The sequence below is a fragment of the Arachis ipaensis genome, chromosome B2, assembly GCF_059453495.1.
Source record: "Arachis ipaensis isolate K30076 ecotype BB chromosome B2, ASM5945349v1, whole genome shotgun sequence".
Lineage (NCBI taxonomy): Eukaryota > Viridiplantae > Streptophyta > Magnoliopsida > Fabales > Fabaceae > Arachis > Arachis ipaensis.
This window is the reverse complement of record NC_142437.1, coordinates 59,551,250-59,623,338: the sequence shown is the minus strand read 5'-3', so window position 1 is coordinate 59,623,338 and position 72,089 is coordinate 59,551,250. Positions and strand designations below refer to the sequence as shown.

General features: G+C 38.0%; 1 non-coding gene across 1 annotated transcript; it reads right to left on the bottom strand.

Moving 5' to 3' along the window:
- Positions 1–36,992: 36,992 nt before the first annotated feature.
- LOC148574045 (small nucleolar RNA R71) lies at positions 36,993–37,100 on the bottom strand. Its single transcript, XR_015906570.1, has one exon. It is a non-coding gene; the product is annotated as a small nucleolar RNA R71 (small nucleolar RNA).
- Between the last annotated feature and the right edge of the window lie 34,989 nt (positions 37,101–72,089).

Below are 72,089 nucleotides of genomic sequence, written 5' to 3'. Positions count from 1 at the left end.
AAGCATTATCAACCTCCCTGATGAAGGAGAAACATCAAGCTAGTGATGCTAAAGAAGCGCTTCATGGGAGGCAACCCATGTTTTATTAGCTTTTACTAGTGAATAAATCAATATTCATGAATTCCAACCCAAACTTTGTGAAGTCCTTATATTGCAGTATATAGTGAAGAACAAGTTTGGTGTTCAAAGCGTGCCAAGAAAGCATGAATGTAACTGAGAGCATGCTAGTCTTGGAGCTTTGAACAGAACTTTTCATCACAGTGCTCCAAACTAAGTTTGGTGTCACCCCATGGTGCCACCAATGTGCATATAAGGATACACAGTTAGTTGGTTAGTTGGAGTTCATGAATAAACAAAATATTTTCTTCTCTTCATTATTCTAGCCGAAAAGTTTAAAAACTTTTTATGATATTGATTTTTCTTATTTTATTTTTATAGGGAAAGGGAAAGGAGCATTGAAGGGGATAGATTGGACAATTAAAGGAAGAAGGTTCGGACACCATAAAAGAAAGGACTATACATTTGTTCTAAAAAGGGAAGTCATTGGAAAATGTTGCCATGCAACATTAAAAAAAATAGGACCCTTGGAGATCGAGCAATCTCCATCATAAAGTGATGATCCTTGTCCTTTCTACATGCACAACCCCAACCGTCCATCAAACAACCACTCCATCAATCCACACCCTCCATTTACTCACAACCTCTCTATATAAGTGATCCTTGTTCCGTACCCACTCTTCACACCTCTCCATTTCGGGTTCCCCTTCACTCCCTTCATTGCACTCAACCCTAAACAACCAAAAGTCTCCACACCCTTGCTAACTTCACGCATTAACCTTCATTCATGGCATCTTCGAGCTCTAAAAGAAGGAAAGGAAAAGAACCTATGGAGCAACACCCGTATGATGAAAAGAGATTTAGAAGCTTGCACCATGCATTGCAATACGGATGGATGGTGGATAAGGAGATCATTTATGAGCTGGGATTTCAAGTTAGGAAAAATGAGTGTCATGAAATCACAAAGAAGGTAGAAAAGAGAAGATGGGAGCTCCTTACTGATCCGGTCATTAGGGTGAATGCAAATCTTATAAGAGAGTTTTATGCAAATGCGGTCCGATATGATAAGGCAGATGAGTCATATACAAGCTTTGTGAGAGGAAAGATTGTGGATTTTGGTCCCATGAGTGTCATACGGGCATTAAAGCTGCGGTCTATACTGTTTGAAGAAGAGAGTCATGAGTCAGTGAGGAAGGCACTTGAGGATTGGAAGCAAGCAAGATTGGCACGGATGCGAGGGAATGCAAGAGGACACAGAGAGGACAAGCAAGGAGGAAAGCATGGGCATCCACAAGAGTAAAAGGTGGTGGAGTTCCTTCTTTGGTCCATTTTTTCTCTATGTTTTAAATAAGGAAGATCTTGTATGAAATAGAACTTGCTTCCATGTTAGTTTAAATTCTGTCTTTTAAAGTTTTTGTGTTGAAGAGGTTTAGGATTGCTAGTCCTTATGTCACTGCATCATTACTTTGCTTACTTGTATGCTTGTTCCTTTAAATCAAATGAAAAAGAGAATGAGTGTTTTTAAAGACCAGAGATGAGTTCATACTATGGAATAAGTTCATGAGTTTATGGTATAGTCATAAGTTAGCTAAGTTGGTTCAACCATAAGGTGGGAGGACAACTATCTGTCATGAATACTATGCTTGTGACACACCCTATGAGACTAGCTAAATAAGAAGATCCTAATAAAAAAAAGGGAAAGAATAATCAAAGTTGAGGAATAAAAGAAAAAGAGTAAGCAATAAGGCTAGGCACCAATGGTTTAATCTTGAGACATGTGTCTGTGGTGCTCCTGTGTGAGGGATCTACTTGGATGAATAATCTCTTAGGGGTGCCTTATCACTTGGTAACTTGGGTTAACTAACTCGGGATTATCAGCTGAAAGTCCACTATCAAGAGTAACCCTCACTACAGAGCATTTAGTAACCCAAAGAGGTGCTGGACACCAAAGTCTCAAGAAAAGAAAATAAATAAACTATATGCCTGTGGTGTGTATGTATGGGGGAGAGACTTGAGCAAGTAAGTCCTTAGGGGTGCTTCAACACCTAGCACTTTGAACCAACTGGTTCGGGAGTGTTGGCTGAAAGCTTATTTTAAAGAGTTGCCCCCTTACAGAACACTTAGTCTAAGAACACAAATAAGCCCTGAAATAACAACAAAAGGATAAATAAATAGAAGTTTCATGGGATGCAATCACAGTGAGTATTCTAGGACATGATAAAGGTCTGAAAGCCAGGAATGAACCTAAGTTGCTATGCATGAATCCACCATAAAACCAGGGACATGACTTCCACAAGAATGACTCATTTCTCTTGGAATTCCATTCATCATTCTCTTGTTCCAGTACTTGCTTAGGGACAAGCAAGCTTTAAGTTTGGTGTTGTGATGCCAGGGCATTTTGGCCAGTTTCACTGACCTTTTCTTTACTGTTTTTGGAGTAGTTTCATGCATTTCCTTAGAAAATAAGCTAGTTTTGGGAAGCTATTCACTTACATCTTGATTCAAGCATACATTGTGCACTTTACATGATTTCATGAGGATTTTGCATTAATTTAAGGACAAATTGGATGTTGCATTTCCCATGACTTGGACTAGAACTTTTGATGCACTTTATTGCTTGATTTCAGGACAAAGGAAGCAAAGAAGAACCACATTAGTGGCTACATTAGTTACACTAACGTTAACACTAACGTGGAATGGGAGTAACTTGCAAAGTTAATGAGAAAAGTGATTGGCAATAACGCTCTCGAAGCCATCATTTCCCACGTTAAGAGTCACGTTAACTAAGTTAACGTGAACTCTAACGTGGAAGAAAGGAAATGGAGCCAACGTTAGTGACACTTAACATTATCACTAACGTTGGACCAAGCTCATAAGTGGCCACGTTAGTCACCACGTTAACTTAGTTAACGTGGCCTCTAACGTTAAGAAGAAAGGGGGAAAGCCAACGTTAGTGACATTCAACATTATCACTAACGTTGGCCAAGTCACACTAGGCCACGTTAACTCCCACGTTATCCTAGTTAACGTGGAAGTTAACGTGAAGAAGGGAGGTGACGCCAACGTTAGTGACACCCAACATTGTCACTAACGTTGGAAGGAGCCCACACATGCCACCATGAGCCACGTTAACTCCCACGTTAACTTAGTTAACATGGAAGCTAACGTGGATAAGGGAATGTTGAGCCAACGTTAGTGACACTCAACTTTGTCACTAACGTTGGAGATGGCTAGCATGGCCACGTTAGAAGCCACATTAACCTAGTTAACATGGACTCTAACGTGGGAGCTAAGGGGCACATTGGAACGTTAGTGACAATGTTAAGTGTCACTAACGTTCTCGAAGGATGGCAAGCTTACGTTAAAAGAGCCACGTTAACTAAGTTAACGTGGACTCTAACGTAGGGAAGGGGGAGGCTTCTCAACGTTATTGGGAAAGTTGAGTCCCAATAACGTGTGCGAAGGACAAAGAGGCAACGTTAGTGGCAACGTTTGTGCCACTAACGTTGAGGTTAACGTGGCTCTTACATGGGTAAGGAACATTAGTAAAAAAGTTGAATGTCACTAACGTTCTCGAACCCATATTTTCACTGAACGTTAACACCACTAACGTCCTGAGCTAAAGTCTTGCCCACTTCACACTTTCTCTCTGCAAGTAAAGCCAAGCCCGATGAAGAAGATAACTGCTTCAAACTCAAGATCCAAAGGCCCAGACCCAAGACTTGAAGAACCAACTAGAAGAGTAGAAGAGTAGTATATATAGGAGTAGCTTTGAATTAAATAGGGAGTTAGAAAATATAGGGAGCCTCTGGGCATAGAATTACTCTCTGTATTTACTTTCTCTGCACTTCTAGTTTCATCATGTATTCTCCATCTTTGTTTTTATTTTCCAGAGCTATGAACAACTAAACCCCTTTCATTGGGTTAGGGAGCTCTGTTGTAATTTGATGGATCAATACTAGTTTTCATTGTTCTTCTTCTATCTTTTCTCTTGATTTTACTTGAAAGCTTTTGATCTTCATCCAATTGGATAGTTATCTTGGAAAAGAAGCTATTCATACTTGGATCTCTTCTGAACTTTGAAAGAGGAATGAAGAGATCAAGCTAGAAATACTTTCTCATGCTGGACTAAATTGGATTTGGATGGATATGTGACTATAATCCTCTCAACACTTGATTTGGGAAATGCATGTGGTATAATCAGTGACCATACTACATCTCTTCTCATGAGCAATTGACCAAGGAATTGGCTATTGATCAAGATTTGAGAGATTGAATTACAAGAAATTGTAATTCAATCACTTAAGATTGCCAAGGAGATCAATGAGTGCATTGATTGAGGAAGAGATGAAAACGAAATTGATCCGGAAAAAGCAACATCTCCTAAGCCCAATGAACTCCCCATTTCTGATCTTACCCATTCTCTTTATTTTCTGCCATTTACATTTATGAGCAATACCCCATTCCCATTTACAATTCTGCAATTTACTTTAGTAATTTACTTTTAGTTCTTTAATTCTAGCATTTACTTTTTCTGTCATTTACCTTCCCGCCATTTTATTTTCTGCAATTCTAAAATCAAATCCTGGATTCGCTCAACTAGAACATTCCTCTAATTAAAGTTGCTTGATCAATCAATCCTTGTGGGATTCGACCTCACTCTACTGTGAGTTTTTACTTGACGACAAATTCGGTACACTTGCCGAAGGAAATTTGTTAAGAGACAAGTTTTCCGTGCATCAATGCTAGCATAGTAAATAACATGTACTAGCTTGTCTTTCCTCTGTCCTAGAACAGCACCAACAGCAAAATCAGATGCATCGCACATTAGTTCAAAGGGAAGATCTCAGCTTGGTTGTGCTATAATAGGTGCAGAGGGGAGTTTCTTCTTAAGTTCATCAAAGGCTACCATGCACTCTCTATCAAAAACAAAGGGAGCATTTGAGACAAGTAGGTTGCTAAGGGGTTTTGCAATCTTAGAAAAGTCTTTGATAAACCTCCTATAGAACCCAGCGTGTCCCAAAAAGCTTCTGATTGCTTTGACATTGCATGGTGGAGGTAATTTTTCAATTACTTCCACTTTTGCCTTGTCCACTTCTATGCCATCTTTTGAAATCTTGTGACCAAGAACCACCCCTTCAGTTACCATAAAATGGCACTTCTCCCAGTTTAAAACCAGGTTGGTTTCTTGACACCTTTTTAGCACAAGAGCAAGATGGTATAGGCAATCAGAATATGAGTTCCCAAATACAGAGAAGTCATCCATGAATACTTCTATGAACTTCTCAACCATGTCTGAAAAAATGGAGAGCATGCACCTTTGGAATGTTGCAGGTGCATTGCACAATCCAAAGGGCATTCTCCTATAAGCAAAGACACCATATGGACAAGTAAATGAAAGTTTTTCCTGATCCTTAGCAATAATACTCATGTCCTGCCAATCTTTTAAGCATCTGGTCCATGAAAGGTAGGGGAAAGTGATCCTTCTGGGTGGCTTCGTTAAGTTTTCGGTAGTCAATGCACATACGCCATCCGGTCACTGTCCATGTGGGTATTAATTCATTCTTCTCATTTGCCACAACAATGATCCCTCCCTTCTTAGGGACTACTTGCACCGGGCTTACCCAAGGGCTGTCTGAGATAGGGTAGATCACCCCTGCTTGCCACAATTTTAACACTTCTTTCTGAACCACTTTATTCATACTTGGGTTCAGCCTCCTTTGTTGTTGCCTTGATGGTTTGACATCTTCTTCAAGCAGGATCTTATGCATACACATTGAAGGACTGATCCCTTTTAAATCTGCAAGTGTCCAGCCTATGGCATTCTTGTGTTGTCTCAACACTTGGATAAGCTCCTTTTCTTGTTCCTTACTCAGACTTGAATTTATGATTACTGGGTGAGTGTTGTTGGCACCCAAATATGCATATTTCAAACTGGGTGGTAAGGTTTTCAGCCCTAGTTTTGGTGACTCTGCATCTTTGTTGTCTGTAGTGGTTGGCATGATTGAGTTTCTCATGGTTGCTTGTGGTGGTTCTCCATCTGGTGCTTGTTCCAGCTCGACGGTTCCTCGACATTGTTCTTCTTCCAAGACTTCTTGAACTATCTATTCCATGGTGTCTACCAGCATGCATTCTCCTATGGATTCTTTGGGGTAACTCATTGCTTTAAAGACGTTGAAGACCATTTTCTCTTCATGCAACTTCAGGACTAGTTCCCCTTTTTGCACATCAATAATGGCTCCAGCAGTAGCTAGGAATGGTCTTCCTAGGATAATTGACGTGTTGGCCTCTTCTTCCATGTCTAGCACAACGAAATCAGCAGGAAAAATGAATTCCCCCACTTTCACTAGCAAGTCTTCCACCACACCATGTGGAAATTTAAATGTTCTGTTAGCCAATTGGAGTGCCATTCTTGTTGGCTTGGCTTCCTCAATCTTCATCCTTTTCATCGGAAAGTCTAAACCTTGTCTGTGGTATTCCGAGTAGGATTCAATGATTGAATGACTGTGACGAGCTTCAAACTCGCGATTGCTGGGCGTTAGTGACAGACGCAAAAGGAGGGTGAATCCTATTCCAGCATGATCGAGAACCAACAGATGATTAGCCGTGCTGTGACAGAGCATGTGAGCATATTTTTCACTGAGAGGAGGGGATGTAGCCACTGACAACGGTGATGCCCTTGCATACAGCCAGCCATGGAAAGGAGTGAGACAGATTGGATGAAGATAGCAGGAAAGCAGAGGTTCAGAGGAACGGAAGCATCTCCATTCGCTTATCTGAAATTCCCACCAATGATTTACATAAGTACCTCTATCCCTATTTTATTATATAATATTCGAAAACACCATTATCACTTTATATCTGCCTGACTGAGATTTACAAGGTGACCATAGCTTGCTTCATACCAACAATCTCCGTGGGATTCAACCCTTACTCACGTAAGGTATTACTTGGACGATCCAGTGCACTTGCTGGTTAGTTGTATCGAAGTTGTGAACCATGGTATTGGCACCATGTTCTTGGCGCCATTGCCAAGGAAAGAAAGAGCCATGAATTTTACATAATCAAAGTGTAATCACGATTGCGCGTACCAAGTTGCTCACGTTGCCAGGGATTGTTTGAGCCTGGACATCACAATTTCGTGCACCAAGTTTTTGGCGCCGTTGCCGGGGATTGTTCGAGTTTGGACAACTGACGGTTCATCTTGTTGCTCAGATTAGGTAATTTTCTTTTCGTTTTGTTTTCAAAAATCTTTCAAAAATATTTTCAAAAATCTCTCATCTGTTTTCGAAAAAAATAAAAATGTTTTCAAAAATTTTATTCAAGATTTTTAAGAATGAATTCTAGTGTTTCATGAAGCATGTGAAGCCTGGCTGGCTGTAAAGCCATGTCTAAATTCTTTTGGACTGAGGCTTCCAAACCATCAGAGGTAAGTTACATACTTGATAAATGATGAGCAGCAATTTGTTATCAAGAGCAATATACTCTGGTGTTACATGCTAAAGCTTGGCTGGCCATTGGCCATGTCTAGTGTTTTGGACTGGAGCTTTCATTGAAAGCTTGGCTGGCTAGTGAGCCATGTCTAATTCCTGGACTGAAGCTTTAGACTAAGAATGCAAGATTCCTGGAATTCATATTAAAAATCTTTGGAATCCTTATTTTCCTTTTTCATATAATTTTCGAAAAAAATGACAAAAAAAAATTAGAAAATCATAAAAATCAAAAAAATATTTTTTTGTTTCTTGTTTGAGTCTTGAGTCATATTATAAGTTTGGTGTCAATTGCATGTGCATCTTGTATTTTTCGAAAATATCATGCATTCATAGTGTTCTTCATGATCTTCAAGTTGTTCTTGGTAAGTCTTCTTGTTTGATCTTGATGATTTTTTGTTTTGTGTCTTTTCATGTTTATCATATGCATTCTTGAATTCTTAGTGTCTAAGCATTAAAGAATTCTAAGTTTGGTGTCTTGCATGTTTTCTTTGCATTAAAAATTTTTCAAAATTGTGTCTATGATGTTCATCTTGACATTCATAGTGTTCTTGGTGTTCACCTTGACATTCATATCATTCTTGCATGCATTCATTGGTTTGATCTAAAAATTTCATGCATTGCATCTTTTTAGTGTTTTTCTCTTGCATCATAAAAATTCAAAAAAATCAAAAAAATATCTTTCCCTTTTTCTCTCATCAAATTCGAAAATTGGGATTGACTTTTTCAAAAATTTTTAAAATCAAGTTGTTTCTTATAAGTCAAATCAAATTTTCAATTTGAAAATCTTATCTTTTTTCAAAATCTTTTTCAAAAATCAAATCTTTTTCAAAATTCTTGGTTATTTTCGAAAATTCCAAAAATAATTTTCAAAAATCTTTTTCTTATCTTATATCATAATTTTCGAAAATAACATAATCAATTAATGCTTTGATTCAAAAATTTGAAGTTTTTTTACTTACTTGTTAAGAAAGATTCAAACTTTAAGTTCTAGAATCATATCTTGTGATTTCTTATGAATCAAGTCATTAATTGAGATTTTAAAAATCAAATCTTTTTCAAAACTAATTCCTATCATATCTTTTCAAAAATATCTTCTTATCTTATCTTTTTCAAAAATTTAATTTCAAAATATCTTCTCTAACTTCCTAACTTCCTATCTTTTCAAAATTTGTTTCAACTAACTAACTAACTTTTTGTTTGTTTCTTATCTTTTTCAAAATCACCTAACTAACTCTCTCTCTCTCTCATTTTTCGAAAATATCTTCCCTCTTTTTCAAAAATTTCTTTTTTTTATTAACTAATTAATTTTTTTTTTTTTTTATTTTAAAATTTTTTCGAAAAAAATACTAACCTTTTTCAAAAACTATTTTCAAAAATCACTAACTCTTTTTCAAAAATTATTTTCGAAAATTATCCCTCCCCCATCTTATTCTATTTATTCATTCATATCCTAACATCTCATCTCACATCTCTGCCACCCTCACAGTTGTGTTTCTTCCATTATATTACATTCTTTGTCTCCCCCTCTTCTTCTACTCACACAGGGATCCCTATACTGTGGTATAAAGGATCTCTATTATTATTATTATTTTTCTGTGCCCTCTTCTTTATCATATGAGCAGGAGCAAGGATAAGAACATTCTTGTGGAAGCAGATCCAGAACCTGAAAGGACTCTGAAGAGAAAATTAAGAGAAGCTAAATTACAACAATCTAGAAATAACCTTTCAGAAATTTTCGAAAAAGAAAAGGAGATGGCAGCTGAAAATAATAATAATGCAAGGAGAATGCTTGGTGACTTCACTGCACCAAATTCCAATTTACATGGAAGAAGCATCTCCATTCCTGCCATTGGAGCAAACAACTTTGAGTTGAAACCTCAATTAGTTTCTCTGATGCAACAGAACTGCAAGTTTCATGGACTTCCATCTGAAGATCCTTTTCAGTTCTTAACTGAATTCTTGCAGATTTGTGATACTGTTAAGACTAATGGAGTAGATCCTGAAGTCTACAGGCTCATGCTTTTCCCTTTTGCTGTAAGAGACAGAGCTAGATTATGGTTGGATTCTCAACCCAAGGACAGCCTGAACTCTTGGGATAAGTTGGTCACGGCTTTCTTAGCCAAGTACTTTCCTCCTCAAAAGCTGAGCAAGCTTAGAGCTGATGTTCAAAACCTTCAGACAGAAAGAAGGTGAATCCCTCTATGAAGCTTGGGAAAGATACAAACAGTTGACCAAAAAGTGTCCTTCTGACATGCTTTCAGAATGGACCATCCTGGATATATTCTATGATGGTTTATCTGAGCTATCAAAGATGTCACTGGACACTTCTGCAGGTGGATCCATTCACCTAAAGAAAACACCTGCAGAAGCTCAAGAACTCATTGACATGGTTGCTAATAACCAGTTCATGTACACTTCTGAAAGGAATCCTGTGAATAATGGGACGCCTATGAAGAAGGGAGTTCTTGAAGTTGATACTCTGAATGCCATATTGGCTCAGAATAAAATATTGACTCAGCAAGTCAATATGATCTCTCAGAGTCTGCATGGAATGCAAGCTGCATCCAACAGTACTCAAGAGGCTTCTTATGAAGAAGAAGCTTATGATCCTGAGAACCTTGCAATAGCAGAGGTGAATTACTTAGGTGAACCTTATGGAAACACCTATAACTCATCATGGAGAAATCATCCAAATTTCTCATGGAAGGATCAAAAGCCTCAACAAGGCTTTAATAATGGTGGAAGAAACAGGTTTAGCAATAGCAAGCCTTTTCCATCATCAACTCAGCAACAGACAGAGAACTCTGAACAAAATGCTTCTAATTTAGCAAACTTAGTCTCTGATCTATCCAAGGCCACTATAAGTTTCATGAATGAAACAAGGTCTTCCATTAGAAATTTGGAAGCACAAGTAGGCCAGCTGAGTAAGAGGATCACTGAAATCCCTCCTAGTACTCTCCCAAGCAATACAGAAGAGAATCCAAAAGGAGAGTGCAAGACCATTGACATAAGCAAAATGGCCGAACCCAATGAGGGAGTGGAGGACGTGAATCCCAGTGAGGAAGACCTCCTGGGACGTCCAGTGATCAATAAGGAGCTTCCCTCTGAGGAACCAAGGGACTCTGAGGCTCATCTAGAGACCATAGAGATTCCATTGAACCTCCTTATGCCCTTCATGAGCTATGATGAGTATTCCTCTTCTGAAGAGAATGAGGATGTTACTGAAGAGCAAACTGCCAAGTTTCTTGGTGCAATCATGAAGCTAAATGCCAAATTATTTGGCATTGATACTTGGGAAGTTGAACCTCCCTTGTTCATCAATGAACTAAGTGATCTGGATCAACTGACATTGCCTCAGAAGAGACAGGATCCTGGGAAGTTCATAATACCTTGTACCATAGGCACCATGATCTTTAAGGCTCTGTGTGACCTTGGTTCAGGAATAAACCTCATGCCCCTCTCTGTAATAGAGAAACTGGGAATCTATGGGGTGCAAGCTGCTAAAATCTCACTAGAGATGGCAGACAATTCGAGAAAACAGGCATATGGACAAGTAGAGGACGTATTAGTAAAGGTTGAAGGCCTTTACATCCCTGCTGATTTCATAGTCCTGGATACTGGAAAGGAAAAGGATGAATCCATCATCCTAGGAAGACCTTTCCTGGCCACAGCAAGAGCTATGATTGATGTTGACAGAGGTGAACTAGTCCTTCAATGGAATGAGGACTCCCTTGTGTTTAAAACTCAAGGATCTCCCTCTACAACCATGGAGAGGAAGCATGAAAAGCTTCTCTCAAAGCAGAGTCAACCCAAGCCCCCACAGTCAAACTCTAAGTTTGGTGTTGGGAGGCCACAACCAAACTCTAAGTTTGGTGTTGAACTCCCATATCCAAACTCTAAGTTTGGTGTTGGAGAGTCTCAACAATGCTCTGAACATCTGTGAGGCACCATGAGAGCCCACTGTCAAGCTATTGACATTAAAAAAGCACTTGTTAGGAGGCAACCCAATGTTTATTTATCTAACTCTATTATTCTTGTTTTTCATGTTTTCTTAGGATCATGATCATATGGAGTCACAAAATAAATATAAAAAATTGAAAACGGAATCAAAAACAGCAGAAGAAAAATCACACCCTGGAGGAGCATCTGTCTGGCGTTCAGCGCCAGAACAGAGCATGGTTCTGGCGCTGAACGCCCAAAATGGGCAGCTTCTGGGCGCTGAACGCCAGAACAGGCATGGTTCTGGCGTTCAACGCCAGAAATGGCACACAAATGGGCATTGAACATCCAAAATGGCCACCAACCTGGCGCTGAACGCCCAGAGTTGTGTGCAAGGGCATTTTACATGCCTAAATTGGTGCAGGGATGTAAATGCCTTGACACCTCAGGATCTGTGGACCCCACAGGATCATCTCAGGATCTGTGGACCCCATAGGATCCCCACCTACCTCATCATCTCTCTTCCCATTCATGATCATCCCTTCTGTTTTCTATTGACCACTCACATCCATACACCCACTACCTTCAAAATTCAACATCTCTCTCCCACCCAATCCCACCCATATGGCCGAATACACACTCCCATCCATCTCCTCCATATCTTCTTCTTATTCTTCTATTCTTTCTTCTTTTGCTCGAGGGCGAGCAACATTCTAAGTTTGGTGTGGTAAAAGCATAGCTTTTTTGCTTTTTCCATAACCATTGATGGCACCTAAGGCCAGAGAAACCTCTAGAAAGAGGAAAGGGAAGACAAAAGCTTCCATCAAGGGTCTATAGCTCAGTGGTAGAACATTTGACTGCAAATCAAGAGATCCCTGAGATACCTCAGGGGATACATTTTCTTCCACACAATTATTGGAAGCAACTAAGGGTGGAACATCAAGAGCACTCCATCATCCTTCATGAAATCAGAGAAGATCTAAAAGCAATGAAGGAGGAGCAACAAAGACAAGGAAGAGACATAGAAGAGCTCAAGGACATCATTGGTTCCTCAAGAAGGAAACGCCACCATCACTAAGGTGGATTCATTCCTTGTTCTTACTTCTTATGTTTTTCGTTTTCTATGTTATGTACTTATCTGTGTTTGTGTCTTCATTACATGATCATTAGTAGTAGTAACTATGTCTTAAAGTTATGAATGTCCTATGAATCCATCACCTCTCTTAAATGAAAAATGTTTTAATTCAAAAGAACAAGAAGTACATGAGTTTCGAATTTATCCTTGAACTTAGCTTAATTATATTGATGTGGTGACAATGCTTCTTGTTTTCTGAATGTATGCTTGAACAGTGCATATGTCTTTTGAAGTTGTTGTTTAAGAATGTTAAATATGTTGGCTCTTGAAAGAATGATGACTAGGAGACATGTTATTTGATAATCTGAAAAATAATAAAAATGATTCTTGAAGCAAGAAAAAGCAGCAAAGAACAAAGCTTGCAGAAAAAAAAATAGGCGAAAAAAAAAATAGAAAGAAAAAGAAAAAGCAAGCAGAAAAAGCCAATAACCCTTAAAACCAAAAGGCAAGGGAAAAAAAAAAGATCCCAAGGCTTTGAGCATCAGTGGATAGGAGGGCCTAAAGGAATAAAATCCTGGTCTAAGCGGCTAAACCAAGCTGTCCCTAACCATGTGCTTGTGGCGTGTAGGTGTCAAGTGAAAACTTGAGACTGAGCGGTTAAAGTCAAGGTCCAAAGCAAAAGAAGAGTGTGCTTAAGAACCCTGGACACCTCTAATTGGGGACTCTAGCAAAGCTGAGTCACAATCTGAAAAGGTTCACCCAATTATGTGTCTGTGGCATTTATGTATCCAGTGGTAATACTGGAAAACAAAGTGCTTAGGGCCACGGCCAAGACTCATAAAGAAGCTGTGTTCAAGAATCATCATACTGAACTAGGAGAGTCAATAACACTATCTGAACTCTGAGTTCCTATAGATGCCAATCATTCTGAACCTCAATGGATAAAGTGAGATGCCAAAACTATTCAAGAGGCAAAAAGCTATAAGTCCCGCTCATATGATTGAAGCTCTGTTTCATTGATAGTTTGGAATTTATAGTATATTCTCTTCCTTTTATCCTATTTGATTTTCAGTTGCTTGGGGACAAGCAACAATTTAAGTTTGGTGTTGTGATGAGCGGATAATTTATACGCTTTTTGACATCGTTTTTAGTATGTTTTTAGTAGGATCTAGTTACTTTTAGGGATGTTTTCATTAGTTTTTATGTTAAATTCACATTTCTGGACTTTACTATGAGTTTTTGTGTTTTTCTGTGATTTCAGGTATTTTCTGGCTGAAATTGAGGGACTTGAGCAAAAATTAGATTCAGAAGTTGAAGAAGGACTGCTGATGCTGTTGGATTCTGACCTTCCTACACTCAAAGTGGATTTTTTGGAGCTACAGAACTCGAGATGGCGCGCTTCCAATTGCGTTGGAAAGTAGACATCCAGGGCTTTCCAGCAATATATAATAGTCCATACTTTGGCCAAGAATAGATGACGTAAACTGGTGTTCAACGCCAGCTTTCTACCCAAACCTGGCGTCCAGCGCCAGAAAAGGATCCAGAACCAGAGTTGAACGCCCAAACTGGCACAAAAACTGGCGTTCAACTCCACAAATGGCCTCTGCACGTGCAACACTCAAGCTCAGCCCAAACACACACCAAGTGGGCCCAGGAAGTGGATTTATACATCAATTACTTACTCATGTAAACCCTAGTGACTAGTTTATTATAAATAGGACCTCTTACTATTGTATTAGGCATCTTTTGATCATCTTAGGATCTTAGGATCATCTTTGAACGCATTGTTCTTAGACTTTGGGGGCTGGCCATCTCGGCCATGCCTGGACTTTCACTTATGTATTTTCAACGGTAGAGTTTCTACACTCCATAGATTAAGGTGTGGAGCTCTGCTGTTCCTCAAAGATTAATGCAAAGTACTACTGTTTTCTATTCAATTCATCTTATTTCGCTTCTAAGATATCCATTCGCACCCAAGAACGTGATGAAGGTGATGATTATGTGTGACGCTCATCATCCTTCTCCCTTATGAACGCGTGCCTGACAAACACTTCTGTTCTACATGAAATAAGCTAGAATGAATATCTCTTAGATCTCCTAACCAGAATCTTCGTGGCGTAAGCTAGAATGATGGCGGCATTCAAGAGAATCCGGAAAGTCTAAACCTTGTCTGTGGTATTCCGAGTAGGATTCAATGATTGAATGATTGTGATGAGCTTCAAACTCGCGATTGCTGGGCGTTAGTGATAGACGCAAAAGGAGGGTGAATCCTATTCCAGCATGATCGAGAATCGACAGATGATTAGCCGTGCTGTGACAGAGCATGTGAGCATATTTTTCACTGAGAGGAGGGGATGTAGCCACTGACAACGGTGATGCCCTTGCATACAGCCAGCCATGGAAAGGAGTGAGACAGATTGGATGAAGATAGCAGGAAAGCAGAGGTTCAGAGGAACGGAAGCATCTCCATTCGCTTATCTGAAATTCCCACCAATGATTTACATAAGTACCTCTATCCCTATTTTATTATATAATATTCGAAAACACCATTATCACTTTATATCTGCCTGACTGAGATTTACAAGGTGACCATAGCTTGCTTCATACCAACAATCTCCGTGGGATTCAACCCTTACTCACGTAAGGTATTACTTGGACGATCCAGTGCACTTGCTGGTTAGTTGTATCGAAGTTGTGAACCATGGTATTGGCACCATGTTCTTGGCGCCATTGCCAGGGAAAGAAAGAGCCATGAAGTTTACATAATCAAAGTGTAATCACGATTGCGCGTACCAAGTTGCTCACGTTGCCAGGGATTGTTTGAGCCTGGACATCACAATTTCGTGCACCAGGAGGATAAGCCCATCACTAAGAAGTGAATGGAGCATACTAGAAAGCATGCACAAGAGCCCGTGCAGCCGCCTCAGTATGAGATCCCTGAGATTTCTCAAGGGATGTATTTTCCTCTCCAAAGCTATTGGGATCAATGGCAAACTTCTCTTGGAGAATTGAGCACTAACATGGAGCAATTGAGGATGGAGCATCAAGGACATGTTACCACCCTCAATGAAATAAGTGAAGACCAAAGAGCCATTAGGGAAGACCAAAGGGCTATGAGGGAAGAGAAACAAAGGCAAAGGGATGACATAGAAGATGGAGGACTTTATGCTATTTTCGAGTTTTACATTGTATTCTGACTTCAGTATGAGTTTTTAAACCTCCTAGGTTGAGGGGAAGAGCCCTGCTGAGTCCTATGAATTAATAAAAGTACTACTGTTTCTCTTCGATCCGTGTTTGATTAATTCTAAGATGTATTCGTACTTCATCGTGGTGAATACGATGATCTAACCAATTAGCTCTGTTCATCACATTAAGACGAACGTGCTTGACAAACACCCGCGTCTACTTGGGTCAGAATGCGTCTTTCACCGGACAAGGACGACCAACAGCTTGAATATACATCTCTCAGACGGCTAATCCACGACTTCGTTGGGGACTTCTCGAGACATCAGTTCAGCCGATTTTTTGGGAGATTAGGGTCTCTGTGGTAGAGGCTAGAACCCAAAGATACATCATTCTCTAATCCAGAAGATCCAACCTTGTCTGTGGCGTTTTGAGTAGGATCATGAAGGAGAATGGACAGTACGCGCTTCACCCTCAAGTAGAGATGGATCCACACTAAACCTGGGGTTTAGATCCGGAGGAGTATTGGCAGCTGCTCAAACTAATGTCAATGACATACAGCCTACCATTAAAGAAATCACTCACAAACAAGGAGAACAGTAGTACCAGAGTTTATCCAGAAAGGCGAAGCAACTCCAACTCTCAACTCTATTCCTATCATTTAATCCAATTAGTTTTACCCCTTTCACACATTACTCTTACAACTCTACATATGACATATAATCATTCAAAGTTTATCCAACATAGCTTGACTAAGACCTGCAAGATAACCATAACTTGTTTCAAGCCACAATCCTCGTGAGATCGACCTTGACTTACTCAGCTATTACTTGAACGATCCAGTGCACTTGCTGGTATAATTGTACGGAAGTGTGGGGTTTGCGTACACGCTACCAGACTTCAAACTCAATTCTATGATTCTTTCCTTTCGGAGAATCACAAAATTCAAGTGAGAACTGAATTATTTTTCAATAGATCCAGTTCCTTAGATTAAAGATCGAAGCTCTATCTTAGAATAAGAATTACAAAACTTAGAGGAGAAGAAACACAATAATCAATTCATTGAAAACTCATAGAGCTCCTCTCCTCGACAAAGAGGATTAGTTCCTCATTACCAAAGAAGATAATTATACAAAAGGAAATAAAAGTGGAAGTGAACAAGTAAAAGTCCCCCCATGCAGTATCCACTACCCCTTTCTATACTCTACTCTGTTCCTTAAATTCAAATTCACATCATACCAAATTACAATCAAATTCTATCATGCCCAAGATGTGATTCCTTTAGATATGAGGCTTCAAAGACATGATTCCTTGTGTAGGCTTCGTTTGGTGTTTTGGGCTTCAAAATATTTTGCAATTACACTTGACGTTGCTATTCAAGTGAGTGACGTCTTACATGCATTAGGAATTGCCTTGGATGTGGGCCTCCTTGTGAGCAACGTCTTAGGGACCAGAGATGTTCTTAGTGCTACTATTTTGCTCTCTGGAACTTGGCCCAACGTGGCTTTGGACGTCCCTTGGAGTGAATGACGTCCCTGGGAGCAAACGTGGTTGCATTAAAATGAGTCACGTCTTTGGACAAGTGAACGACATCCCTGGAACAAGAATGCACATAAGAATACTAGCCCATAAGCCTTCCTTGCATGTGATGGCGAGAGTAACGTCTTCGGATCAAGGACGTCATCGAAGGCGTCTCCATGCGCAACTCTTGGACGTTCCAATCAAGAGAGAGACGTGTGGCTTCAGGGACAGCAACGTGAACATCAAAGGTGGGAACGTGCATGCATGCCAAAGCGAGGCACATTTCTGGCTCAGGGATGCCATCACGGACGCTGTGCCTTAGAGTGACCTTTGGATGTGGTGACGTGAGCGACGTCTTAGGGACCAGAGACGTGCTCGACGGCATCACTACAAGGAGCTCCTCATGTATGCATGCCAGCGTGAAGCACATCCTTGTAACAGAGACGCCATTGGAGATGCTGGAGCTTTAGGGTGGCCTTGGCTGTAGTGCCGTGAGCAACGTCTTAGGGGCCAGAGACGTGCTCGATGGGCCGCTAGAAAAAGCTCCCATGCACATGTTGATGTGAGTGGTGTCTTGAGTTAGTGACGTCTTTGAAGGTGCCTTGTGGATTCTCACCTTGCATGGCTTTGAAGTGGGAGGCGTCTTGAGGTGTGATGTTCTTGGGGATGCCTCTGTTGCATCTCCCATGCACACGTTGATGTGAGCCACGTCTATAGGGTTGAGAACGCCATAGAAGGCATCCCTGGGAGAGAGCTCTTGGCTTGCCAACGTGAAAACAAAGTGAAGGGCATTCTCAACTTGAGACGTTGAGCTTGCATGTGAGCAACGTTGGAGGCCAACATATTTGAAGTGAGTCAAGTGGATGATATCCAAGCTCTAGAGACGTTGAGTCCTCTAACTAGCTTCCTCTCCTTGGATTCCTACAATCAAGTGCACACTCTGAAATATATTGAATTAATCATTTTCTTGACAACCATTGATCATAAGTGCTATCAAAATTTGGTTCAAATGATCATAAATCATCACAAAAGTCACTTAATGTTCGATGGTCCTTTGTATGAAGGCATAACATGAGGATTATCCACAACACGCTTATTAATAAGCCAAAATTTTGATTTATTCAATGAAAGAGGTACTAAGATAACTATGAAGATGATCATGCATCAGTGGTACAACTCAAGATGGAGTTATAATACATACATATTTAGAAGAAATTAATAAATGAAAAGCCTAAAAAGAGTAAAAGAAACTTGCGAACATACACACGTAAAGAAAGATATATCGCGTTCGTGAAACAGAGCCAAGTAAAATCTTAAAGGAAGAATAGAGTAAAAACAAAATATATGTATATATAATCATAAGTATAATAGCCACTAGACACGACTTACAAAGTTTAGGTCGGCTAGGGTTATAGTAATGTAAATAGTTGATAACAGATATAACTCTCCTAAATAAATCAAAGCCTCTATAGATAAGGTATCAAAAGGAAACATATACATTTACATCATAAGTTTTCCAAATAAAAGGGAGAGAAATCTAATCAAAATACAAAACAAAATTAAAGAGAAGCTTCACCGTCTTCCAAACGAACTCCAGCTCACTGCAGAGCACCAAAACTTGAATATAAAAAGACACGGAATATATAAAGAGTGACAACCCCCAACCTATGATTTTTTAGTACGGTAAAAGTGCCAAATAGATACAATAATCTGTAATCAGGCAACTCTCCTAGGGAATGCTATTCTAATTCACTTTTACAAAGTCTCAACATTCATTTCTCTCAAAGTTTTCCACCATCCTCCGAACTGCAAGCAGATCAGCCCTCAGCGTCAACCAACACCAGCATGAGGGACCTCTCAAATATGCAAACACGGGCATAGCAAACAAATAATACACAAGTAGATTCAAATAAGGCATTTAACACATAGACATTTAATTATTCACAATTAAACAAGCAAAGTCAATAATAGCAAGCCCAAATAATTCAATCAAATACAAAATGATGTATGCCTGCCCTATGATCGATGATATCATCTGTCAATTATACAGTCATACCTGACATGTCAGGTAGCGAACCCTAGACAGGAGACGGAGCAAGTGGGACCAAACTGCAATCCTTGCATCTTATCCGCGTAACCCAGAGCCAAGGGGACAACCTCAACCCGGAGCAAGTGTGACAAAACTCAACCTTTGCATCTTACCCGGTGTCTCGAACCTTTACTCGGAGCAAGTGGACAACGCCACTGCATCTTACCCGGTATTTTAACTTTTACCTGGAGCAAGTGGACAATGCCACTACATCTTACCCAGTGGTTATCCAAATCCATTTTCAATATCATTTCAATTTGTTTAAAAATTATAGTTAAGATCAATCCACATCATCCATCATTCTCACAGCTAATCTCGTCATTCTTCAATTCCTTTTTCAATCATCATCATTCTTCATTATCACACTCATCCTCATCACAGCTCTCATTCCATGTAATCCGTCTCTTCTCAACTCATAATCTCGACCCATTAGGTCTCATTTCTAACTCCTCTACCCTCCATTACACCGACTCTAAACTCATAACATGAGTTATAGAGGGTAAGCATGCTCGAAGAATGGTTAAAAATACACAAATATATTTTTTGAAAAACTGGAAGGTCATTCGTACTCATGCCACCCGCGTACACATGAGTGTCGAAAATGGGGTTGCCACGTACGCGAAACATATTTGCATACGCGAGACACTTCTGCGTACGCTAGATTACAACAATGGCACAGTCGCATATGTGGGATATTGTCTACGTACGCGAGAGTATTGGGTAGAGCCCTGATGAGCGGATAATTTATACGCTTTTTGGCATTATTTTTAGGTAGTTTTTAATATGTTTTAGTCACTTTTTATTATATTTTTATTAGTTTTTAAATAAAAATCACATTTCTAGACTTTACTATGAGTTTGTATATTTTTCTGTAATTTCAGGTATTTTCTGGCTGAAATTGAGGGAGCTGAGCAAAAATCTGATTCAGGCTGAAAAAGGACTGTTGATACTGTTGGATTCTGACCTCCCTGCACTCGGAATGGATTTTTTGGAGCTACAGGATTCTAATTGGTGCGCTCTCAATTGCGTTGGAAAGTAGACATCCAGAACCAGTAATATATAATAGTCTATACTTTTCTCAAGGATAGATGACGTAAACCGGCGTTCAACGCCAGTTCCATATTGCATTCTGGCGTTAAACGCCAGAAACAGGTTACAAGTTGGAGTTAAACGCCTGAAACAGGTTACAACCTGGCGTTTAACTCTAGAAACAGCCAAGGCACGTGTAAAGTTCAAGTCTCAGCCCCAGCACAAACCAAGTGGGCCCCAGAAGTGGATCTCTGCACTATCTATCTTAGTTTACCTATTTTCTGTAAACCTAGGTTACTAGTTTAGTATTTAAACAACTTTTAGAGATTTATTTTACACCTCATGACATTTTAGATCTGAACTTTGTACTCTTTGATGGCATAAGTCTCTAAACTCCATTGTTGGAGGTGAGGAGCTCTACTGTGTCTCGATGAAATATGCAATTACTTCAGTTTTCTATTCAAACACGCTTGTTTCTATCTAAGATATTCATTCGCACTTCAATATAAAGAAGGTGATGATCTGTGACACTCATCACCATTCTCAACCTATGAATGCGTGCCTGACAACCACTTCCGTTCTACCTTCGATTGAATGAGTATCTCTTGGATTCCTTAATCAGAATTTTCGTGGTATAAGCTGGAATCCATTGGCAGCATTCTTGAGAATTCGGAAAGTCTAAAACTTGTCTGTGGTATTCCGAGTAGGATTCAAGGATTGAATGACTGTGACGAGCTTCAAACTCGCGAGTGTTGGGCGTAGTAACAGACGCAAAGGGATCAATGGATCCTATTCCGACATGATCAAGAACCGACAGATGATTAGCCGTGCGGTGACAGTGCACCTGCACTATTTTCACTGAGAGGACGGATGGTAGCCATTGACAACGGTGATCCACCAACACACAGCATGCCATAGGAGGAACCTTGCGTGCGTGAAGAAGAAGACAGGGGGAAAGCAGAGATTCAGAAGATAAAGCATCTCCAAAACTCCAACATATTCTCCATTACTGCATAACAAGTACTATTTAATTTATGCTTTTTGCTCTTCATAAATATAATCACTCTTATCATTGATTTCCTGACTAAGATTTACAAAATAACCATAGCTTGCTTCAAGCCGATAATCTCCGTGGGATCGACCCTTACTCACGTAAGGTATTACTTGGACGACCCAGTGCACTTGCTGGTTAGTGGTACGAGTTGTGAAAAGTGTGATTTACAATTCGTGCACCAAGTTTTTGGCGCCGTTGCCGGGGATTGTTCGAGTTTGGACAACTGACGGTCTATTTTGTTGCTTAGATTAGGAAAAATTTTTTCTTTTTAGTTTAAAGTCTTCTATTATTGTTTTTGGTTGAAATTTTTTTAAATCCTTATTTTCTTTTTTTAATTTTTTCGAAAATTTTATAAACTGATAATTGAGTTTATCTGTTTGAGTTTAGTTTCATATTTTAAGTTTGGTGTCAATTGCATGTTTTTACTTTCTTTTAAATTTTCAAATTTGTGTTCATTGTTCTTTCTTAATCTTCAAGTTGTTCTTGTTTATTTTCCTTGTTTGATCTTTAGTTTTTCTTGTTTTGTGATTTTTCTTGTTTTTCTTGTGCATTTTCGAATTATTAGTATCCATAAAAAATTTTTAATTAAAAATAAAAATTTATACATTAAATACCTTTATTAAAACACTTTAAATTTATAGCTCAATTGGCTAGAGCAGTGTGCTTATGTTCTTGGTAATTGGGAATTTTCTTTCTAAAATCTTTTCAAAAATAATTTTTCTTTGAATAAATCTTGTACCAAACTTTAAGTTTGGTGTTCTCTTGTTAACTTTTCTTTAGTTTTCAAAAATTTTATTTTGGTTTTCTAAAAATTTTAAGTTTGGTGTTCTTTCTTCATGTTCTTGTTATTCTTGTGAGTCTTCAAAGTGTTCTTGAGTCTTCCTTGTGTTTTGATCTTAAAATTTTTAAGTTTGGTGTTCCTTGGTATTTTTCCTCCAAAATTTTCGAAAACAAGGAGCATTAGATCTAAAAATTTTAAGTTGTGTGTCTTTTGTGTGTTTTTCTTTTTCATCATAAAATTCAAAAATAAAAAAAAATATATTCTCTAACTATTTTTGAGTAAATATTTCGAAATTTTTTCAAAAAAATTCAAATTTTTATTTTAAAATTTCTATTTTATCTTATCTTAGTTTTAAAAATTTCAAAATTCAAATTTTTTTCCAAAAAATCATATCTTTTTCAAAATTTTATCTTATCTTATTTCAAATTTCAAATTTCAACTTTCAAAATTTCAAAATTCAAATTTCAATATTTAAAATTCAAAATCTAATTTTCAAATTTAAAAATTAAATCTTTTCAAAATTTAAATCTTTTTCAAATCCTTATCTTATATTGTTGACTTTTTCGAAAATTCAAAATTCAACTTTCAAATTTCAACTTTCAAATTTCAATTTTCAAATTTCAATTTTCAAAATTTCAAATTTCAAAATTTAAATTTCAAATTTCAAAATTTAATTTTCAAATTTAAAATTTAAATTTCGAAACTTTTTAATTTAAATTCCTTATCTTCTCTTACCTAGCTTATCTTATCTTTTCTAATCTCAAATTTTAAAATCAAATCTTTTTCATATCTTTTATTTTATTTTATTTTCTTACAAGTATCTTTAATTTTAAGACATATCTTTTTCAAAACTTCCTAACCAATTTCTCTCCCTTCATTTTTTTCGAAAATCCTCACACACATCTTTTTCAAATCTTTTTAATTAATTAATTTAGTTTTCAAATTTTTTTTATTTCTTTTTCTTCTAATTTTTGAAAATATAGTCAATTTTTCATTTATTTTATTTAATTTTATTTAATTTTAATTTGGTTTTCAAAAAAAAAAAATTATTTGCAATCCGCATCATCTCCCTTTCTCCATCATGGACCTAAGTGGAAATGAACAGTCCAGAAGGACTCTGGGGTCATATACTAACCCTATTACTGCTGCATATGGGAGTATCATCTGTATACCTCCCATCAAAGCAAGCAGTTTTGAGCTAAATCCTCAGCTCATTGTCATGGTGCAACAAAATTGCCAGTATTCCGGTCTTCCACAGGAAGAACCTACTGAGTTTCTGGTACAGTTCTTGCAAATTGCTGACACAGTGCGTGACAAAGAGGTAGATCAGGATGTATACAGGCTATTACTGTTTCTGTTTGCTGTAAAAGATCAAGCTAAAAGGTGGTTAAATAACCAACCCACAGCAAGCATAAGAACATGGAAACAGTTATCAGACAAATTCCTGAATCAATATTTCCCTCCAAAAAGGATGACACAGCTAAGGCTGGACATCCAAGGCTTTAAACAAGAGAATGATGAATCCCTTTATAATGCCTGGGAGAGGTACAGAGGGATGCTAAGGAAATTCCCCTCTGAATTATTTTCAGAGTGGGTGCAATTAGACATCTTCTACTATGGGCTTACAGAAAGAGCTCAGATATCTCTAGACCACTCAGCTGGTGGATCTATACATATGAGAAAAACTATTGAAGAGGCTCAAGAGCTTATTGATATAGTTGCTAGAAATCAGCATCTATACATAAGTAGTGGGTCCTCCATAAAAGAAGAAGCCAAAGCAGTGTCTATTGAACTTGTTCCTCCAGAACAAGTTGCTGAACTCAATCAACAATTGTGCTTTCTAACAAAACAGCTAGCAGAATTCAATGAGATACTACAAGACACTAAAAATGCTAATAAAAATATGGAGGCACAATTGAATCAGACAAAACAACAGTTATCAAAGCAGATAACAGAAGAGTGCCAGGCAATTCAATTAAGAAGTGAAAAAATATTAAATACCTCACTTTAGAGCAGCAGAAAGCCAAGAAAAGAACAACTAACAGAGGATGAGCAAAATATTATCCAAAATCCCTCTGAGGACAGTAAGGGCCCAGAGAGGAACAACTCTGGCATTCAAACGCCAGAAAAGGATGCAAGGTTGGCGTTAAACACCCAACCCACGCGCAGTTCTAGCGTTCAAACGCCAGGAACAGGCAAGGAGCCAGCGTCAAACACCCAATGGAAGCTCATTTCTAGCGTTCAAACGCCAGAACAGGTAGGAAGTTGGCGTCCAATGCCAATCAAGGTTCCAACCCTGGCATTCAAATGCCAGTGAGGGATCAGACACACACAAGTGCTGATAACAACCCCTCTAAAAAGGCTTCTCCAACCACTTCTATAGGAAATAAACCTGCAGCAACCAAGGTTGAGGAATACAAAGCCAAGATGTCTTATCCTCAAAAACTCTGCCAAGAGGAGCAGGATAAGCAATTTGCCCACTTTGCAGACTATCTCAGGACTCTTGAAATAAAGATTCCGTTTGCAGAGGCACTTGAGCAAATACCCTCTTATGCCAAGTTCATGAAAGATCTCTTGAGTTATAAGAAGGATTGGAGAGAAACTGAAAGAGTTCTCCTCACTAAAGAATGCAGTGCAGTCATTCTGAAAAGCTTCCCAGAAAAGCTTAAAGATCCCGGGAGCTTTATGATACCATGCATATGAGGGTAATTTCACCAAGATAGCTTTATTTGATCGTGGGGCAAGCATCAACCTAATCCCTGCATCCACTATCAGAAAGCTTGGCTTGACTGAAGAGGTCAAACCAACCCGGATCTGTCTTCAACTTGCTGATGGCTCCATTAAATACCCATCAGGCATAATTGAGAACATAATTGTCAAGGTTAGGCCATTTGCCTTCCCTACTGACTTTGTAGTGCTGGAAATGGAGGAGCACAAGAGTGCAACTCTCATCCTAGAAAGACCATTCCTAACAACTGGACGAACCCTCATTGACATCCAAAAAGGGGAGATAACCCTAAGAGTCAATGTGGATGAGTTTAAGTTGAATGTTGTCAAAGCTATGCAACATCCAGACACATCAGACGACTGCCTGAGCGTTGATATTATTGACTCCCTAGTGGAAGAGGTCAATATGACTGAGAGTCTCGAATCAGAGCTAGAGGACATTTTTAAAGATGTTCAGCCTGATCTGGATGATTCAGAGGAATTGAAAGAGCCTCTGAAACTTCCTCAGGAAGAGGAAAAACCTCCTAAACCCGAGCTCAAACCATTACCACCATCCCTGAAATATGCATTTCTGGGAGAAGGTGACACTTTTTCGGTGATTATAAGCTCTGCTTTAAATCCGCTGGAAGAGGAAGTGCTACTTCAAGTGCTAAGGACACACAAGACAGCTCTTGGGTGGTCCATAAGTGACCTTAAGGGCATCAGCCCAGCAAGATGCATGCACAAGATCCTATTGGAGGATGATGCTAAGCCAGTAGTTCAACCACATAGGCGGCTAAATCCAGCCATGAAGGAAGTGGTGTAGAAAGAGGTCACCAAGTTACTAGAGGCTGGGATTATTTATCCTATTTCTGATAGCCCCAGGGTGAGCCCTGTCCAAGTTGTCCCCAAAAAGGGAGGCATGACAGTGGTTCGTAATGAAAAAAATAAACTGGTTCCTACAAGAACAGTTACATGGTGGCGCATGTGTATTGACTATAGAAGGCTCAATACAGCCACCAGAAAGGATCATTTTCCTTTACCATTCATAGACCAGATGCTAGAAAGACTAGCAGGTCATGATTATTACTGTTTTTGGATGGCTATTTAGGCTACAACCAAATTGCAGTAGATCCTCAGGATCAAGAGAAAACAGCATTCACATGTCCATCTGGAGTATTTGCCTACAGAAGGATGCCATTTGGGCTGTGTAATACACCTGCAACCTTTCAAAGATGCATCCTCTCTATTTTCTCTGATATGGTGGAAAAATTTCTGGAAGTCTTTATGGATGACTTTTCAGTATATGGAGACTCATTCAGCTCCAGTCTTGATCACCTGACACTAGTTCTGAAAAGATGCCAAGAGACTAACCTGGTTTTAAACTGGGAAAAATGTCACTTTATGGTGACTGAAGGGATTGTCCTTGGGCACAAGATTTTGAACAACGAAATAGAGGTGGATCAAGCTAAGGTAGAGGTAATTGAAAAATTACCACCACCTGCCAATGTTAAGGCAATCAGAAGCTTTCTGGGGCATGCAGGATTCTATAGGAGGTTTATAAAGGATTTTTCAAAAATTACAAAACCTCTGAGCAATCTGCTAGCTGCTGACACGCCATTTGTGTTTGACACATAGTGTCTGCAGGCGTTTAAAACTCTGATAGCTAAGCTGGTCACAGCACCAGTTATTTCTGCACCAGACTGGACATTACCATTTGAACTAATGTGTGATACCAGTGACCATTCCATTGGTGCAGTACTGGGACAGAGGCATAACAAGCTTGTGCATGTCATTTATTATGCTAGCCGTATTTTAAATGATGCTCAGAAAAATTATACAACCACAGAAAAAGAATTGCTTGCAGTGGTTTATGCCATTGACAAGTTTAGATCATACTTAGTAGGATCAAAAGTGATTGTGTATACTGACCATGCTACTTTTAAATATCTACTCACAAAGCAGGATTCAAAACCCAGGCTCATAAGATGGGTGTTGCTTCTGCAAGAGTTTGATATAGAAATAAGAGACAGAAAAGGGACAGAGAATCAAGTAGCTGATCACCTATCCCGGATAGAACCAGTAGCAGGAGCATCCCTCCCTCCTACTGAGATCTCTGAAACCTTTCCGGATGAGCAATTGTTTGCTATTCAGGAAGCTCTGTGGTTTGCAGACATTGCAAACTATAAGACACAAGGTTCTCCTTCTGTAACCATGGAGAGGAAGCATGAAAAGCTTCTCTCAATACAGAGTCAAACAAAACCCCACATTCAAACTCTAAGTTTGGTGTTGAGAGGCCCCAACCCTGCTCTGATTATCTGTGAGGCTCCATGAGAGCTCACTATCAAGCTATTGACAATAAAGAAGCGCTTATTGGGAGGCAACCCAATTTTTACTTATCTATGTTAATTTTCTGTTTTCCATTTTTATTTTATGTTTTCTTTAGGATGATGATCATGTGGAGTTACAAAAATCAAAGCAAAGTCAAAAACAACATTAAAACAGCTCACCCTGAAGGAAGAGCTTACTAGCGTTTTAACGACTGTAAGAAGCATCAGACTGGCGTTTAACGCCAGAAAGAAGCATCAAGCTGGAGTTAAACGCCAGAAACAAGAACCAAGTTGGCGTTCAACGCCAAGAAAGGGGAAAAGCTGGCATTTAACGCCAGAAACAAGCAGCAGTCTGGCGTTAAACACCAGGATTGCACACCAAGGGCATTTTGCATGCCTCAATGGAGCAGGGATGCTAAGTCGTTGACCCCTCAGGATCTGTGGACCCCACAGGATCCCCACCTACCTCACGATTCCAATTCAAACCATTCCCCTCCCATACCCACCCATTCACACACCTCCTTCTCCTCCACTTCTCCTTCTACTCCCTTCTATCTTCTTTTGCTTGAGGATGAGCAAACCTTTTAAGTTTGGTGTGGAAAAAAGCGTTGCTTTTTATTTTTTCATAACCATTTATGGCACCTAAGGCTGGAGAAACCTCTAGAAAGAGGAAAAGGAAGGTAGTTGCTTCCACCCCCGAGTCATGAGAGATGGAGAGGTTCATCTCAAGGGTCCATAGTTTAGTGGTAGAGCATTTGACTGCAGATCAAAGAGCTATGAGGAAGGAGCAACAAAGACAAGGAAGAGACATAGAGGAGCTCAAGAGCACCATTGGTTCTTCAAGAAGAGGAAGACGCCACCCTCACTAAGGTGGACCCATTCCTTAATCTCCTTGTTCTTATTTCTCTGTTTTTCGTTTACTATGCTTTATATTTATTTATGTTTGGGTCTTATTACATGATCACTAGTATCTAAGTGTCTATGTCTTAAAGATATGAATGTCCTATGAATCCATCACCTTTCTTAAATGAAAAATGTTTCTGAAAAAGAAAAAGAAGTACATAAATTTTGAATTTTAAAATAGTTTAATTATTTTGATGTGGTGACAACACTGTTTATTTTCTGAATGAATGCTTGAACAGTGCATATGTCTTTTGAATTTGTTGTTTATGAATGTTAAAATTATTGGCTCTTGAAAGAATGATGAAAAAGGAAAAATGTTATTTGATAATCTGAAAAATCATAAAAATGATTCTTGAAGCAAGAAAAAGCAGTGAAGAACAAAGCTTGCAGAAAAAAAATATATGCAAAAAAAAAGAGAGCAAGAAAAAGAAAAAGCAAGCAGAAAAAGCCAAAAGCTCTTTAAACCAAAAGGCAAGAGCAAAAAGCCAATAGCCCTTAAAACCAAAAGGCAAGGGTAATAAAAAGGATCCAAGGCTTTGAGCATCAGTGGATAGGAGGGCCTAAAGGAATAAAATCCTGGCCTAAGCGGCTAAACAAAGTTCTCCCTAACCATGTGAATGTGGCATGAAGGTGTCAAGTGAAAACTTGAGACTAAGCGGTTAAAGTTGAGGTCCAAAGCAAAAATAGTGTGCTTAAGAACCCTGGACACCTTTAATTGGGGACTTTGGCAAAGCTGAGTCACAATCTGAAAAGGTTCACCCAGTTATGTGTCTGTAGCATGTATGTATCCGGTGGTAATACTGAAAAACAGAGTGCTTAGGGCCACGGCCAAGACTCATAAAGTAACTGTGTTCAAGAATCAACATACTGAACTAGGAGAATCAATAACACTATCTGAATTCTGAGTTCCTATAGATGCCAATCATTCCGAACTTCAAAGGATAAAGTGAGATGCCAAAACTGTTCAGAAGCAAAAAGCTAATAGTCCCGCTCATCTAATTAAGACTGATCTTCATAGATGTTTTTGGAATTCATTGTATATTCTCTTCTTTTTATCCTACTTTGTTTTTAGTTGCTTGGGGACAAGCAACAATTTAAGTTTGGTGTTGTGATGAGCGGATAATTTATACGCTTTTTGGCATTGTTTTTAGGTAGTTTTTAATATGTTTTAGTCACTTTTTATTATATTTTTATTAGTTTTGAAATAAAAATCACATTTCTGGACTTTACTATGAGTTTGTGTGTTTTTCTGTAATTTCAGGTATTTTCTGGCTGAAATTGAGGGAGCTGAGCAAAAATCTGATTTAGGCTGAAAAAGGACTGCTGATGCTGTTGGATTCTGACCTCCCTACACTCGGAATAGATTTTTTGGAGCGACAGAATTCCAATTGGCACGATCTTAATTGCGTTGGAAAGTAGACATCTAGGGCTTTCCAGCAATATATAATAGTCCATACTTTGCTCAAGGATAGATGACGTAAACCGGCATTCAACGCCAGTTCCATGTTGCATTCTGGCGTTAAACGCCAGAAACAGGTTACAAGTTGGAATTAAACGCGAGAAACAGGTTACAACCTGGCGTTTAACTGTAGAAACAGCCTAGGCACATGTAAAGTTCAAGTCTCAGCCCCAGCACACACCAAGTGGGCCCCAGAAGTGGATCTCTGCACTATCTATCTTAGTTTACTCATTTTTTGTAAACCTAGGTTACTAGTTTAGTATTTGAACAACTTTTTGAGATTTATTTTGCACCTCATGACATTTTAGATCTGAGCTTTGTACTCTTTAACGGCATGAGTCTCTAAACTCCATTGTTGGGGGTGAGGAGCTCTGCTGTGTCTCGATGGATTAATGCAATTACTTCAGTTTTCTATTCAAACACGCTTGTTTCTATCTAAGATATTCATTCGCACTTCAATATAAAGAAGGTGATGATCCGTGACACTCATCACCATTCTCAAACTATGAACGCGTGCCTGACAACCACTTCCGTTCTACCTTCGATTGAATGAGTATCTCTTGGATTCCTTAATCAGAATTTTCGTGGTATAAGCTAGAATCCATTGGCAGCATTCTTGAGAATCCGGAAAGTCTAAAACTTGTCTGTGGTATTCTGAGTAGGATTCAAGGATTGAATAAATGTGACGAGCTTCAAACCCGCGAGTGTTGGGCGTAGTGACAGACGCAAAAGGATTAATGCATCCTATTCCGACATGATCGAGAACCGACAGATGATTAGCCGTGCGGTGACAGCGCACCTGGACCATTTTCACTGAGAGGACGGATGGTAGCCGTTGACAACGGTGATCCACCAACACACAGCTTGCCATAGGAGGAACCTTGCGTGCGTGAAGAAGAAGATAGGGGAAAGCAGAGATTCAGAAGATAAAGCATCTCCAAAACTCCAACATATTCTCCATTACTGCATAACAAGTACTATTTAATTTATGCTTTTTACTCTTCATAAATATAATCACTCTTATCATTGATTTCCTGACTAAGAATTACAAAATAACCATAGCTTGCTTCAAGCCGACAATCTCCGTGGGATCGACCTTTACTCAGGTAAGGTATTACTTGGACGACCCAGTGCACTTGCTGGTTAGTGGTACGAGTTGTGAAAAGTGTGATTTACAATTCGTGCACCAAGCCCCATACTCGCGTCGCGTGAAACGTCCGCGTAGACATGTATCAGATTTTTCAGAAAGCTGCTATGCTGTAGAAAATTTATTTTTTCCATGAAACTTTGAACCTTTATAACTTTTTCAAAAAAAAAAAAAATCATTCCTCAACCATTGAAAAGATCATTAAATAAATTTTCATAAAAATCTAATTTCTTCAAACTCCTAACTCTGAGGGCCGAGTTACGGACCGCTGAAGTTGGCCAAAAACTCTGTTTTTACCAAATGTTAGAGAACCTTCATGTTTACCTATTCTCAATCCAAAGTCATACCAGATCCCTTACGAAACATACCCACTACCCCTTTCACTATCTTCTAGCCATCCAACACCTCATTAGGCAATTTTTATTCAAACATTCATTTCCAAGCTTTTTATCACTAATCAATAGCAACAAATCCACTAATGCAACAATTCATTGTCAATGTCAATAAATGCCAGTCTAAACATAAATTCTCATCAATCTCACACATCCCAATTTCATTGCACCCAAACTTACCCGGTCACGGCCTTCGGCCTAAATCTTTCTTATGAAACATCAATCTCAATATCGAACATCATATTTCATACAATCATAATTATTACACCTCATTCAACATACCACATGTTTATCATATTTTATTTCCAAACTCAACAACAATTAACTAATCACAAACATAAACAATTCTATTCAATTCTATCCTAGGGGCACCTAGCCTAGGACTTCATGTCACATTACATGGTATTTAAATGAAACTTAATCCAAACTTTAGCTGATTTCTCCCAAGCTCAAAACACCAAAATTCAAGCTTCCAAGATTCCAAGTCAAATCCGATAAATTCTAGCCACCAAAGCTTTATTCCAAGTACTCCAATTCCCCGTTTCAACTCCAGTTCAACATAAATCTAATCTAGTTTCATATAATGTACCAAAATCAAACACTATGGTTTACTAACTCATCAATTCACAAAGATTTAGTGATTTTTTTACCTTACCCGTTAATGATTGGAGTGAAACCTAACAGTTACCCAATGCTAGATTGCACCTAAACCATCAAAATCAAGAAAATATCTCAACACTTATAACCAAAATGAGAAATTAGAATGGAAGTGGAAACTTGGCAAGAAATTCATAGTTTCTTACCAATTCGTTCAAATAGAATTGAAGAGGCTTCTGACACGAACGCGTGGCCACAAACGGCTTGTCAATCGGAGCTCTGTATTGGAAGGTATAAGCAAATGAAATCGGAAGGGAATAGCAACATTTAGGTTTTGTGCCTCTTCTCCCTTCTCACCGTTCCTCACTCTTTCTTTCACTTTGGGGAACAATGTGAGCTGAATAAGGGTGAGGCTGAAGCTAATATAGGTTGGGCTTGGGCTCAATAAGGATCCGGTTCAACTGATTTAGGCCGTTGGCCCAATTTGGGGCCAAAATCTTTAAAATTAGTGTTTTAATTCATATTTTAAATATTTTTACTTCTTCAAATTATAAAATTTAATTTGCTAATTTTCTTGGCTCATAATTAATTTATTAGTTAATTATTTATTAATGAACTGGGTTTTACACTAAGTTTTTGTCGCCGTTCTGTTGTCGCCGTCATTGAAGCCCGTGTCAGCGTTGACATTGCAGGCTCACAAAGAGGGAGAAAACGTGAAGCTAGGGAAAGGAAGAAAGGGGCCTCCGTCACTGCCAAAGTCAACAGCGAGTCTTACGCCACTATTAGAGTCATTAATTTGTCACCATCAAGATGCTGCCACCTCTATACTGAGACGTTGTTGCAGCAAGTGTTGTTATCGCTGTTGTTGCTTGGTTCTATCGTGTCTACCCGTTCGTAGCCACCGTTATCATTAGTCAGGGTTACTGGAGCCACAACTGCTGCATTCCTTCATTCTTCTTTGTTACAGTGAGTAGTTCTTGTCCCGAAACTCTTGCCTTTGTTATTTTGTTATATATTGAGGATTTTGTGATGTTAATGTCTTAGGGTTGAGTTACAGTGATTGCATGTTGTGTTTAATGGCTATTGCTGCTGTGAGAATGGTTAGAACTGATGTTGCTTGTGTGAAATAAAAAAAAAGGGAGCTTGTCACATAGTTGAGTCATGATGAGCGGATAATTTATACGCTTTTTGGCATTGTTTTTAGTATGTTTTTAGTAGGATCTAGTTACTTTTAGGGATGTTTTTATTAGTTTTTATGTTAAATTCACATTTCTGGACTTTACTATGAGTTTATGTGTTTTTCTGTGATTTCAGGTATTTTCTGGCTGAAATTGAGGGACTTGAGTAAAAATCAGATTCAGAGGTTGAAGAAGGACTGCTGATGCTGTTGGATTCTGACCTCCCTGCACTCAAAGTAGATTTTCTAGAGCTACAGAACTCAAAATGGCGCGCTTTTAATTGCGTTGGAAAGTAGACATCCAGGGCTTTCCAGCAATATATAATAGTCCATACTTTGTTTGAGTTTAGATGACGCAAAAGGGCGTTGAACGCCAGTTCTACGCTGCAGTCTGGAGTTAAACGCCAGAAACACGTCACGAACCAGAGTTGAACGCCAAAAACACGTTACAACTTGGCGTTCAACTCCAGAAGAAGCCTCTTCACGTGGAAAGCTAAAGCTCAGCCCAAGCACACACCAAGTGGGCCTCGGAAGTAGATTTATACATCAATTACTTACTTTTGTAAACCCTAGTAGCTAGTTTAGTATAAATAGGACTTTTTACTATTGTATTTTCATCTTCGGATCATCTTTGGATTATCTTTTGATCTATTGATCACGTTTGGGGGGCTGGCCATTCGGCCATGCCTGAACCTTCATCACTTATGTATTTTCAACTGTAGAGTTTCTACACTCCATAGATTAAGGTGTGGAGCTCTACTGTTCCTCATGAATTAATGCAAAGTACTACTGTTTCTCTATTCAATTCAACTTATTCCGCTTCTAAAATATTCATTCGCACTTCAATATGAATGTGATGAACGTGACAATCATCATCATTCCCCTACGAACACGTGCCTGACAACCACTTTCGTTCCACCTTAGATTGAATGAATATCTCTTGGATCTCTTAATCAGAATCTTCGTGGCATAAGCTAGATTGATGGTGGCATTCATGAGAGTCTAGAAAGTCTAAACCTTGTCTGTGGTATTTTGAGTAGGATTCAGGGATTGAATGACTGTGACGAACTTCAAACTTGCGAGTGCTGGGCGTAGTGACAGATGCAAAAGGAGGGTGAATCCTATTCCAGTATGATCGAGAACCTCAGATGATTAGCCGTGCTGTGACAGAGCATTTGGACCTTTTTCACAAGAGGATGGGATGTAGCCATTGACAACGGTGATGCCCTTACATAAAGCCAGCCATGGAAAGGAGTAAGATTGATTGGATGAAGACAGCAGGAAAGCAGAAGTTCAGAGGAACGAACGTATCTCTATACGATTATCTGAAATTCTCACCAATGATTTACATAAGTATCTTTATTTTCTGTTTATTTATTATCTATTTTCGAAAACTCCATAACCATTTGATATCCGCCTGACTGAGATTTACAAGGTGACCATAGCTTGCTTCATACCAACAATCTCCGTGGGATCGACCCTTACTCACGTAGGGTTTATTACTTGGACGACCCAGTGCACTTGCTGGTTAGTTGTGCGAAGTTGCGAAGTTATGTTTGGACCATGGTATTGTGCACTAGTTATTGGCGCCATTTCCAGGGAGAGAATGAACAAATTTTACAACCTCAGAGTAACAATTTCGCATGTATCAAGTTTTTGGCGCCGTTGCCGGGGATTGTTCGAGTTTGGACAACTGACGGTTCATCTTGTTGCTCAGATTAGGTAATTTTTTTTTTGTTTTATTTTCAAAAATTTTTCAAAAATCTTCAAAAATTTCTCCTTTATTTTCGAAAAAAAAATAAAAAAATAAATAAAAATTCTTTTCAAAAAAATTTTTTTTTATTATGTTCTTCAGAATTTTTAAGAATGAATTCTAGAGTTTCATGAAGCATGTGAAGCCTGGCTAGCTGTAAAGCCATGTCTAAATTTATTTGGACTGAGGCTTCCAACCCAACATTATCAAGAGCAAGCTAGTTGTTGCTAATCCACCTGCTGTTGTTCCTGATCTACCTGATTTACATGCTAAAGCTTGACTGGCTATTAAGCCATGTCTAACCCTCAGATTGGAGCTTTAGACTAAAGAGCACAAGATTCCTGGAATTCATATTAAAAATTTTGAAATTTTTATTTTTCTTTTTCAAATAATTTTCGAAAAATACAAAAAAATTTATAAAATCATAAAAATAAAAAATATTTCATGTTTCTGGATTGAGTCTTGAGTCAGATTTTAAGTTTGGTGTCAATTGCATGTTCATCTTGCATTTTTCGAAAAAAAAATTTCATGCATTCATGGTGTTCTTCATGATCTTCAAGTTGTTCTTGATAAATCTTCTTGTTTGATCTTGATGTTTTCTTGTTTTGTGCCTTTTCTTGTTTTTCATGTGCATTTTTGCATTCATAGTGTCTAAACTTGAAAGATTTCTAAGTTTGGTGTCTTGCATGTTTTCTTTGCATATAAAAATTTTCAAAAATATGTTCTTGATGTTCATCATGATCTTCAAAGTGTTCTTGGTGTTCATCTTGACATTCATAGTATTCTTGCATACATTCATTGTTTTGATCTAAAATTTTCATGCATTGAGTCTTTTTCATGTTTTTCTCTCTCATCATAAAAATTCAAAAATAAAAAAATATCTTTTCCTTATTTTACTCAAAATTTTCGAAAATATGATTTGATTTAGTCAAAAAAGTTTTTAAAATTAATTGTTTCTCATGAATCAAATCAAATTTTCAATTTAAAAATCTTATCTTTTTCAAATCTTTTTCATTTTTTTATTTATTTTCGAAAATTTTAAAATATTTTTCAAAAATCTTTTTCTTATCTTTATCACATAATTTTCGAAAATAATATCAACAATTAATGTTTTGATTCAAAAATTTCAAGTTTGTTACTTGCTTGTTAAGAAAGATTCAAACTTTAAGTTCTAGAATCATATCTTGTGATTTCTTGTGAATCAAGTCATTAATTATGATTTTAAAAATCAAATCTTTTTCAAAACTAATTTCAATCATATCTTTTCAAAAATATCTTTTTATCTTATCTTTTATTTGATTTTAAAATATCTTTTCTAACTTCTTATCTTCTTATCTTTTTAAAATTAATTTTCAAATCTTTTTCAACTAACTAATTGACTTTTTGTTTGTTTCTTATCTTTTTCAAAACTACCTAACTAACTCTATCTCTCTAATTTTCGAAAATATCTCCCTCTTTTTCAAAATTCTTCTAATTAACTAATTATTTTAAACTTTAATTTTAATTTAATTCTTCTTTTAATTTTCAAAATTCACTAACCATTTTTCAAAAACAATTTTTGAAATTCCCCCTCTCTCATCTCTTTCTATTTATTTATTCATCTACTAACACTTCCTCTCACCAAAATTCGAACCCCTTCTTCTATCTGTGTTCGAATTTTCTCTTATTCCCTTCTTTACATTACATTCTTTTCTTCTTCTACTCACAAAAGGGAACCTCTATACCTGGGCAAAAAGGATCCCTATTATTTTTTTTTGTTCCCTCCTTTTTCATATGAGCAGGAGCAAGGACAAGAACATTCTTGTTGAAGCATATCCTGAACCTGAAAGGACTCTAAAAAGGAAACTAAGAGAAGCTAAAATACAACAACCCAGAGACAACCTTACAGGAATTTTCGAACAAGAAGAGGAGATGGCAGCCGAAAATAATAATAATGCAAGGAGAATGCTTGGTGACTTTACTGCACCAAATTCCAATTTACATGGAAGAAGCATCTGCATCCCTACCATTGGAGCAAACAATTTTGAGCTGAAACCTCAATTAGTTTCTCTGATGCAACAAAACTGCAAGTTTCATGGACTTCCATCTGAAGATCCTTTTCAGTTCTTAACTGAATTCTTGCAGATATGTGATACTGTTAAGACTAATGGAGTAGATCCTGAAGTCTACAGGCTCATGCTTTTCCCTTTTGCTATAAGAGACAGAGCTAGAATATGGTTGGACTCTCAACCTAAGGATAGCCTGAACTCTTGGGATAAGCTGATCAAGGCTTTCTTAGCCAAGTTATTTCCTCCTCAAAAGCTTAGTAAGCTTAGAGTGGATGTCCAAACCTTCAGACAGAAGGAAGGTGAATCCCTCTATGAAGCTTGGGAGAGATACAAGGAACTGACCAAAAAGTGTCCTTCTGACATGCTTTCAGAATGGACTATCCTGGATATATTCTATGATGGTCTGTCTGAATTAGCTAAGATGTCATTGGATACTTTTGCAGGTGGATCCATTCACCTAAAGAAAACGCCTGCAGAAGCTCAAGAACTCATTGACATGGTTGCTAATAACCAATTCATGTACACTTCTGAGAGGAATCCTGTGAGTAATGGGACGCCTCAGAAGAAGGGAGTTCTTGAAATTTATACTCTGAATGCCATATTGGCTCAGAATAAAATATTGACTCAGCAAGTCAATATGATTTTTCAGAGTCTAAATGGAATGCAAGCTGCATCCAACAGTACTTAAGAGGCATCTTCTGAAGAAGAAGCTTATGATCCTGAAAACTTACAATAGCAGAGGTGAATTACATGGATGAACCATATGAAAACACCTATAATCCCTCATAGAGAAATCACCCAAATCTCTCATGGAAGGATCAACAAAAGCCTCAATAAGGCTTTAATAATGGTGGAAGAAATAGGTTTAACAATAGTAAATCTTTTCCGTCATCCACTCAGCAACAGACAAAGAACTCTGAACAAAATACCTCTAATTTAGCAAACTTAGTCTCTGATCTATCTAAGGCCACTATGAGTTTCATGAATGAGACAAGGTCCTCCATTAAAAATTTGGAAGCACAAGTGGGCCAGCTGAGTAAAAGGATCACTGAAATCCCTCCTAGTACTCTCCCAAGCAATACAGAAGAAAATCCAAAAGGAGAGTGCAAGGCCATTGAATTGACCATCATGGCCGAATCCAAGGAGGAAGGAGAGGACGTGAATCCCAAGGAGGAAGACCTCCTGGGACGTCCAGTGATTAATAAGGAGTTTCCCTCTAAGGAACCAAAGGAATCTGAGACTCATCTAGAGACCATAGAGATTCCATTAAACCTCCTTATGCCATTCATGAGTTCTGATGAGTATTCTTCTTCTGAAGAGAATGAGGATGTCACTGAAGAACAAGTCGCGAAGTTCCTTGGTGCAATCATGAAGCTGAATACCAATCTATTTGGTAATGAGACTTGGGGAGATGAACCTCCCATGTTCACCAATGAACTAAATGCATTGGATCAACTGAGATTGCCTCAGAAGAAACAGGATCCTGGAAAGTTCCTGATACCTTGTGCTATAGGCACCATGACCTTTGAGAAGGCTCTATGTGACCTGGGGTCAGGAATAAACCTTATGCCACTCTCTGTAATGGAGAAACTGGGAATCTTTGTGGTACAAGCTGCTAAAATCTCATTAGAGATGGCAGACAATTCCAGAAAATAGGCTTATGGACAAGTAGAGGACATGTTAGTAAAGGTTGAAGGCCTTTACATCCCTGCTAATTTCATAATCCTAGATTCTGGGAAGGATGAGGATGAATCCATCATCCTTGGAAGACCCTTCCTAGCCACAGCAAGACCTGTGATTGATGTTGACAGAGGTGAATTAGTCCTTCAATTGAATGAGGACTCCCTTGTGTTTAAAACTCAAGGTCATCCTTCTGTAAACATGGAAAAGAGGCATAGTAAGCTTCTCCCACTGCAGAGTCAACCAGAGCCCCCACAGTCAAACTCTAAGTTTGGTGTTGGGAGGCCACAACCAAACTCTAAGTTTGGTGTTGAACTCCCATACCCAAACTCTAAGTTTGGTGTTGGGAAGTCTCAACAATGCTCTGAACATCTGTGAGGCTCCATGAGAGCCCACTGTCAAGCTATTGACATTAAAGAAGCACTTGTTGGGAGGCAACCCAATTTTTATTTAATTATATTTTTATTAGTTATATGTCTTCATAGGTTCATGATCATGTGGAGTCACAAAAACAACTGAAAAATTGAAGAAAAATAAAAAAATAGCATTAAAAATAGCACACCCTGGAGGAGGAGTTCACTGGCGTTCAAACGCCAGTAAGGAGCATCTGGCTGGCATTCAACGCCAGAACAGAGCATGGAGCTGGCGCTGAACGCTAGAAACAAGCATGAAGCTAGCGTTCAACGCTAGAAATATGCTGCATCTGGGCGTTGAACGCCCAAAACAAGCATCAGTTCGGCGTTTAAACGCCAGAATTGCGTGCAAAGGCATTTTACATGCCTAATTGGTGCATGGATGTAAATCCTTGACATCTCAAGATCTGTGAACCTCACAGGATCATCTCAGGATCTGTGGATCCCACAGGATCCCCACCTTCCCTCCTCATAATCCTAGTTTCTTCCACATCTTCTTCTTCATCTATTCTTTCTTCTCCTGCTCGAGTGCGAGCAACACTCTAAGTTTGGTGTGGTAAAAGCATTGCTTATTTTGCTTTTCCATAACCATTGATGGCACCTAAGGCCAGAGAAACCTCAAAAAAAAAAATAAGAGAGAAGAAAAGGGAAGACAAAAGCTTCCACCTCCAAGTCATGGGAGATGGAGAGATTCATGTAAAGGATCTATAGCTTAGTGGTAGAATATTTAACTGCAAATCAAGAGATCCCTGAGATACCTCAAGGGATACATTTTCCCCCACACAATTATTGGGAGTAACTAAGGATAGGAGCACCAAAATCACTAGGGATCAAGCAACAGAGACAAGGAAGAGACATAGAAGAGCTCAAGGACATCATTGATTCCTCAAGAAGGAAACGCCACCATCACCAAGGTGGACTCATTCCTTGTTCTTAAAATTATCTGTTTTTCAATTTTTTATGTTAAATGTTTATCTATATTTGTGTCTTATTACATGATCATTAGTATTTAAGTGTCTATGCCTTAAAGTAGTGAATATGAATCCATCACCTCTCTTAAATGAAAAATATTTTAATTACAAAAGAACAAGAAGTACATGAGTTTCGAATTTATCCTTGAACTTAGTTTAATTATATTGATGTGGTGACAATACTTTTTGTTTTCTGAATGAATGCTTGAACAGTGCATATGTCTTTTGAAGTTGTTGTTTAAGAATGTTAAATATGTTGGCTCTTGAAAGAATGATGACAAGGAGACATGTTATTTGATAATCTGAAAAATCATAAAAATGATTCTTGAAGCAAGAAAAAGCAGTGAATACAAAAGCTTGCAGAAAAAAATAGAAAAGAAAAAAAATAGCGAAAAAAATAGAAAAAAAAAGAGAAAAAGAAAAAGCAAGCAGAAAAAGCCAAAAGCTCTTAAAACCAAAAGGCAAGAGCAAAAAGCCAATAACCCTTAAAACCAAAAGGCAAGGGTAAATAAAAAGGACCCCAAGGCTTTGAGCATCAGTGGATAGGAGGGCCTAAAGGAATAAAATCCTGGCCTAAGCGGCTAAACCAAGCTGTCCCTAACCATGTGCTTGTGGCGTGAAGGTGTCAAGTGAAAACTTGAGACTGAGCGGTTAAAGTCAAGGTCCAAAGCAAAAAAAAAGAGTGTGCTTAAGAACCCTGGACACCTCTAATTGGGGACTTTAGAAAAGCTGAGTCACAATCTAAAAAGGTTCACCCAGTTATGTGTCTGTGGCATTTATGTATCCGGTGGTAATACTGAAAAACAAAGTGCTTAGGGCCACGACCAAGACTCATAAAGTAGCTGTGTTCAAGAATCAACATACTGAACTAGGAGAATTAATAACACTATCTGAACTCTGAGTTCCTATAGATGCCAATCATTCTGAACTTCAATGGATAAAGTGAGATGCCAAAACTATTCAAGAGGCAAAAAGCTACAAGTCCCGCTCATCTGATTGGAGCTATGTTTCATTGATAGTTTGGAATTTATAGTATATTCTCTTCTTTTTATCCTAATTGATTTTCAGTTGCTTGGGGACAAGCAACAATTTAAGTTTGGTGTTGTGATGAGCGGATAATTTATACGCTTTTTGGCATTGTTTTTAGTATGTTTTTAGTAGGATCTAGTTACTTTTAGGGATGTTTTTATTAGTTTTTATGTTAAATTCACATTTCTGGACTTTACTATGAGTTTGTGTGTTTTTCCGTGATTTCAGGTATTTTCTGGCTGAAATTGAGGGACTTGAGCAAAAATCAGATTCAGAGGTTGAAGAAGGACTGCTGATGCTGTTGGATTCTGACCTTCCTGCACTCAAAGTGGATTTTCTGGAGCTACAGAACTTAAAATGGCGCGCTTCTAATTGCGTTGGAAGGTAGATATCCAGGGCTTTCTAGAAATATATAATAGTTCATACTTTGTTTGAGTTTAGATGACGCAAAAGGGCGTTGAACGCCAGTTCTACGCTGCAGTCTGGAGTTAAACGCCAGAAACACGTCACGAACCAGAGTTGAACGCCAAAAACACGTTACAACTTGGCGTTCAACTCCAAAAGAAGCCTCTGCACGTGAAAAGCTAAAGCTCAGCCCAAGCACACACCAAGTGGGCCACGGAAGTGGATTTATACATCAATTACTTACTTCTGTAAACCCTAGTAGCTAATTTAGTATAAATAGGACTTTTTACTATTGTATTTTCATCTTCGGATCATCTTTAGATTATCTTTTGATCTATTGATCACGTTTGGGGGGCTGGCCATTCGGCCATGCCTGAACCTTCATCACTTATGTATTTTCAACGGTAGAGTTTCTACACTCCATAGATTAAGGTGTGGAGCTCTGCTGTTCCTCATGAATTAATGCAAAGTACTACTATTCAATTAAACTTATTCCGCTTCTAAGATATTCATTCGCACTTCAATATGAATGTGATGAACGTGACAATCATCATCATTCCCCTACGAACGCATGCCTGACAACCACTTTCGTTCCACCTTAGATTGAATGAATATCTCTTGAATCTCTTAATCAGAATCTTCGTGGCATAAGCTAGATTGATGGCGGCATTCATGAGAGTCCGAAAAGTCTAAACCTTGTCTGTGGTATTCCGAGTAGGATTCAGGGATTGAATGACTGTGACGAACTTCAAACTCTCGAGTGCTGGGCGTAGTGACAGACGCAAAAGGAGGGTGAATCCTATTCCAGTATGATCGAGAACCTCAGATGATTAGCTGTGCTGTGACAGAGCATTTGGACCTTTTTCACAAGAGGATGGGATGTAGCCATTGACAACGGTGATGCCCTTACATAAAGCCAGCCATGGAAAGGAGTAGGATTGATTGGATGAAGACAGCAGGAAAGCAGAAGTTCAGAGGAACGAACGTATCTCTATACGATTATCTGAAATTCTCACCAATGATTTACATAAGTATTTCTATCTTTATTTTCTGTTTATTTATTATCTATTTTTGAAAACTCCATAACCATTTGATATCCGCCTGACTGAGATTTACAAGGTGACCATAGCTTGCTTCATACCAACAATCTCCGTGGGATCGACCCTTACTCACGTAAGGTTTATTACTTGGACGACCCAGTGCACTTGCTGGTTAGTTGTGCGAAGTTGCGAAGTTATGTTTGGACCATGGTATTGTGCACCAGTTATTGGCGCCATTGCCAGGGAGTGAATGAACAAATTTTACAACCTCAGAGTAACAATTTCGCATGTATCAAGTCACAATTGATGTATGAGCTTTTCTTAAAACCGATTTTATTTCAAGGAATTGTTATAAACCGATATTGATGTGAAAAATTGATGCATGAGCATTTTCCTTTAATTTCTATTTAATTTAAATTAGAATTTATTGAGTTTAATTATATTTTACTGTTAAAATTCTTTTTGGATGCTACTTTGAGTTGCTTTGGTGTTTTAATTATTTCAGGTAAAGTTTGGATCAGTTTGGCAGAGTTTGTGTGCAAGGAAAGAGGAGAAATTCAAATTTTCCAAGCTGGTGCTAAACGCGGGCATCGGCGTTTAGCACCATCAAGCCAATAACGAAGGTAGATATTTTGCCACCTAGGATGCTAAACGCCAACCCTGACGTTTAGCGCCAAGCCATGCAAACTAAACTTTACCCAAGGACCATCTCTAGTTGGATTTAGCTTTTAATTATTATATTTTCTTTATTTTAGTTATTTTCAATTACAAACCAAATCTTTTAGGTTTAGAATTTATTATTTGATTTTAGTGTCAAATCAAATTAGGTTAGATATTAAAGGAAAATATTCGTCCCTTCTGGTACGGTATTTCAAAACCACAAACTAACCGGCAAGTGTACTGGGTCGTACCAAGTAATACCTCAGGTGAGTAAAGGTCGATCCCACGAGGATTGATGGACTGAGCAACAATGGTCAAATGATTCATTAGTCAGCCAAGCAGAAAGTGATGTTTTGAGGGTTCAAAAAGCATTAAACAATAGTTCAGAGAGTAGAGATCGCAAACAGTGAGAATTGTGTGAAATAGATGTGAGAAGGTATTTAAGGTATCAGAGATGTTTATTGTTTTAGATTAAGTTTTCTTATCAACTAATTTAATCATGAAAGATTCATTTCATGGGAAACTGTTTGTGACTAAATCCTAATGTCTTAGTGATTTAGTCTCATTTAACCTAGTTAACTTCCAATGTCTTGGTCACTTAATTTTGATTAGAGGGTTAAGTTCAATTCTAGTTTATGGCCACAAAAACCCTAATTACCCGAAGCCAAGAGGATTATATGTCAAATATCTCGATTAGTTCAAGTAATTAGCAATTTAGGAGAAATTTACTTTCAAGCTGTTGTTCAAGTGAGATAACTCTTCTAAGAATCACAAGAACGCATATAGAATAAGGGTTATTGTTCTGATCTACACAAATTCATAAGATGAAGGACGAAAGTAATTCTTGAAACTAAATCAATACATTAATTAAAACAGAATAGTAATAGTCTTAATCCATATAAATAAACAGAGCTCCTAACCTTAACCAAAGAGGTTTAGTGGCTTATGCTTCAGAGAGAAAACCAGAGTTCAGAAAATGTGAAAGTGCGGAAGTGAGATGATCCCCCCGAAGGATGAATTTTTCCCTTTCATATCTAACATAATTTGATTTAAAACTAGAATAAAATAATAAAGTCTAAACCTAAAAGATTTTGTTGGTAATTAAAAATAACTAAAATAAAATAAAATGGAGTAACTAAAAGCTAAATCCAACTAAAGATGCTCCTTTGGTGAAGTTTAGTTCGCATGGCGTGGCGCTAAATATCAAGGTTGGTGTTTAGTGCCCTAGGTGGTAGAATCTCTCCCTTCGTTGCTGAGTTGCTGGCACTAAATGCCAGCTGGGCGTTTAGCGCCCTAGTGGGAAGCTTCCAAATCTTCTCTTTCTTGCACACGAACTCAGCCAAAATTGTCCGAACTTCACTTGAAATAGTTAAAATACCAAAACAACTCAAAGTAGCATCCAAGGAGGATTTTAAAACTAAAATATACTTAAAATTAATAAATTCTAACTTAAAATAAACAGAAAATAAGGAAAAGATGCTCACGCATCACCTTTGGGGGATCTTCTCTCTAACGCACTTTCATATTTTCTGAACCCTTGTTTTCTCTCTGAAGCATGAGCCACTAAACTTCCTTGGTTAAGGTTAGGAGATCTGTTTATTTCTATGAATTGAGACTATTATTGTTCTATTTTAATTAATGTATTGATTCAGTTCAAGGATTACTTTCGTTCTTCATCTTATGAATCTGTGTAGATCGAAAGAATAACCCTTATTCTATATGCGTTCTTGTGATTCTTGAAAGAGTTATCTCACTCGAACAATAGTTTGAAAGTAAATTCCTCTTAAATTGCTAATTACTTGGACTTAACGGTATACGTGACATATAATCCTCTTATATATGGGTAATTAGGGTTTTTGTGGTCAATAAACTAGAATTGAACCTAACCCTCTAATTGAAATTAAGTGACCAAGACATTGGAGGTTAAAAAGGTTAGAAGAGACTAAATCACTACGACATTAGGGTTTAGTCACTGACAGTTTGCCATGAAATGAATCTTGCATGATTAAAATAGTTGGTAAGAAAAATTAATCCAGATGAATAAATAACTCTGAAACCTTAATTGTTTTCTCACATATATTTCACACCAATTTTACTATTTTCTTTCTTATTCTTTGAATCACTGTTTAATGCTTTTGAACCCCAAAACATCACTTTCTACTTACTTGACTAAGTGAGTCATTCAACCATTGTTGCTCAGTCTATCAATCCTCGTGGGATCGACCCTCACTCACCTGAGGTGTTACTTGGTACGACCCAGTGCACTTACCGGTTCAGTTGTGGACATTCTAAAATTTCGCACAATGATTTTGGTGCTGTTGCCGGGAATTGACTATGATTGACAACTGACCGTTGTCTGATTGCTTATATTAGGTATTTTTAGCTTTTAATTTTTATTTGTTTTGCTCTTTAAATTTTCAAAATTTTAGTTTTATTTAAGTTAAAATTTTTTCCTTAATTTCTGAAATTAAGTTTGGTGTTCCACTTAGTAATTTTATTTTATTTTTCCTCATTAATTTTCTTTTCAGTTAATTTCGAATTTAGGTGTCTATTTTCTTAGTTGACTTTCGAATTCTTTTTGTGTTAATTTTTCAATTTATTCTATTTTTCTTCTTTTACACTGGATACCTCACTGGGAATTCTCTACGCTCTGACATAGAGATTCTCACATTTTCTTTGTTGTCTATTGTTTATGAGTAGTAACAGAAACAAAGAACTTCTCTTAGATTTTGATCCTGAAATTGAGAGGACCTTGAGGTGGTGTTTTCAGCAAGGAAGAGCTTATAAAGCCGATGAAAATCTCAGGGATAATCTTGAGATGGAAGCTGGAGAATTCACCATGGATCCTAACAACAACAATGCAGTTAATGCAAATGTTGTTAATCTAAATGCAAATGGGCAACCGAGGAGAAAAATTGGCTTTTACACTGCTCCTAGACTGGATTTTTATGGGAATAGCATTGTTGTGCCCCCTGTTGCTGCTAACAACTTTGAGTTGAAGCCTCAGTTGATCACTCTAGTGCAGAAAAATTACCAATTTCACGGACTCCCGCAGGAAGATCCCAACTTGTTTATTTCTAATTTCTTGCAGATCTGTGGTACTCTGAAGACTAATGGAGTGAATCCTGATGTCTACAAGCTACTTCTCTTCCTATTTGCTGTGAGGGATAAAGCAAAGAAATGGCTTGAAACTCAGTCCAAGGAGAGCTTGGACACTTGGAATAAGGTGGTGAACAGGTTTCTGACCAAGTTTTTTCCTCCTCAGAAGCTGATTAAGTTGAGGATGGATATTTAGACCTTCATGCAGAGAGAGGGAGAGTCTTTCTATGAAGCCTGGGAAAGGTATAAGCAAATGCTCAGGAAGTGTCCTCCTAATATGTTCTCAGACCACTACTAGAAATAGGGTTTTTTCGGACGAATTTTGAGACGAAATTGAAATAAATTTCGAACAAATTACAGACAAATTTTTTTTTCAAACAAATATGGGACGAATTTTTTTTGTCCCAAAAAGCCTTGTTGCTAATTTACATTTTGTCTGAAATTTCGTCCAAAATTTTTTTCAGACAATTTTGTGACAGATTTTGAATAGGCATTTATCTACTAGATTTCTAACTATTATGATGTATTTTAGACGAATTTCAGACAGATTAGTCAACATAAAGACAACGTATTTTAGACAAATTTCAAACATAAAAATATTAATTTTTAGATAAATTTCAAACAAAAAATATACTTTATTTCAAACAAATTTCGAACGAATTTAGTCAAATATAACAAATTTTTTTCGAACAAATTTTAGACAAATCAAATATTTCTTTTCAATTAAATTTCAGACAAATTTAAATTAAAAGAATTTACGTATTTGAAACAAATTTCATACAAAACAAAAAAATATTTTCACACAAATTTTTTACAAATTTAATATAATATTTCAAATAATTTTCACACAAAATAATTTGCTATTTAATAGATAAATATTTTAGAAAATAAATTGTATTCGATCTTCTTTCTATATTAAGACCATCATAATCATTTTTTTCATATTACATCATCCAAATTCTAAACACATAATAAAATCATGAAAAAGTTAATTACCATAAAAGTGTTAAAAAATATTTATTATTAAAATACTTTTATCCATAAATGTAATAAAACTAAAATAAGAAAAAAATACTTAAACTAAAACAAAGAAAGCCTTTAAAAAGGTCATATATCATGAGTAAAATAAAATGTACTAACTAAATCACCTAAAAATTCCTTAATCTAAATCAGAAAAAATATATACTCCAAATATCAATCACTCATGTTATCATCACTAGAGCCTGTCCCAAGCTCATCTTCCGTAGGATCAGACAAGGTTGAAGGAAGTGGCAGATTCAACTTTTTATACAAAGCATGAATTGTCTTTTCAGTAGAACCAATTCTTTTCTGTTGAACTTTCAGTTGACGTCCTTGATCTTTTAACTTGTGCTCAGCATCTTTCAACTTAACCTTTTGCTCTTCATTGATCATTTCCTGCTCCTTTGCCTTTTCTTTCCACATGTGAAGTTCTTGCTCAATATTTAGATTGTCTTTGGATGTCTCTGAACAATTTCTGGAATCCAACTTTGAAGAGAGATCTAAACCAAAAGAACCTAAATCAAAGGCAGCTTTCTTTTTTTCCTTTGTCACAACTTCGTTCCAAACAGTATAATCATCTGGTATATCTAGGCCTTCCTTGGTTGCCTCAACATCTCCCTCATTATCCAAGGATAAAGCTACTTGAGAAAGTTCTGTCTTTCGCTTTTTGAATTCACCCTACAAAATCAATTCATGTTAATTGCAACTAAATATGCCATGAACAAATACTAACATATAGTGAAAATTAGCAATTGAAAAAAACAAAAAGAACAAACTAGCATCACATACAATGACTTTCTCAGATCTTTCATTAATCCAACTTTTGTCTTTTTTGGTGTGGCATTTAGTATAAACCTCCTCTAGAGAAGGTTTTACTCCCGTAGCTTTTTCCTATAATATAACAGTTTTAATCGATAGGAAAGAAAAAAGAATAAGAAAACATTGCAAAAATAATAAGAACAAGACTATAAATAAACTATTTTTATCTTACCATTCTGCGTGCATGTTCACCCATAGATATGGAACCACCAGTATGCATGGAACTTCCAGCATTTGATGCTCGATTCACAGTATTTGCTGCTGACCAGTTCTTAAATTTCGAATCTGTAGCAAAATAATGTAATAGTTGACGCCAAACGGGTTCAGGAATATATTTTGGTACATGGTTAGGGTCTTTTGAATAATTGCGTCTCTCCTGATTCATCAACGATCTTAATCGATCACTCCCTTTAATCTAAAAAATTTGACGAATTCTTGCATTGTGTTGAGGTTCCCACATACAATTTTTCTATAAAAGAAAACAAACATATACATTGAATTACCCACTATGTATAATATCAAAATAACAAAAAAAAATGATAATAAATACTTACCTTAAATTCAGTAAACCACAAATCTCGCATTTGCTCACTAGCATGTTTCCAGGAAGGGCAGAATTCTGAAAATTTGCTTTTAATGGCATTTGTTACATGACGAACAGCAGTACATGGATTAAACCTATAAGAAGTTCAAATAATGAGTAATTACACATGTATTCACAATAAAAATAATATAGAGAGAATGCTAAAACAGAAAACTGATTGTTGTACTTACTCATTGCCAAAAGGCTCTATTTTCAAGAGCCCTTCTTGAGTGACAAGTTCACCTTCTTGAGCAAGAGATCCATCGTTATGATTTTCATCCGATAAGTGAGCATGATATAAATTTCGTTCATTATTAGGAGCATTATGAAATGATTGAGGTTGGATAGGTAAACAGTATGGTGATTCAGTTGGTGATGGTGATGGTGATGGTGATGGTGATGGTGTATGATCGGCATGGGAAGATAATAAATTTCTCTTGAATTTTTGTGGTGGCTGCGAAGAAGAGGGTGGCAATGCTGAAGGCTTTTTAGATACATGTGAAGGAATTGGAGCTCGTGATTTTGTAGGCTTAAGGTGTGAATGCTTAGTTTTGTGTGCACTAATCACCTCCTTGTTACCAGACTTTTGTACTTTAATTGACAAGTTTTTTTTTATTTTTTTTAGAACCTGACGTCTAAAACAACAAAGATTTATAAGATTAGTAAGACATTGCAGTTAAATTCTATTAACATGTACATCATCAAAAGAATTAAAATAATAACAATGTAAAATAATACTTAACTGCCAAAATAATCAATTAGGAGGTAAGATAAAGTGCTATTATGCTTTAGTAATAAACTACTATGCTTTAGGAAATAGAAAATACTAGTAATTAATTTATAACTTATTCATGTTACTACTTAGTAATATCATTCTTCTAACTCAATAAGTTCCTCCTAGTTTCTCGTTTACCAATTCTAACAAGGCAGCAACATGGTTCATTTACAAGCACTCAATTCAACCAAAACAATAATCGCAACACATACATAATCAAAGTAAATTCAACCATTAAACTATAATCACAATAAAGGAAACGACAATTATAATTCAATTACATCAAATAATCACATAATACAACGCTAGGTGTTTTAACAACAAAATTCCAGTCATAAATACCTTTTTATTCCCTTCTTCATAAGAATGCATGATTATGTCGTAGTCTTCACTAAAGTATGTGTGCGTGTAGATTGTTATTGACTCTCGCTTTTCTAAAAAGAAGCCATACAAAAGATATAATCAAAAGGTTAACAAATTTAAACAATTCACGAAGGGGTTCACAACTTAAACTCCCGCTTTCCTGTTTTTATTGATCTTCTTTTATTATCGGTGTGCTAATTGATCACATTGTATTCATTATATGTTTATGAAAGCAGCTAAGGAAAGAAGGAAGAAAAAATGAGTATGAAATGCTTAAGCTGCAGGAATATTGAGAATTAAATGAATATAAGTTCTTACCAAGTAAGCATCTGGGTTTATTTATATAATACTACATAATTACATGATATATTATTATTTATTAAAACCTTGGTACCTAACAAATTCCGACAAAGGTTTCATTTGCCAGTTATAGGCTCAGGAAGACATTGATTGGGATCAAACAAATCTAAGCATTATCTTAAACAAAATCTAGATTAAATGCCGTACTATTTCAAACATTTAGTCTTTATTTAATTGTATTTTGTATTGTACATTTATACCAAACTTGGTTAAAAATCAGATCATGTGAAACTCATCAAAAGTTGCCCTTTCAGATCTGTTAATTAAAATATAAGTTCACATAATGACTAAAAAAATTTTAGACAGACAGCTGGTGTTGCACCTTAACCAGGGTTTTATAACATTGAATTCTTAACAACAGATAGCATAAATAACAGCATGCAGAACTCATGGGAAACTTCTCAATCAACAATTAATGTTGTAAAATTCAACAAGCATGAAACACAATAACTGAACAAATAAGCTACAAATGGAAAAAAATGCTAAGAGAAGTCAAATTAAACCACATACATTGTGAAATCAACAATGGAAAAACATGCATCCGTATATTGTACTCAAGTATTAGTTTACCAATTACGTTAATTTACAGTACAAATAACAATAGAGAGATTTATCCTATGCCTGTAATGCTAGATAACTATTGTAAATAGTTACACTTTTAACTCCAGAGAAATAGAGCAAACAAATTGTTAAATTTCAGCCACTGTAGACACTAATGCATGGCAGCACATAAACACCACATAGTGGCACCTATTCACCCAAGTTTTAACCACATCAACATCTCTACAAAGCAGCTCGAAGCTCATAGCCTCTAAAGTAAGACTAAATAATTGAAATCAAATTCATAAATCAGAAACTAAAATGAAAACCCTCTTCAATTTGACACTCAAAAATTCATAAATCAAAAATAATAAGAAATTTATGCTCTCTTAATGATAATCACTCTCTAACCTTAGCTTGTACCTAAAATTGAAGCGTATTCCTTTTTTGGTGTTGGAATATAAATGCTTGTAAGCTATTGGGTTTGAGGATTGTGACATGAAAAAACTTAAAAAACAAGATAATATAGTTATAAGAAAAGCCTATGATATCCACCCTCCGATCCCTAAGTATTTTAATGTGATCAGTCTCTATATATATATGAATGCTACACCAAATGTGTTCAAAGAATAGCTATAGAATCTAAACATGGCAATAAAGTAGTTCGATAGCTTGCCTCCAAGATCAATCGCAAGCTTTGACGACCTCGCCAAGAAATTCTTAGCCAGATTTTCCATACAAAAGGACAAAGCTAAACATGCGCCAAGCCTGCTAGGAATCAAACAGGGAGATCGGGAAAGTCTCTGCAGCTACATGGAAAGGTTCAATAAAGCGTGCCTAGACATTCAGAATCTCCCTACGGAAGCGGCAAGTATGGGACTCATCAACGGTCTACGAGAAGGACCCTTTAGCCACTCCATATCCAAGAATATCCAACATCACTGAACGAAGTACAAGAACGGACTGAAAATATATCAACATAGAGGAGAACTCCTAATTAGGAGAAAACCCCAAAAATAGATTCTCCTACCCACCTCAGGATAAGGATAAAGAATCCAGGAAAAAAGATGATCAATCTGCAGAGAAGCCCAGGAAATACCACAACTACACCCCCTTTGGGTATCACTAGTCGATGTCTATCTGGAAGTATACAACACGGAAAAGATTCTGCCTCCCCGCCCAATTAAACACAAGAGAGGAAAAAATCGGACCGAGTACTACGAATACCACCGGTGTACTGACATCACACTAATGAGTGCTACAACTTAAAGAACATCATAGAGAAACAAGCCCGAGAAGGAAAGCTAGATCGATTCCTAGCTCACAGAACGGACGAGCCAAGGAAAAGAGGAAGGGATGAAGAAGAGGGACGACCTGAACGACCTCCTCACACCCCACAAAGGCACGTTCATATGATCAACAGAGGATTCGCATGCGGAGGAATCTCCAAATCATCCTGAAAAAGACATCTCAAAGAAGTATACCATCTCGGGGAAGGGGACAGGTCATCCGACCTCCCCACCATCGCCTTCACCAAAGAAGACGCCGCGGGCATCATCCCCGGGCATGATGACCCCGTGGTCATCACCATCATGCTCACCAATGCCAATCTCAACCGAACAATAGTCGACCAAGGAAGCTCTGCGGATATCCTATTCAAATCCGCCTTCGACAAACTTGGAGTACAAGAAAAAGAACTCAGAGCATATCCCAATAGCCTGTTCAGACTGGGAGATGCCCCAATCCAACCACTCGGGTACATCCCACTACACACAACCTTTGGAAAGGGAACCCGCTCTAGAACACTGAGCATGTAGTCGACGTGAGCCCCGTGTACAACGCCCTCATTGGTCGGACAATACTAAATCAGCTCGCCGTAGTAGTCTCCATTCCACACCTATGCATGAAATTCCCAACCCTAAAAGGGATAGCCACTATAAAAGTAGACCAAAAGCTCGCGCGATGCTGTTAAAACGAGAGTCTGAATCTTAATGGCGATTCCAGAGGAAAGGAGACCAACACTATAGAACTCGGGGGAGCCCGAGCCCACGAAGAATTTCGTCCTCGACCAAAAGGCGAGACCGAAGAGGTCCAAGTCGGAGATGCTCAAGATAAAACAACAAACATAGGCGCGAACTTAAAAGGAGATCTAAAGGAGTTACTAATAAGGTTCCTAAAGGAGAATTCCGACCTATTCACATGGAAGGCCGCGGATATGCCCGGCATAGATCCTAGCTTAATGTGCCACAAATGTATCCCGGATGTCGGCCAGTACAACAAAAGCGCAGAAAGCTCGGCCCAGAAAGATCACAGGTTGTGGAGGAACAAGTAGAGGCCTTACTAGAGGCGGGATTCATAAGGGAGGTCAAATACCCACTATGGATAACCAATGTCGTGCTGGTAAAATAGCCAAATAGAAAGTGGCGGATGTGTGTCGACTACACCAACCTCAACAAAGCCTGCCCAAAAGACCTCTACCCCCTTCCCGAACATCGACACCCTAGTCGACGCCTCGTTAGGGTACAAGTACCTTTCCTTCATAGACACCTACTCGGGATACAACCAAATCCCGATGCATCCACCCGATCAAGAGAAGACCTCGTTCCTAACCTCAAAAGAAAACTACTGCTACGTAGTCCTGCCATTCGGACTCAAGAATGTGGGGGCTACATACCAGAGGTTGATGAACAAAGTTTTCGCCAACCACATCGGGAAGCTGATGGAAGTCTACGTAGACGACATGCTGGTAAAGACAAAAAAAGAAGAAATGCTGTTACCCGACCTTGCTGAAGTATTCAGCACCATAAGAAAGCACGGGAAGAGACTAAATCCCACCTAGTGCACTTTCGCGATAGAGGCTGGAAAATTGCTAGGATTTATGCTCACCCAGAGAGGGATTGAAGCAAATCCAAACAAATGCCAGGCCATACTCAACATGAAAAGCCCGACCTGCGTCAAAGAGGTACAGTAGCTAAACGGAAAGCTAGCAGCCCTATCTAGGTTCCTAGTCGGATTGGCCATAAGATCCCTTGCCTTCTATGCTATTCTAAGGGAAGGAAAGAGGTTCGAATGGACTCTAGAATGTGAACAAGCCTTCCAAGACATCAAAACATTCCTGGGACAACCACCTATTCTGACCTGACCTCGATAAGGAGAAGAACTGATCCTATACTGCGCCGTGGAAAGTTGGGCAATAGCCTCAGCCCTAGTCAGAGAAGACGAAAACAGACAGTAACTCGTCTACTTCAACAGTAAATCTTTGCAAGGGGCGGAACTAAACTATCAAAAGATAGAAAAGTTTGCTTACGCCCTCATACTTACTTCCCGACGACTTCGACCATACTTTCAAACCCACATCATCAGAATACGGACTGACGGGGCAAAAATTAGCCAATTAAGAATTTATAAATAGAACGGCGTTGTAAGTACAGTTCTTAACTGACGAAAATTCGCTTATCAATTTAGAAAGGGTTGTCACAAAATTAGAATAAAAATACTGGGAGTAGAAATCCCAGGTCGTCTCCCAACGAGTTGATAAGAGAGTGCTATTTTATTAGTCAGGAATTTTCCAAGAATTTCTAAGAGTTGGAGAATAGGAAATGAAATGATTGTAATTTAAGGCAATGAAAATTAACGAGAGAATTTATATAATCAAATAAAAACTTTGACCGGGAGAAGATTTGGAAGTTCTATCCTTGTTGGATTTTTTCCCAAGTGTAATTGTAAAAGGTTATTGTTCTGCTTGGTCATCCCTTGCTGAAGAAAGGAAAGTCAAGTAACTAACTAACTGTTCACACCCTGGGTCGAGCTATCCGACCCGGGATGTTCAGTAACAAAGCGACTGACCTCTTCAGGTCAGGCTATCCGACCTCTTTTTAAAGAGCTCGGCTAAATCGACAGGAAAGCCCAGTAAAGGGCCCAAATAGAGGAACACGACCCAAATCCAAAGGCAGTCCAAGCCTATAGAGATAAAGGCGGTTCCCTTGAAGATAAGCTGACCTCACTCAAAGATAAGATAAGATAAGATAAGATAACTAACTTATCTTATCTAAAAAGGTCACTCCACACCATTATAAATACACTGGAGCACCCATGTATAACTCATACTCTGATTCTACTAAAAATCTGCTTAATACCCATGCTAACTTAAGCATCGGAGTCTCTTGGAGGTACCCCCCACCCTCCGGTGACAAAGGATCAGCAGTGCAGCCAGTCCCACAAGTCGGACACGACAGCTCCGGCCGCCATCCACCAGCCGGACACGTCATCTCCGACCAGTACAGAAGATCTCGTCCGAGATCGACCTACAGTTTCAGGTAACCCTCGGAACATTGGCGCCGTTGCCGGGAAACTTGGAAGTCATCCCATCATCATGGCGGACGACCATGACAACGACCACGATTCAGATCTAGAGGATAGAACACCGCACAAAAATACGGACAATACACTGAAAGATACCCCGGAATCTAACGGTGACAAAAACTCATCAAATACAGGAGTGATAGAAGCGCTTCAAGATCATTTAAAGCAACTTGAAAAAGAAAACCAGCATCAACGAGAAGTTGGAAAAGATCTACAAAGAGAGGTAAGGTGGCGTCGAGAATTAGAAGACAAACTTCTAAAACTCGAAGTCGATCTCAAAGTCAAAGCTACTCGGTCCACCCCTAAAGACAACTCTCGCAAGGATCAAGATCCATTCACTAGGGAGATCATGAAGACCAAAATCCCTAAGGACTTCAAACTTCTGGATATGACTTTATACGATGACACTACAGATCCCAACCAACACCTCAGCAATTTCAGAAGTAGAATGTACCTCACCGACGCCTCAGAAGCAGTTTGCTGCAAAGCTTTTCCAACAACTCTCACAAAGACAGCAATTAGATGGTTCGACAACCTACCTCCAAAGTCCATCTCGAGCTTTGATGACTTAGCCAAAAAGTTTTTGGCCAGATTCTCCATCCAAAAAGATAAGGCTAAGCACGCTGACGTTAGGATTTTTTCCAGTAAAGAATTTCATAAAAACAGCTGCGTTGTAGATATAGTCTCTAAACCAACAAAAATCCCTTTGTACAAACATTTTGGTTGTCACAAGTAACGAACCCCTTAAAAATTGTTAACCGAGTATTCAAACCTCGGGTCATCTTCTCAAGGAACTGCAAGGAAGTATGTTCTTATTATTGGCTATAAAGGTTGTAATCGGGGTTTAGAAGGTGAGAAGCAAGTGATTTGAATGACAAGTAAAGTAAATTACAATTAAAATAAATAAATACTGTAAAGTAAACTTTTGGCAAGGTAAGAGAAATTGGAAGTCCAACTTAGTTATTCCTCTCAACAATAGTGAAAGTTGAATCTTAATTCCACTTAGTTAACCTTTACTAAAGTAAAGGAAAGTCAAGGGACTAATTAGTTTGACATTCGAATCCTATTTATTTCTTAAGAAAAAGTTGGGACTATTGAAGTTCAGTTCAATTAGCAAGATAACGATTATCAATTATGCTGAGTTTAATAATGTTGAGTTACTGATTTCTTAACCAAGACCAAAAAGGGAAAAAGTAAAATTGTTGGAATAAAAATATCCTTAGATGGGAAGCAATAATAACTTAAATTAAAGAGAACAATAATAAACTGAAATACCTCAAATCATCATTAATTCAAATAATAATCTGTAACATGGAATAGTTCATAAGCCAATTGGGCAACATCTGTAGATACAAATAAAAGCATTAAAGTAAAAGTACCATAGAAACATAAATTAAGGTAAATATTAAACCTGGATCGAGAGTTACTCTTAAAAACTAAGAGAAGTCCTAAATCCTAATCCTAAGAGAGAGAGGAGAGAACCTCTCTCAAACTAAATCTAAATCATGGAAAGTGAAAATTGGCGAGCTCTCTTTTGAATGGATGCATTCCCCCACTTTATAGCCTCTAGTCTGTGTGTTCTGTACCTGGATCTGGGCCAAAAGGGCTTCAGAAATCGCTGGGGGCGTATTCTGTAAATTCTGATACGTGGCCTCTGTCACGCGTCCGCGTGGGTCACGCGGTCGCGTCATCTGGAGTTTTCCTTGTGGCGCGGTCGCGTCGGTCACGCGTCCGCATCGAATGCGCTATGCTCAAGTCGTGAGGCCGCGTCAGTCATGCGGCTGCGTCGCTGCTTCTTCGCTCCTGACATGCGATCGCGTCATCCATGCGATCGCGTGGATGCCAGTTTCTTCAAAACTCCATTTCGCACTTTTCTTCCATTTTTGTACGTTTCCTTTTCCATCCTTTAAGTCATTCTATCTTAGAAAATCTGAAACTACTCAACACACTAATCACGGCATCGAATGGAAATAAAGGTAATTAAAATAATTAATTTTAAAGCTTAGGAAACATATTTTTCACGTACATCACATAATAAGGAAGGGAAAGTAAAACCATGCAATTAATATGAATAAGTGGGTGAAGGATTGAATAAATCACTCAAACTAAGCACAAAATAACTCATGAAATATGGGTTTATCAACCACCCCACACTTAAACAATAGCATGTCCTCATGCTAAATCCAAGGTAAAGAATAAGGTAAGGTTAAAGTGGTGGAATGTTATGCAATGCAACCTGTTCTAAATGCGTCTACCTAAATGAGTCATGCAATTCCAATTTATCCACTCATATATAAAGCTTACATGTAGTCAAACTAGTTCACATTCTCAAGGAGTCATATTTATATATATAGCTAACCCTTAAGTAATAAAGCATTTTAGCAAATGAGATGGGAAATAAAAATATTGTACAAACTTGCAAAACAATTAGTAAATTAAGCACTGATATATGTTGATGAGTTATTGAACCCTCACTGGATTTTGTGTTTACCCTCTAGTCACTCAGTGTTTATTGGGTTTATTCACTCTACTTTTCTTTTTATTCTTACTTTCTATAACTTTGTTCTTCATCTAACCAATCAACAATTATAGAGTACAGTCATACCAAAAGTCATGAGGTCTTTAATTAAGGTTGTAATGGGGCCAAGGTAAAGGTAAGGATATATGTATAAGGCTAAGTGAGTTAATAAGTGAATCCTTAATTAGACTAAGATCTCACCTAACATACATATTTAGTAGAACAAGCTTCTTTACCAATTTTCCCATATTATCCCACTTGTTGTTACATGCTCATGTTTCAATTTTATTTTTATCCCATGTGCATTGCTTTTATTTTGCATTGGGGAATTCTTTTGTATCCCCTTTTATTAAATGCTGAAAAATAACTTTTTTTTTATTGCACATGGTGATTGAATCACTTTGATTTCTCATGAGCATGCTTCCCAAATTTTATTTTATTTCTTTTAACTTTTCTACCTTTTGTTTCTATCATCCATGTTCCCAATAGGTTTTCCACATTTTAATCTATTCATAATTTTCTATCTTAAGCTAACCAAGGATTCAACTTGGGATTTTATTTTGTTTTTCTGCTTAAGGCTAGTAGTGTGGCTAAATAGAATAAAAGGGATTTTAAAGGCTCAAGTGGGCTAACAAGGGTGATGTGAAAGGTAGGTTATTTTGGAGTAAGTGAGCTAAAATCAAATGATGGCCTTAATCATTCTTTTGGTATGTATCTATATTCTATATTCTATATTCTATAATTGGACATATAGATTAAAGCAAAGTAAAGAACATCAGAATAAAAAGAAGCGAAACACACAGGAATGAAATTATGGTTTGAATGCAACCATACAATTAAGCTCAAGACTCACAGGCTGTGTGTTCTCTAACTCAAGCATCATATATCATTCATATATGTTATGCAGGTTTAGTTAAAAATTCCCATTATTCTCATAAAAAAATTATTTAGGGTAGCCTTTAAAGTTTTAATGTTCCTCTTTGATGAAATGTTGTCAACTTAACTATATGATGTAATGGTATATATACAAGGTTTATGGATTTAAATCTGTTATGTTCAATTTCCTAGCTTACTTCCTTTTTATATTTTTTAATTTAACTATGCTATCTTATGCTAAAAAGGGTAAACTATACTAATTAATCCACTAATAAGTCAGAATTGCAAACTAAACTAAATAACTAATAATATGAACTAAAAATGCAAAATGCAGAAATAGAGTAAAAATACATATAAGTAGCAATGTATAAGTACTCAGAAAATAACAATAAAAAGAAAAATACAGAAAAATATCCAAAATAAAGAAAAAAGAGATGTAGTGGTTCACCAAAATAAAACGCCAGAGATGGCGACCTCCCCACACTTAAAATGAAGCATCGTCCCTGATGCTCAGTCAAGCCGGGTGTGAAGGGGTGTCATCACTTGTAGGGATGGTAGCTGGAGGCTCTGTGGTGGTGGTGGGCTGAGCGTCTGGCTGTTGTAGAGGCGGTGCTGACTGGATCGGGATCTCCGGATCTGCAGCCTCGATCTGAAGCGTAACCTCCTGATGTGCTGACTGGATTTGTTGTTTGAAGTTTATTTACTGTTTTCTTTAGGTGAACCTCTGCTTCTCGGGTTGCCGGATTTGGACATGATACATAGGAAAGTGGCGGTGATTGGGAGTGATTGGATTGGTACTGGGGTAAGGAAGGATCATATGGTGGCGAATGGTGAAAAGAAGCTTGTGAGTGTGGTGGTTCGAGGTTATGTTGAAAGGATGGTTTATATGCACGGGGTGGGGCTTGTTGGTAGTTACAAGGTTGTCCACCATATCTTTCAGCTGGATATGCACGGTAGAATGGTCTTTGTACAGGATATCTCGGAGGGTGTTGTTGCCTAAAGGGTTGATTAGATCCTCTTGGCTCCATCCATCCTTGATTGGTCTGACCTTAATGCATATTCCTGCTGTAACTTCTATTTCCATCAACAAAGTTAGAACCAAACTCAAAGCGAGAGGGGTGAGAATTCATGGTAGCAAATGAAAAATAAAAAGGAAAAACAGAAATAAATAAACAAGTAAAAGAAAAATATTTACAATAACCAATAATAAGGCACACGTTAGCAGTTCCCCGGCAACGGCGCCATTTTGACGTTAAGATTTTTGCTAGTAAAGAATTTCATAAGAACAGTTGCGTTGTAGATATAGTCTCTAAACCAACAAAAATTCCTTCGTACAAATGTTTTGGTTGTCACAAGTAACAAACCCCTTAAAAATTGTTAACCGAGTATTCAAACCTCGGGTCGTCTTCTCAAGGAACTGCAAGGAAGTATGTTCTTATTATTGACTATAAAGGTTGTAATCGGGGTTTAGAAGGTGAGAAGCAAGTGATTTGAATGACAAATAAAGTAAATGGTAATTACAATAAATAAATACTGTAAAGCAAACTTTTGGCAAGGTAAGAGAAATTGGAAGTCCAACTTAGTTATTCCTCTCAACAATAGTGAAAGTTGAATCTTAATTCCACTTAGTTAACCTTTACTAAAGTAAAGGAAAGTCAAGGGACTAATTAGTTTGACCTTTGAATCCTATTTATTTCCAAAGAAAAAGTTGGGACTATTGAAGTTCAGTTCAATTAGCAAGATAACGATTATCAATTATGCTGAGTTTAATAATGTTGAGTTACTGATTTCTTAACCAAGACCAAAAAGGGAAAAAGTAAAATTGTTAGAATAAAAATGTCCTTAGATGGGAAGCAATAATAACTTAAATTAAAGAGAACAATAATAAACTGAAATACCTCAAATAATCATTAATTCAAATAATAATCTGTAACATGGAATAATTCATAAGCCAATTGGGCAACATCTGTAGATACGAATAAAAGCATTAAAGTAAAAGTAGCATAGAAACATAAATTAAACTAAATATTAAACCTGGATCAAGAGTCACTCTTAAAAACTAAGAGAAGTCCTAAATCCTAATCCTAAGAGAGAGAGGAGAGAATCTCCCTCTCAAAACTAAATCTAAATCATGGAAAGTAATAAAAATGCAAGCTCTCTCTGAATGGATGCATTCCCCCACTTTATAGCCTCTAATCTGTGTGTTCTGGGCTGAAAACTGGGTCAAAAGCAGCCCAAAAATCGCTCCCTATGATTTCTCTTACGTTCAGATCACGGGCAAGTGACGCGGAGGGGTCGTCCACGCGGCCGCGCGGATTGCTTTCCTGCCAGGTCACGCGTCCGCGTGATCCACGCGTTTGCATCGCCTGGCGTCGGAGCAGCTATAGCAAATTATATATCAAATCGAAGCCCCAGACGTTAACTTTCCAACGCAACTGGAACCGCGTCGTTTGGACCTCTGTAGCTAAAGTTATAGCCGTTTGAGTGCGAAGAGGTCAGGCTGGACAGCTTAGCAATTTCTCCAACTTCTTGTATTCCTTCCACTTTTGCATGCTTCCTTTCCATCCTCCAAGCCATTCCTGCCCTGTATTCTCTAAAAATACTTAACACACATATTAAGGCATCTAATGGTAATAAGAGAGGATTAATAATAAACAAATATAAGATCAAAGAAGCATGTTTTCAATCATAGCACAAAACCAGGAAGGAAAATGTAAACCATGCAAATAGTATGAATAAGTGGGTAAAGAGTAGATAAAAACCACTCAATTGAGTACAAGATAAACCATAAAATAGTGGTTTATCAACCTCCCCACACTTAAACAATAGCATGTCCTCATGCTAAGCTCAAGAGAAGCTATAAAGATGAAGAGGAATGGTAGGATCTATGAAATGCAATCCTATCTATATGAATGCAACTACATGCAAAATGTTTCTACCTTCTTGGTTAAAAATAAATAAGTTCTCCAAGACAAACATAAATCAGATTTCACTAATTCAAATTATACAATAAAGGACAAGTAAACTTGTAAGAAGATAGCTAATGAAAGCAGGGGACACAGAATCAAGCATTGAACCCTCACTGGTAGTGTATATCACTCTTACTCTAAGGTATCTAGGGTCAATCACTCTACTATTCTCTAGTCATGCTTTCTAAACCTTGTTCTTCATCTAACCAATCAACAATATTTAATATACCAATGCAAACATCATGAGGTCTTTTTCAAGGTTGTAATGGGGCTAAGGTAAGGGTAATGGTATATATATGGCTAAGTGAGCTTTATAAATTGAATCTTTAATTAACCTAAACTCTCACCTAATATACATATACTCTATATACTTTTAAATTCATGCCTAGCTATCCATAATTCTCACTTTTGTATAATTTCCATACTCATGTACCAAATTTTCTTTAATTTTTTATCACATGTGCATTGATCTTTTATTAAACTTAATATAGGGGTAATTTTGTCCCCTTATTTACTTATTTATTGAGTATTTTTTTTTTTTTTTGGATTTTTCTCTTTTTTCTCTCTCTTTTTTTTGTAGAGAAACAAACATAACTTATCAATGCACATGGATTTTCTATTATTTTTCTATTTTGGTTTTTCATGAGTAGGTTCCCAAATTCCTGAAATTCAAATAAATTAGAAACATTATACTTTTCCTTTATTAACCCATGTTCCCACAGTTTTCCCACACTTAATTAACACACTATCTTAAGCTAACCAAAGATTAAATTGGGATAATTAATTTGTTTTCCGCATAAGGCTAGTGATGTGGTAAGATATAGAACAAATGGGGATTTCAAGGCTCAAAGTGGCTGACAAGGGTGATTTAAAGGGTAGGCTTATTTGGGATAAGTGAGCTAAAATCAAATAATGGCCTCAATCATATGCAAGCATGTAAATACACTAAATATTGGACATATAGACTGAAACAAAGTAAAGATCACAATTATAGATAAGTAAACACACAAGAATAAAATATTTATGGTTAAATAATGTAACCATGTAAATAAGCTCAAAATCTCACAGGTTGTGTGTTCTTTGGCTCAAAAACCATGTTCCAAATACAACTTCAAACAAATTTAACAAAAAATTTTTCAATTTAAATTAGTGAAATTTTTCAAAAATAGGGTCTTTAGAAGAATTTTATTACTTTAACCAAGTAGTAACTAGATGCATAAAATCAAACAAATATGCAAATGAAACAACTAATTTAACAAAGAAAATTAAACATTGGTGCTAAAATATCAAGTGACTAACCCATGGAAGTCGGTATCGACCTCCCCACACTTAAAGATTGCACCGTTGATGAGCGGATATTTTATACGCTTTTTTGGGTTAATTTCATATAGATTTTAGTATGTTTTAGTTGGTTTTTAGCTAATTTTCATTAGTTTCTAGGCAAAATTTATATTTCTGGACTTTACTATGAGTTTGTGTATTTTTTTGTAATTTCAGGTATTTTCTGGCTGAAATTGAGGGAGCTGAGCAAAAATCTGATTCAGGCTGAAAAAGGACTGCTGATGCTGTTGAATTCTGACCTCCCTGCACTCAAAATGGATTTTCTGGAGCTACATGACTTCAAATGGCGTGCTTCCAATTGCGTTGGAAAGTAGACATCCAGGGCTTTCCAGCAATATATAATAGTCTATACTTTGCTCAAGGATAGATGACGTAAACTGGCGTTCAGCGCCAGCCCTCTGCCCAATTCTGGCGTCCAGCGCCAGAAACAAGTTGCAAGTTGGAGTTCAACGCCAGAAAAGGATCCAAAGCTGGCGTTGAACGCCCAAAACAGCCCCAAGCACGTGAAAGCTTTAGTCTCAGTCCCAGGACACACCAAGTGGGCCCCAAAAGTGGATTTCTGCACTATCTGTTATAGTTTACTCATTTTCTGTAAACCTAGGTTACTAGTTTAGTATTTAAACAACTTTTAGGGGCTTACTTTGTATCTCATGACATTTTAGATCTGAACTTTGTACTCTTTGATGGCATGAGTCTCTAAACTCCATTGTTGGGGGTGAGGAGCTCTGCTGTGTCTCGATGAATTAATGCAAGTACTTCTGTTTTCCATTCAAACATGTGTGTTCCTATCTAAGATATCCATTTGCGCCTAACTATGGAGAAGGTGATGATCAGTGACACTCATCATCTTCCTCAATACACGAACGTGTGTCTGACAATCACCTCCGTTCCACATCAGATTGAATGAATATCTCTTAGATTCCTTAATCAGAATCTCCGTGGTATAAGCTAGATTAATGGCGGCATTCATGAGAATCCGAAAAGTCTAAACCTTGTCTGTGGTATTTCGAGTAGGATTCTGGGATTGGATGGCCATGACGAATTTCAAACTCGCGAGTGCTGGGCGTAGTGACAGACGCAAAAGGATAGTAAATCCTATTCCGGTACGACTGAGAACCTGCAGATGATTAGCCGTGCGGTGACAGCGCACCTGGACCCTTTTCACTGGAAGGATGGATGGTAGCCATTGACAAAGGTGATCCACCTACACACAGCTTGCCATAGGAGGACGTGCGTGCGTGAATCAGAAGACAGAGGAAAGCAGAGATTCTGAAAACAAAGCATCTCCAAAACTCCAACATATTCTCCATTACTGCATAACAAGTAACCTTTATTCCATGCTCTCTTGTTTATTCGTAATTCAACTAATAAATATAATTGACTTCCTGACTGAGAATTGCAAGATAACCATAGATTGCTTCAAACCAACAGTCTCCGTGGGATTCGACCCTTACTCACGTAAGGTATTACTTGGACAAACCAGTGCACTTGCTGGTTAGTGGTACGAGTGTGAAAAGTGTGATTCACAATTCGTGCACCAACCGTCCTCGGTGCATGCTGAGATGTGCAGGTGGATGGGCTATTCCAACTGATGCTTTTCTTCAAGGATTGTGTTGATGGACTTGTTTGTCTCCCCATGTAAACGTCTTCCGGTTCCCTTCCGGGTGGCCATCCTAAAAGAGAAAAGGGAAGAAGAGTAACCCAAAAATAGAGATAAGAAAATAAAAGAAGTATGGGTGGGTTAATGCCAAATGATAAGGGTCTCATTTACATGGAAGCTTCAACATGTAAGTGAGAAAATAATAGAAGCCATGGCATGGCAGTGGTGCAAGATTTGAAACATAGGGGAGGAGAGTGTGGGTAATGAAACACAGTATAAGCTCATGTCAATGCAAAAAAGAATACAAATATCATAAAAGATTAGCATTGATTTAAATAATATTACCCGACAGTGTAAACAAGTCACTAAGCACCAAATAATACCAGAAAAGACACAACAGTTGAATATGAACAAGTGACACCAATGGAAAAATAATAATTTTAGAAAAGAAAAGAAAAATATGCACACAATTAAAATGCAATGGATGAAAGTATTTAAATAAAATAAAATAAAATAAAAGAGAAGAAGAATGAGAAGGGAAAGAAGGGAAGAAGAAATAAGTAAGAAAGGAGGGAGGAAAAATTAGGTTTGGAGAAGAAAAGATAAGATATTTGGCAAATTAGGATAAGCTGTGTGGCGCAAGCAACGCGGTCGCGTGGGGCACGCAGTCGCGCGACTTGCGCTTATACTGATTGACGCGGTCGCGTCGGTCACGCGGTCGCGTGACCCATTTTATGCTACTGGCGCGAGGACAGCCTCGCTCTCGCACAACTCTCTGTTCAAAAATCATTAATTGCCAAATATTGGGTGACGCGATCGCGTGGGGCACACGATCGCGTGAGTGGGCACTTAGTAGGATGTGACGCGGCCGCGTGGGGCACGCGATCGCGTGAGATGGACTGCGCGTCCAGCGCCAGTCCAGCACCACTCTAGCACAACTTTCGGCTGTGCACCATTACTATGTCGAAATCCTGGTCACGCAGCCGCGTGGGGCACGCGGTCGCGTGGGAGGCCAGTATTCCCACTCGACGCGGACGCGTCAGCGACGCTGCCGCGTCGCGTGCGTGTTTTCTTTTTTTTTTTTAAATCTGAAAAAATGCAGAATGTAATGTTAATATGAATGTGATGCAAAACTCCAGGTTCAATATAATAAAATAAAACTTGAAAACAAATAAAACTAAATAAAAAATGTAGAAGAAACGATCATACCATGGTGGGTTGTCTCCCACCTAGCACTTTTAGTTAGAGTCCTTAAGTTGGACATTTGGTGAGCTACCTGTTATGGTGGCTTATGCTTGTATTCATTCAGGAATTCCCACCAATGTTTGTAGCTCCAGTAACCTCCGGGGTCTCAAACTAAGCATGTAAAGCCCTTAAGAAGCTTCAAACAGATTCTTAGGCTCCCGGGGTAACAAGTGTCAGAGCAGATTCCAGGATCCCAAATTTTGCTTTTACACCCATCCATGTCGGGATCTGTATTTTTCCAACTGGGTGATAAGTAATTTGAATTCTCACTGTAGCTACCAAACAGCGTCCTAGACCCATTCAGTTGAGCTTTACACCAACCTTTGCATTTAAACTTTGAGTATGTAACCATGTTGAACCTTGTTGGACAACTCCAACCACTAACCATCTTCCTCTTACTCTCTATGCCACAAAGAGCTCTAAGTTGACCATCCGTCTCCAGTAGCCTATATTCAAGTGGAATTAGAAAGCTAAGGGATATGAATTTTACCCACTTGAATGTTGTGAAGGATGATGGTAACTTAGTGGGAGGTATTTCTAATGAAATTGCAAGCTCCACTCCCTTGTGCTCTTCTTTGACAACTTCCACCTCCTTGTAAGCTTCTTCAATTTCAACCTCTTCCAAGTCTTCAACCAGGATATGCCTTGGAGGTTGTACACCCTCCTCAACATCAAATGCAACCGTCTTGGAAGGAGGCTCTATGTCTTGACTTTCCCATGGAGGTTCAGCATCTCGCAAGTCTTCAACCACTTTTTCCTCTTTAATAATTACTACTTTGTCCAGTAGTTTTAATATAAAATCGTACTCATCCTTGATGATTTGCTTTCCATGACAACTCCTTTCAATTGTTCTTTCATCTTCAAGGGTATTTACTACCTTCACCTTTAGGGCCTTCTCTAGCTCTTTATGAAATATGGATTCGCGAAGATGATCCCTTCTCTCTTGTTCCATGTCAATAGCATCATTGGGATCATGTTGCTCTTAGATTGATGGATGTGGGTGCTCTTCCATGGATGGTGGTGATGGGATGGAGAGATCATTCTGCGGTTGAAAAGGAAGTGCACTAGAGCTTGAGGGTTGATTGTTGAAGGTATTTGGTGGTCTGATTTGGGCGACGAGAGCTTGTATAGTAGAGTTTAGATTGGCAAGTGCTTTCTCCATGGAGGTTTGGGGTGGATCTATGTATGGCTCATTCAGTTCATAGGGTGGTTGGTATGGTGAATGTGGGTTAGGGTCATATGGAGGTGAATGGCGGAAAGGGGCTTGTGAGTATGGTGGTCCAAAGTCATGTTGAGGAAAGGGTTCATAGACATATGGTGGTGGTTGTTGATAGTCCATTGGAGGTGGTTGTTGCCATGAAGGTTGATCAAATCCTTGTGGCTCCTCCCATCTTTGATTGTTCCATCCTTGATGCCTGGTCTCATTGTAATTTCTTCTTCCTGCAACATTATTGTAACCAGACTCATAGCCAAAGGGGTGAGAGTTCATAGCAGCAAAATAAAAATTAAAAATAAAAATAAAAATAAAAACAAATTTAAATTAAAAGGTTATTTAAATTTTGAATTTGAAAATTAAATTTTGAAATTTGAAATTTGAAATTTTGAAATTTGAATTTTGAAATTTGAATTTTAAATTTGAATATTTCAAATTTGAAATTTGAAATTTGAAAATTTTTAAATTTAAATTTTGAAAATTTTTAAATTTGAATTTTGAAATTTGATTTTTGAAATAAGATAAGATAAGATAAAAAGTTTAAAAATAAAAATCTGAAAAATTTTTTTTTTCGAAAAAAATTAATTAAAAATATTTTTGAATTTAATGAGGAAAGAGAAAAACAATAAAATGTCACCAAATTTCAAATTTTTAGATAAAAACAAAGAAAACAACTAAGAACAGCTTGAAGGTCAAGATGAATGCAAAGAACAACTTGAAGATCAAGATGAACATTAAGAACAAATTTTTGAAAAAAAAAAATTTTTTAAGAACTAAATAAAAACCAATAACCTCTTAATTTATGAAAAAGCAAAAATAAAAACAAATAAACAAACAAAAAGCAAAAAAAATTTACAATAACCAATAATAAGGCACACGTTTGGAATTCCCCGGCAACGGCGCCATTTTGACGTTAGGATTTTTGCCAGTAAAGAATTTCATAAGAACAGTTGCGTTGTAGATATAGTCTCTAAACCAACAAAAATCCCTTCGTACAAACGTTTTGGTTGTCACAAGTAACAAGCCCCTTAAAAATTGTTAACCGAGTACTCAAACCTCGGGTCGTCTTCTCAAGGAACTGCAAGGAAGTATGTTCTTATTATTGGCTATAAAGGTTGTAATCGGGGTTTAGAAGGTGAGAAGCAAGTGATTTGAATGACAAGTAAAGTAAATGGCAATTAAATAAATAAATATTGTAAAGCAAACTTTTGGCAAGGTAAGAGAAATTGGAAGTCCAACTTAGTTATTGCTCTCAACAATAGTGAAAGTTGAATCTTAATTCCACTTAGTTAACCTTTACTAAAGTAAAGGAAAGTCAAGGGACTAATTAGTTTGACCTTCGAATCCTATTTATTTCCTAAGAAAAAGTTGGGACTATTGAAGTTCAGTTCAATTAGCAAGATAACGATTATCAATTATGCTGAGTTTAATAATGTTGAGTTATTGATTTCTTAACCAAGACCAAAAAGGAAAAAAGTAAAATTGTTGGAATAAAAATATCCTTAGATGGGAAGCAATAAAAACTTAAATTAAAGAGAACAATAATAAACTGAAATACCTCAAATAATCATTAATTCAAATAATAATCTATAACATGGAATAATTCATAAGCCAATTGGGCAACATCTGTAGATACGAATAAAAGCATTAAAGTAAAAGTAGCATAGAAACATAAATTAAAGTAAATATTAAACATGGATCGAGAGTCACTCTTAAAAACTAAGAGAAGTCCTAAATCCTAATCCTAAGAGAGAGAGGAGAGAACCTCTCTCAAACTAAATCTAAATCATGGAAAGTGAAAATTGGCGAGCTCTCTTTTGAATGGATGCATTCCCCCACTTTATAGCCTCTAGTCTGTGTGTTCTGTACCTGGATCTGGGCCAAAAGGGCTTCAGAAATCGCTGGGGGCTTATTCTGTAAATTCTGATACGTGGCCTCTGTCACACGTCCGCGTGGGTCACGCGGTCGCGTCATCTTGAGTTTTCCTTGTGGCACGGTCGCGTCGGTCACGCGTCCGCATCGAATGCGCTATGCTCAAGTCGCGTGGCCTCGTCAGTCATGCGGCCGCATCGCTGCTTCTTCGCTCCTGACACGTGATCGCGTCGTCCATGCCATCGCATGGATGCCAGTTTCTTCAAAACTCCGTTTCGCACTTTCCTTCCATTTTTGTACGTTTCCTTTTCCATCCTTTAAGTCATTCTGTCTTAGAAAATCTGAAACTACTCAACACACTAATCACGACATCGAATGGAAATAAAGGTAATTAAAATAATTAATTTTAAAGCTTAGGAAACATATTTTTCACGTACATCACATAATAAGGAAGGGAAAGTAAAACCATGCAATTAATATGAATAAGTGGGTGAAGGATTGAATAAATCACTCAAACTAAGCACAAAATAACTCATGAAATATGGGTTTATCACACGCCCCCAGTCTATTAGGAATCAAGCAAGGAGATCGGAAAAGTCTTCGCAACTACATGGAAAGATTCAACAAAACATGCCTAGACATACAAAGCCTACCAACAGAGGCCACCATCATGGGCCTCATCAATGGCCTACGAGAGGGATCTTTTAACCAATCCATATCAAAAAAATACCCCACATCTCTGGATGAAGTGCAAGAACGAGCGGAGAAATACATCAACATGGAAGAAAATTCTCGACTAGGAGAAACCTCAAAATCCGGATTCACCTACCGAGACAAAGATAAAGTGTCCAAAAAGAAGGAAGATCGACAAGGGGAAAAAATTAAAAAATATCATAATTACACTCCTCATCGGGTGTCCCTTGTGGATGTTTACAAAGAAGTCTGCCACACAGAAAAAATACCCCCAGCTCGACCACTCAAAGGCAAAAGAGGGGGAGGAAACCGGAACGAATATTGTGAATACCATCGAGTCCGTGGGCACTCCACCAACGAATGCTTTGACTTAAAAAATGTCATAGAAAAATTATTGAGAGAAGAAAAACTAGATCGGTATCTGGCCACCCGGGACGATGAGCAAAGAAAAAGGAGAAGGGACGAGGAGGTTGTACGAACCGAGCGATCACCTCGTACACCAGAAAGACATGTTCATATGATACACGGAGGGTTTACAGGAGGAGGAATCTCCAAATCATCTCGCAAAAGATATCTCAAAGAAGTATATAATGTCGAAGGAAAGGAGGAAGCACCCGACATCCCTACAATTACGTTTACCAAAGAAGATGCATCCGGTATCATCTCAGGACACGACGATCCCATGGTCGTCACCATTATACTGGAAAATGCAAATCTCTACCGCACACTAATAGACCAAGGGAGCTCCGCCGACTTATTATTCAAAACTGCCTTCGACAAGCTCGGCTTGGAAGAAAAAGAACTTAGAGCATATCCAAACAGCCTGTTCGGACTGGGAGATACTCCAGTGCAACCACTGGGATACGTCCCACTACACACAACCTTTGGAAAAGGAAATCAATCCAAAACACTCAAGATAGACTACATCATGGTCGATGTGAGTTCAGCCTACAATGCCTTAATAGGTTGGACAACATTAAATCAACTCGGCGCAATAGTCTTAACTCCACATCTATGCATGAAATTCCCAACTGCAGAAGGGATAGCTACGATAAAAGCAGATCAGAAGATGGCATGCCGCTGTTATAACGAAAGTCTAAACCTCAGAGGCAAAAGAAAAAAATTCCACACAATCAAACTTGGTGGAGTTCAGAGGCGAGAAGAACTCCGTCCACAACCTGAAGGTGAAGTAGAGAAAGTCCAGATCGGAGACATCCCGGACAAAACAACCAATATTGGCACGATTCTAAAAGGGGACATAAAAGAATCACTCGTACAGTTCTTACGAGATAACGTCGATCTCTTTGCTTGGAAAGTTGCAGACATGCCAGGCAGACCCCAAACTAATGTGCCACAAGTTGGTGGTCTACTCAGGATCTCGGCCAGTACAGCAGAGACGAAGAAAACTTGGGCCAGAACGATCCCAAGCTGTGGAAGAGCAGGTACAAGCCCTACTGGAGGCAGGATTTATAAGAGAAGTCAAGTACCCACTATGGCTAGCTAACATCGTCTTGGTGAAAAAGTCAAACGGGAAGTGGCGAATGTGTACTGATTACACTGATCTCAACAAAGCCTGCCCAAAAAACCCTTATCCACTCCCAAGTATCGACGCTCTGGTGGACGCCTCATCCGGATATAAATACCTCTCATTTATGGATGCATATTCCGGATACAATCAAATCCCAATGTATCCACCCGATCAAGAAAAAACCTCATTTCTAACACCAAAAGCAAACTACTGCTACATCGTAATGCCTTTTGGTCTTAAAAATGCAGGAGCTACTTATCAAAGGCTAATGAATAAAGTCTTTTCAGATCATATCAGAAAAATCATGGAAGTCTATGTGGACGACATATTAATAAAGACACAAAGTGAAGAGACATTATTGTCCGACCTGGTCCAAGTGTTCGACACTATAAGGAAGCATGGCATGCGACTCAATCCTGCAAAATGCACCTTTGCAGTAGAAGCATGCAAGTTCTTGGGTTTTATGCTCACACAAAGAAGAATCGAGGCAAATCCGGATAAATGCCAGGCCATACTCAACATGAAGAGCCCAAATTATGTCAAAGAGGTACAACAACTCAATGGGAGGTTGGCAGCCTTGTCCAGATTTCTAGCGGGATCAGCAATAAGGTCTCTCCCCTTCTATGCCACTCTAAGGAAGGGAAAAAAGTTCGAATGGACAACAGATTGTGAGCAAGCCTTCCAAGATTTCAAAATTTTCCTGGGACAACCACCTATCCTAACTCGACCACGAGAGGGAGAGCCATTCATATTGTACCTCGCAGTAGGAAGTCGGGCAGTAGCCTCAGCACTAGTTCGAGAGGACGACAAGGGGCAAAAACCTGTATACTTCATTAGTAAAGCTACAAGGGTCCGAGCTGAACTACCAAAAAATAGAAAAATTTGCCTATGCACTTATACTAACATCTCGACGACTTCGCCCATACTTCCAAGCTCACACCATTAAGGTTCGGACCAACAAGCCCATAAAAGGGATATTACAGAACACATATCTAGCAGGCAGAATCTTACAATGGGCAGTCGAGTTGTCCGAGTTTGACCTTCAATACAAAGCTTGGACAGCCATCAAATCACAATACTTAGCCGACTTCATTGCAGAATTTACAGACACCCCAGAAACCCCACAGAATGGAATCTCTACGTGGACGGTTCCTCGAATAAGACTCGAAGCGGCGCAGGTGTGATAATTGAGAGCAACCAAGGAACCCAAATTGAACTCTCCCTCAAATTCGGGTTCCCTGCCTCAAACAACCAGGCGAAATATGAGGCACTACTAGCTGGTTTAAAGCTGGCTAAAGAGGTCAGAGCTCAAAGACTCATTATCTTCAGCGACTCACAGGTGATCACTTCATAAATAATGGGGAGCTACCAAGCCAAGGACC